At 38.9% G+C, this 72,089-nt stretch overlaps 3 protein-coding genes across 5 annotated transcripts; 2 read left to right on the forward strand and 1 right to left on the reverse strand.

Moving 5' to 3' along the window:
• Window positions 1-7,141: 7,141 nt before the first annotated feature.
• vash1 (vasohibin 1) lies at window positions 7,142-19,526 on the forward strand. Its single transcript, NM_001142178.1, is given in 7 exon segments — window positions 7,142-7,660; window positions 10,656-10,744; window positions 15,619-15,675; window positions 15,911-15,985; window positions 16,202-16,583; window positions 16,785-16,891; window positions 16,968-19,526. Coding segments are annotated over 7 exon segments (960 nt in total). The 5' UTR covers window positions 7,142-7,477; the 3' UTR covers window positions 17,035-19,526.
• Window positions 19,527-23,346: 3,820 nt separating this feature from the next.
• On the reverse strand, window positions 23,347-34,105 carry angel1 (angel homolog 1). Of its 3 annotated transcripts, none has more exons than XM_031890445.1 (10): window positions 33,994-34,105; window positions 32,046-32,442; window positions 30,218-30,426; window positions 28,382-28,451; window positions 27,848-28,284; window positions 25,286-25,412; window positions 24,962-25,072; window positions 24,811-24,880; window positions 24,556-24,722; window positions 23,347-24,318 (listed from the first exon to the last, which is right to left on the reverse strand). In XM_031890445.1, the coding sequence occupies exons 2-10, from the start codon at window positions 32,395-32,397 to the stop codon at window positions 24,158-24,160; spliced, it is 1,704 nt and encodes a 567-aa protein (XP_031746305.1). In that variant the 5' UTR covers window positions 32,398-32,442; window positions 33,994-34,105; the 3' UTR covers window positions 23,347-24,157. The 3 variants fall into 3 exon arrangements, with proteins under 3 accessions (XP_031746305.1, XP_031746304.1, NP_001016236.1); XM_031890444.1 differs by lacking the exon at window positions 33,994-34,105 and adding an exon at window positions 33,811-33,978; NM_001016236.2 differs by lacking the exon at window positions 33,994-34,105 and adding an exon at window positions 33,811-33,900 and having other exon boundaries at window positions 23,663-24,318.
• Window positions 34,106-39,707: 5,602 nt separating this feature from the next.
• lrrc74a (leucine rich repeat containing 74a) lies at window positions 39,708-54,004 on the forward strand. The gene is made up of 12 exons (XM_018096926.2): window positions 39,708-39,954; window positions 41,692-41,799; window positions 42,824-42,917; window positions 43,079-43,128; window positions 43,318-43,399; window positions 44,470-44,555; window positions 44,762-44,956; window positions 46,993-47,088; window positions 49,292-49,435; window positions 51,001-51,105; window positions 51,984-52,069; window positions 53,514-54,004. Exons 1-12 carry the CDS (start codon window positions 39,778-39,780, stop codon window positions 53,923-53,925), a joined length of 1,635 nt encoding a protein of 544 aa, XP_017952415.2. The 5' UTR covers window positions 39,708-39,777; the 3' UTR covers window positions 53,926-54,004.
• Window positions 54,005-72,089: the final 18,085 nt, after the last annotated feature.

Here is a 72,089-nt window from a genome sequence, read left to right on the forward strand (position 1 = left end):
CCTATATGTAATAAAAGGCATAAAGTTTGTCAAGATGCATTAACCCATAGCAACCGAAAAAAATGCTTGCTTTTAAAGGAGAAGGAAAGGCTAATAAAGATTTAATCTCAAGCTGCAGGCATACCTTCAGTTGTCTCAATAGTGCCCTTAAGTCTCCCAATATTTCTTCCATTGAGATAATCAGAAGCCTCATAGAAAAAAAACGCTGAGCTCTGTAAAGAAAGTTCCCATAATGCCTCGCTCCTGCACCAAGACCCCTGTACATTGGCTCAGATCCCACATTCCTAAGGGGGGGAGGGAGTTATTAACATTCTTGAGGTAGGGGAGAGAGGACAGAGCTGCACAGACTCTGGCACAGGAAGATAAAGAGACAAGAAATCCTTTTTCTTTTGATAGAGGACTCAGTGCAGAGTTTCTGTGAGTGCTTATGGCTGTATTAACATAGACCTTTCTGATAAAGCTTACTTACCAACAACCAGTGGCCTAACTATATATACAGCAGACCACATGGTCGTGTGGGGACGGGCAGCAGGGTCTGCTGTACCTTAGTCCCCCCCCTCCCTGGCACCTCTCCTACTTTAAATATAGCAGCAGGTTCAGGATGTACAGCATGGCTGGGGCCGGAAGGGGGGGCAGGATGGGAGGGTTGCCCAGGCCCTCTCAAGAGATTTTTCTGCGGGTGGGTCCGGAGCGACTAAGTTACACCACTGCCAACAACCTGGCCCTTCCATTCCAGGGTTTTCCTAGAGGGTGGCATCAATAGTTGCTACTATATTGCAACAAGGGTATCAGATGTGAATGCAATTAATCCTGCTGGAAGTGCCAATTCAGTTTAGTGCTAAAAGTTGCAGAAAAAAAGTCTCAAATTTTTCAAGATTTACTGTGTATCAAAAATCCAAATCTGACAAGTCGCCAGCTAAAACCAACTGAGATCATGTACATGTCAATGGCAGATGTCCCTTCCCTGTAAGATCCTTCTCTTGCTTCAAAACTCAAAAAAGAGGTTTTTGGATTTTTGATGCTGTTTTTTTGGTGCGACAATTTGAACAGTTCAGAGTTTCCCGAGCGTTCAGCTACTTTTTCCTGAATGGACTTGGACTTTTTCAGTTCGGACCTATAAGTAAATGTCAGACTATTTGATTCTTTCTCCTGAGGAAGAGTACACGAAACACGTTGGGCTTTTATAAGATCCTTTGATATACTGCATCTTGTAAGTTTTATTCTTTTATTAGTGTCTTTTTAATAAATAATATTGCACCAGCTGCTGTTCTTCTCTCTTTGTGCCTCACTGAGGATACAGCTACTCTCTGCAATAAGATACAAGAGATTCACTCTGCACGTGGACACAGTTGCTATCTACTTCAAAGATATAATATCCGCTCATCTAGCTACATGCTGTTATTGAATACACTATATCCATTCGGCCTCATTAAGACTGCCATCTGGTAAGCAGTTAGTGGTACTGCACATGGGTGAGAATATAAAGTAAATGAGCACAAAGGCTTTTTTATATATGGTGATAAGTGATACACATTTTTTGCACAAAAGTTGTTGCACTATTGTATATTTTTTATTGTCTTTTATATGCGCTCCGGTTATTTACACCAGTGAAGTAAATGTCAGACGTTCGTGGAAATATTTATTCAAAGCTTTAAAAATAAAAAAATGAGAAATGTTAAAGTTTTAGTAAATGTGCCCCTAAATCTGGGGAAATAGCATGTGCGACAAATTGTCTGTGATCGACAAAAACAATGCTTATTTGCACCCCTGTTTGAACTTTGCACTTCATTTATAAAGGGGGCTTCATATTAATTTTATTTTAGGTTGGTCAGTTAAAAGTTACCTTCAAATAATTTGTATTTACGTACACACATAATGTCACTATGTTAAAATGTAGAGGGGAAAACAAGTGAACTATGCCATCTAGTGTCCTTTTTGTTTGATTTTTTTGCAGAATTGAATATTTTTAAAGAGGTCGTGAATGGGGCTGGCTCCTCTGTTAACCAACTTAGTTACAGTCATTCTGACTGAGATCTTAAAGGAAATATGAGGGATCTATGCTTTTATCTTCCTTCTAGATTTACCAATGCATCACCCAAGAGAGGATTTGGTACCCATGGGTATGCACAGTACAATATGCAGGTAGTTAGTAGTTAAATGCATGTTCAAGATGAATATAAATGTAATAGCCTCTAGGCAAGGAAAATAAAAACCTTCTTGATCTGTGCATGTATGACCACCTTTAATCAGGTCCTCCATAAGATTATCTTTCTACACAGTTTGGTTACTTCTAACCAGCAATTTGGCCAACATAACTTTTGTTTATTGATTCAAGACTAAACAATGTGTAACACTTGTTTGGCTATGAAAGGGTTCAAACCAGGCTAGTAGTGATATGAGAGCATGTGTTACATGCAACTCTCTTTCTTAGGATGGGCCTTTCGCTTAGGTGGAAGAGACCTGAATGGAGCTGGGGGTGTAGATAAACTACAACTCACTTTAGCTTGTGTAGTGCAGGTATAGTAAATATGGACGCCAGAGAGGTTCTTGCGGTTTAACTGGGAACAAGTTTATTGTCATACACAAGGCAAGGCAGGGTTATCATATACTCACACACAAGCAGAGATAGATGGTACCTGATAAAGTGCACTCTGAGCAAGAAGAGAGGATGTACACTGGTTTATCCCACCTCTTGGTAGAGTCTGGGCAGGGTAAATACACCTTTCAGTCAATACCCCTTTGGAAGTAGTCTGGGTAGATATCTGCCTGATATCCTTCAGGTTGATAACCCCTAGTATACGAGTCCTCCGGGTGAGTAGGGATCAGGATTTATTCTGGCCTGTCACTATCTCTACTCCGTGGCCCTACACTGAGGCAACATTGCCGGATAGGAGAAATACTCCCAAATCTAATCTCTCCTTTGTTGGGGCTATTAAAATGCCCTTTCTTACTAGGTGCTGACTACTTCACTCTGCTGTGCTTACTAAGATCTCGTTCACGGGGCCCTGTCCCTGACTTTCTCCAGAGAGTATGGTATTCTCTGGGGCAAAATTGCTTTACTGGGGCCTGTTTCTACTCCCAGGCTCAGTGGTGCTGTTACCCAAGAAGCAGAGGCAGTCAAAGAGGAAGTCACACCCTCCTGCTAGACACAATATCAGTCTGCAGGGGGCGTGTACAACCAGACTAAACCTATAAGGGATAGTTTTATAACTGTAATCTGGGTACAAGGGCTTTTGCCCAATAACAGTAAAGATGTGAAGTGGTAGGGTTTAAAGCCATAGGGAGCTTAACCCTATGGGTCCCTACAAGTGTTTGGCATGAAGTAAAGGATGAATGGCATTACCAGCCACCCCAGACTTGCTAACCCTGCATTTACCAATAGCTTTTCTAATATCAGATCCGTGCAAACTTGTATAGCCATACTGTAAACCTGACTCAACATTGTCTTTACTAATTACAGGTATGGGACCTGTTAACTGGAAACCCGCTATCCAGAAAATTACAGGAAGGCCATCTCCCATAGACTCCATTATAATCAAATAATTCTCATTTTTAAAAATCATTTCCTTTTTCTCTGTAATAATAAAACAGTACCTTGTACTTGATCCCAACTAAGATATAATTAATCCTTATGGGAGGAAAAACAATCCTATTGGGTTTAAGTAATGTTTGAATAATCTTTTAGCAGCCTTAAGGTATGGAGATCCAAATTACAGAAAGATCCCTTATCCGATAATAGGTCCCATACCTGTATTAACAAAACATAGAAGTTGCTAACTGGAGGCAATTGAGTAAATAATGAAATAGAAACATTTGTTAGTTATTCTCTTTGCCAGATTTCCACTCCAGCTTGTGATTAAGCCAGAACTCAGTCACACTATTATTAGAATCCTTTGTTTATATAGTGCCAACAGCACTGCACAGAGATTGTTTATGTTTTACATCAGTTCCTGACTAACAATGGATGGCCCCTTTTATGGTTATTCTCTTCATGACTGTTTAGGGCTTGTGCTTAATTTTCTTCTTGCTGGAAGTTGACATTACATTGAAAGAAAAAAACCCCCAAATATGTCAGTATAATTCTAGTGACAATGCGTTTTCTCTACGTACATATTTAAAAGAAGTAAACAGACACTACAAAATTCTAAAACTTATGATGTGGGAGCAACAGCTTAATGTAATGCTTGTAAATAACAGTGGATCACCCCCTCTGAACTCCAGGCCGAATGGACATATCTCCTTAGCAATTTGGCTACACACACTGGTGGACAAGTTGGCCAATATATACAGGCCCTGATCTAATTGTTTCGTAAACCAAGCAGGCACAACAGTATTTATTTGTCCAATTATCACATAACTGTGATAGGTCTAATAAAAATCTTTCAAAGTCCAAATGGACCTATACACACATATGATGGACAATTTGGTTGAAATCTTACTGACATTAACTGCATTAGTGTACACAGGTTTATTTCTTGTTTGCTTGTACTGGCAAAGCAAAATAATGCAACATGCAAAATTTGCCATATTTTGAAAAGTGTGTGAGTGTGTGTGTAAGGTGCACCAGGAGCCCTTTACTATATCTACTTCCTGCTTAAGATAGGTATTTATTCCAGGGCTGCATAAGACTCCTGAGAGCTGCATGTTGTTCCTTGAAACATGCATTAACAATGGAGCAAATGTCACAAAAGCATATAGCACACCACTCTGCACTTGCAAAGCAACCTAACAGACACAATATTATGCCCCCGAGCAGTGCTTGAATTGAGGTGAAAAAAAGTGTAGAGACACTACTGTCAAGAAAGTCCCATGCACAATTACAAGCCCTACCCACTGTTATAATAAGCCTCGCTCACCAAGACTTTCAGGTTTTGCACACTTTAAAGTAGGGATGCACTGAATCCACTATTTTTGGAATTGGGCAAACCCCGAATCCTTCCTGAAAGATTCGGCTGCATACCGAACCGAATCCAAATCCTGATTTGCAAATTCAAATTAAGATACGGAAGGGTTAAAGAGAAAAAAAAATCAGATTTGATTCGACCAGGAGTCCGAATCCTGATGAAAAAGGCCAAATTTTGGTCGAATTCTGAACCGAATCCTGGATACTTTAAAGGAAAGCCATTTTGCTATTTTCATGTTTATTAAGAACAACTCAGTCCAACAGCAATCAACAGGTTATTAGTACCAACCTGGAAAATGTTTCATGATAAAGAATGGCATTATTTTTACATACATCCATGGTTGGTACAAAAGTGACATGTTGATTGCTGGTGGACTGTGTTTTGCTAGTAATTTGGTAGTTCAACACACCACTGCCATTTGCACCTCAAATATTATGTCATTATGCTAGAAGCCACAGTAGAAAATACATTTTCAGCATTAACATCAGAAATTCTAGTAACTACAGTAGAAAATAATCACCTTAGAAAATGGATATTCAGCATTAACCCTAGGCATGCCAGAACTGAAGTAAACAGATGATCGGCATTAACCCTGGGTTTCCCTTGGTCCATAAGCGACAACCCTAAACTCAAGACATGCCAGTGAGATTATTGCTGAAAACAGGGAGCGAGGCATAATGGAATGCAAGAAAACAGTAGTACATACATTGTCTATTTCAGCACATCTATGTGAAAAATGAAAGTCAGTCCTACTCTGCCCCCCCCTTATAAATATCCTACTTTTGAACATTCATCTCTGGCATCTCTTTCACTGTGGGTCTAAGTTTAGCTCTAGACTGCTCCATCCCTCCTCCCTAAAGGGGTAGTTCACCTTTTCGTTAACTTTATGTTATAGAATGTTTTCAGATGAATTGCATTCCAATTCTACATCTCTCTAGTTTCAAATAAGGGTCACTGACCCCAACAGCCAGAAACTATTACTTTGTAAGCTTACAATGTTATTAATATTGTTACTTTTTATTACTATTCTTTCTGTTCAGTCCCTCTTAGGGCTCTGGTACACGGGGAGATTAGTCGCCAGCGGCAAAACTCCCTGCTCGTGGGCGACTAATCTCCCCGTGTACCAGAGCCCTTATACATACCCCTGTGTTTCATTTAAGTCTCTACCAGGTTGCTAAGGCAAACAAAAATTTAGCAACCAGATAGTTGCTGAAATTACAAACTGGAGACCTGCTGAATAAAAATCTAAACAACTGAAAAACCACAAAAAAAAATGAAAACCAATTGCAAGTTGTCTTAGAATTTTACTGCCTAAATTATACTAAAAGTTAATTTAAATGTGAACCACCCCTCCTCCACAATAAAGCAGCCTGCCTCCCCCTCCCCACTACATAACTCCTCCCCCATCCTTTTCTCCGAAGCAGGCAGCATCCTCCTTCCTACCTCCGCCCTCAAGCAGTCATGTTCTTTCTTCAAACTAACCCAGTCAGGCATTCTCTCCCGCCTTCCTCATTGTAACGCAACCCGCAGCCCTTCCCTTGCGTTACCCAGCGTTTTTCCTTCCTATGTTGCGCTTCGGAGCAAAAACAAAAACCAAAATGCTCCGGAAACTTTGCTTCCCCTGCAGTTTAGTGAGCATCCCTTGTCTCAATGCCAGCACTGCACCTTAGCGTGCATAGACCCTAGAGCTTGCGCCTAGATTTTTGCCATTGATAAGCCTACCCTTGCCAACACAGAAAGGCCCTAGGCAATAGCAGAAGCACAGGGCAACGGTGTTGCAAACAGTAGCACGTTCACCCAGTCAGAATGTTGTAAAACAGTAATTTTCATGCCTTATAAAGAATACTTTACTGGAACGTCCAAGCATGCAGAATTCTGGAAATATGCACTAGCACAACTCAATCAAGACAGCATATGGTACAATAGCCTATTGTACAGTTATTGGCTATTCTCCCTATCACTCTGGGAAAAGCGCCAATCAGCAATTCGCTGTGTTTCCAACCCTGTGCAAACCGTTATTTCTGTGGTGGGCATGAGCCATCTGACATCATCAACTCTCTCCTGTGTCCTATTGGCTGCACAGTTCCTGTTGGCCTTAACCTGATGTTTGCCAGAGACACAGGTTCCATAGTCTCTATACATAGCTAAGAGCCGTATTTTAGTGCTCAGCGCTCAGTGGGTTAATGAGGATCCTGCTGTCATACAGCTGCCCCTCCCGGTTTTGAGAGCTTTGTGTGCGGGAGAGGCAGGGGCAGTAACCGTGAGGCAATAAAGTGCAGGCTAGTGGGGGTCAGAGGGCACAGTATAGAGCAGAATGTTTGGGGTGCCGGGGAACCGGTGATAGTATGTGAGGTGTCTGTATGACTTAACGCTGGGCGAATGGACACTAACTAGAAACACTGTATGGAGTGGCATGGGATAAAATGAATGATGTGTTACGTAGGGGACCAGTTTTATAATAGTCTTATTACTCAGTGTTGGCTGTCGGTAGGATGCGTATAGGGCTTGCTTTGGCTAGTAGTTACGTGGAATGCGTTGGCAGTGTATTAACCTGTGGCAGGGGTGCAACAGAGATGTCTGAGCCGCTTCAGAATGGAGGGGATGAGGAGGATGGGGGAGCTCCTTTTTATGTGAATAGAGGGGGCCTCCCAATAGATGAACCAACATGGGAACGAATGTGGCAGTTCGTGGGCAAAACCCATCCTGACGGGGAGGCGCTGGTGAGAAGGATTCGGGAGGCGCAAGATCTGCCCCGGGTAAGTTCGTGCAGAGGAGGCAATAGTAGTGAGTGTTCTCTTTATAAAGTATAAGCAGCAGGTTCAGCACTCACATTGCCACTGTGCCACACCTGTGTCCTTACTTGCACTGTCTGCCACCCAGCTTGCTCAATGGCCCTTTTGTGTGCCCTCTGTAGAACACCCCAAAACCCTGCCCCCTTGCTTTCCCAGACACAGCCTTAGATACACCCCATTATTTGTGCTACTCTTACTCAACCCAGCAACCCTGATGATTTGCTGCCCTTGACTTAAAGACTGCCATTTGTACTGCCCTTTTGTAATGGCAAGACATTTCCATCCTATGGCCCACAGTAGAAATGTGGTGTGATCAGAGTCTCTTTAATCTTTTTACAATGGAGTATTCTCATTTGGAAGCTGCCTAGTGCCATACCTTTGCTAGAGAAAACAAATTCTTCAGCACACCACTTACATATTTGGAGGGTGCATTCACTTTCAAGCCAAACAACATCCAGTTATAGTTATACCTTATATTGGAAGAAGCACACCTCTATACTCCAGAAAATGCCTTTAAACCATTTATTTCAGCAGAAGTGCAGCACAACCTTTCAGGGGAACACTCCTTCCTCAGATGTTGAAGTGCCAGAGGTGTGCTTCTTCCAATATAAGGTATGCCGTAACTTTGCTGCCAGGATGACCAGTCCAGTGAATTTTTTGCTTTCTTCTGACTCTTTCCAGCTTTCAAAATTGGGTCACTGATCCTGGTAGCCAAAAAACATTTGCCCTTTAATGTCTACAATTTAATTGTCATTTTTACCTTTTATTAGTTATCTTTCTATTCAGACCCACTCCTATTCATATTCCAATTTTTTATTTGAACGACTGCCTATTTGCTAGGGTAATTGGACATTAGCAACCATATAACTGCTGAAATTAAAAACTGAAGAGTTGCTGTATATAAAGATAAATAATTAAAAAAATGAATACAAATGGTATTTTTTTCATATAGCACTCTCTGCAACATACTAAAAGTCAATTTAAAGGTGAACAATTCCTTTAAAGGAGGAGGAAATGCACAATCACAGTGGGGGCCAAATGTTAAGCACCCCCCAGTAATTATAATCTTTTACCCAAGGTTAGTGCTCCTGTTTGCTACAAGAAAAAACTGCAATAGCTCGCTGTTCCTCTGTAGGAGCACCATGTCACAATCTTATTCTGTTTCTTCAATCTTGACTGTGGCCTGGGCCAGGTGTGCATGTACAGTAGAGTGATAAGCCCGCTGCGCACTCTAGTATACATATGCACATGGACCAGGCCATAGAGAGAATTTAGGAAGATGATTTTAGCACGGTGCTTCAAAGTAGTACCCTGGCCGGAGCAGTTTTGGCACTGGCCCAGGGTCTCAAATAAGTGATTATAATGACTTTCCATCTACTTTAGGGTAGTAATGACAGGTTCAATTTTAATGCATAACCCTTGTTGCATGCAAGTGCTGCAAAACTTGTTGATACTAAAGACATAAATGATATGTTGAGATAAAACATACTTATGCCTTACACCAAAGAGATCAACAAATTGAAATTTAGTATTTTTTTAACTATGACATATAAAGTATGCATAGTTTTCAGATGTAAAGACTGTAAATTACTGTATTTGTATATTGTGCAGGAGGGGCAGATTCATTTCTTGTATTTACTTTTAATTATTATGTATAGATCACTACAGTTTTTTCACACACTACGATGTGAGAGTTTTTATCACTTTAGATATATTGTTTACTTTGTTTGCTGATTATGCTCCAAAAATATTCACCTGTTCTCACAGTTCAGCTCACAAATGCTCAAATGAGTGCTTTGTTTGGCAATTTAGCTACAGAACAAAGTGTATTAAGCAGATGTGCTTCTCTTTACCTGACTAAAAACTGCAGGCAGAGAGAAGTGGAGGAAAGACTCTGTGTGACTGGGGCCTTACATCTGAAAAGCAGTGGTGGTTTTGGACTCTTTTCTGATAAAATATGCCCGCTTGATCCCATCTGCTATCTTTTTTGTGAAATGTGAACACCGTAAATAAGTATATGGATCCTATGTACTACTACTACTCTATTCAGATCACAGTGTAGCAATGAATGCTAGACAGCAAGCTTCTGATATAAAAGGATAAGGAAACCCCAATTTACAAGGAAGTGCCATGTTAGGGCTGTGCTCCTTTTAGAAAAAAAATTCAGTGCTGTGTGCTACCTTTATTATGCTTACCTTTCCCAGGTGTCCCTTTGGACATAGAATGGGGCAGCAGAAGTAGTGTAGAATTTTTTGACTTTAGTATATTGTGCAAGTCCAAGTCTCTACTAGTAACGCCTGTGAAAGGTACGTAAAATGTCCGTACTCCACTACCCTTTTCTCCAGACTGGTGAAGAAGCACCGACTTGAGGAAAATCTTAGCGATTCCATTGACTAGGGGGTGCCTAACATATTGGCTCCCCCCCCAGGAATGAAGAGTTTACAAGGGGAAACACACAGTCTAGTCACCTTTTTATTGTTCTGATCATTTGTGCAAAGCACATGAATGAGCAGTACAGCAGCAGTAGCTGCAGCACCTTTTATTTCTTTATCTGCTGATGCACCTGGCACTGGCCAACAGTAGGGGGTAGTATTACAATAAAAAAAAGACAATCCATTCATTCTGTGATTTACAATAACATTTTTTTTTATTAAAAGACTATTCAATCCAATCAACATTTATTTGGCTCATACTGAATATAGGTGTATATTGTCCTGTTGAAGTGTAGGGAAACTGTACAAGTGATCAAGATATAACTCCACAGAAACTGTAGCACAGCCATTTATCCTTCCCTGTGTAAGATCCACACACCGTGCTTTATACATTTATCTAAAGTTAACTTGCTACCCAAAATAATAAATGTGAATTACTTTATATTTTTTTCAAGGTGCACATTTCTACATGCTGTTTGTAGTAAATAAAGTCTAGTAATTACATTTTAATTCTGCTTTTTCCATAGGTTCCAGCTCCTAGTGTTCCATCCTTTCATGTTGGAGCCACAGTTCCAGAACGCATTGAGGCTATTCAAAGATACATTCGAGAGCTGCAGTATCCTTATATTGCTAAGTGCATTTTGCTAAGCCCCTCTGCCTAGGAGATGTGAATGTTAAATATTTCCAAATAATCTGAAGCAAGCTGTTTGTAAATGTAATTATTTTTTAAAGCATTATTTGTCTTTGACTTGCTATTTCCTGCACTGCTGGTTCTGCCTGTTAAAGTAGCACAGGGATCCCCAACCTTTTATACCAATGAGCCACATTCAAATGGAAAAAGTGTTGGGGAGCAACATAAGAATGGCAAAAGTTCCTGGGGTGCAAATAAGAGCTATAATTAGCTATTTGGTAGCCCCTATGTGGACTGGCAGCCTACAGGAGGCTCTGTTTGGCTTTACACTGGGTTTTATGCAACCAAAACTTGCCTCCAAGCCAGGAATTCAAAAACTAAGCACCTACTTTGAGGCCCCTGGGAGCAACATCCAAGGGGTTGGGGAGCAAGGTGTTGCTCACGAACAACTGGTTGGGGATCACTGCAGTAGCAGAAGCCAGCTGATTAACAGACCTGTTAAGAAACATGCAAGGCATTGTGGGAAATTGAGTCTTGCCTGGAAAAGCTCTGACTAGAAGAATCAGAACCAGCAGTGCAGAAAGGGACAAAAAGCCATTATGGGGCTGGGATCCTCAAAAAAAAAGTCCTGTTGGGTAACCAGGAGAAGCTCTGTGGTGGACTTGGCCACTTGGTTAGTTTTGTTTCTTCTATAGCAGATTTTCTGTGTTATTTTTTAAATGCAGTTAAGGGAATATTCACAAAGATGGATTTAAGTAAATTCAGAGTAAGAAATATTAATGAAGTTAGATTGCTATAAAACAACATCAGATTTAGAAAAGACCCACCCCACTCAAATTTGGGGATATGGCATTTTTGGACACTGGGGCATATTTATTATAGTGTGTTAGCCAACATCACCGGTGTATCAACCAGTCAGAACTTTTGTTTTCTAATTTGTGGGTGTACATGGAAATCTAATTGCTGATTTGTTGCTATGGGCAAAATCAATATAGGCATCGGGACATGTTCCTGTGGTGACCTGGAATGTGTCACTCTGTTATTATTCATCATTACTAGTAAGGTGGAGTAACATCAAGTAAGGTGGAATTTAACTTAAATGGGAGCTATTATGGATCTTAAATTCAAAGTGAGGTGAAGTATTTTTTACAGGCATATGCAATCAAAAGCTCCATTCCCAGGCCTTTGTTTAATAGTGTTTCTAAGGACAGAGGCAGTACACATGTATAAATGTCTGTAGATGGCCATTTGAAGGTATTTGACCATTACACAACAAAGGTAGGCATTATGGAAATAAAATATCTAATACACTGAGCAGGAAATAAGTAGATGTATTAATCACATCAGATTCTGTTGATGAGCTGGGAGCAGTACAAAGAGAGGCAGGGATTGACTGAGAGGTAAGTTATAGCAGGAATTCGCAGAAAGAACTTAATACCATGTCAGTCATATACCTTAGTTGGTGATTGCAGTGATGTAGCAGAGTCCTCTACAAACTATGTGTAATAAATGTCAGGAATTTTAATTAATCATGTGAGAAATGCCACTTTTTATATATAGATCAATAAAGAAAAACCTCTGGACAGGGTCCTGCCTGCATCGGTTGTCCCATGCATGCAAATATCCCACAAGTTCCTGCTTCTTCTAATGTGATAGGAGAGTTGGAACCTTCTCATGGGATTCTGAAAAAAAACTATATTGACACTTAATACATTTGTGGAGGAGTACATTTTACTTTACTCATCTATATTGCCTTCTATTACTTGTGAGATTCTACAAGTAAAGCTGGCCATGCACATAAAGATTTTTGCCCGATATGACTGCCCATACACGGATCCACAAGGTGCATGCTGTGTTAGTCTTGCTCTTACCCAGTTGGATTTTTAAAACTACCTATGGCACATGCCGATAAGCTGCTGACTTGGTCTGGAGGAGCTTATTCAGCAGTTTTTACTGACCAATGTACAGACAGCTTAAAGGGGAACTCCACCCAAACACAACTTATGCTTTTTGATAAGTAAACATATGCAATATACATCAGTTATTTGCAGCGGTTTAATATGGTTTGGAACAGGTACCTAAGCCTAGACCTTGTTCTTCTGGTGATCTTGCTGACTACTGACTACATAAAATCTAACAGTAGTTGACTGTTCTCAGCCTGCATCCTCCAAATCCTACAATTCCATGCAATCATGTCAATAAGGAAAGTAACATCATGGTGCAATGCAATGTGGTTTATGAAGTTCCTGCATGTTGTCTGTATACTGTGGAGTTGTAACATCAGTGTTTTAGTCCCTCCTCCCCAGGATCTTAAATGATGCAGAAAGAGAACTGTTTTGCAGCTGGATTTCAGCATATAAAAATGGCATTTATTTAAACTTTTTGAAGGAACACATAACAGTGATAAGTATATCAGGGTTACAGTGTTATGTGGAGCTCTTTATCAAACTTTGGTTTGGAAGACAGAGTTCCCCTCTGACTTTCAGAATACATTAATCACTTGAATGAGTGAGGGATAAAAGGTTTTGAAAGCAGATGTTTCCACAGTTGTGGAACCCTCTTTGGGCTTATACCCATTGGCATTTATAAAGTTGGTCAAGGTGCAGTGCATTCATATATTTAAGAACATCAGCTTTAGCATTTGCGGTGTAATTAAGCCCTGCATTTGCCTCCATGCTGTGGCTGCACTTAACTGTAAAAAAAACATTGAGTATATAATCTTAAAGGACGTCAAACCCCCAAAAATTGTTTTAGTAAAAGAAAACATAATACTAAACAACTTTTCAATATGAATTTATTAAACATTTTTAATGCTTTAAAAGTTATTTGTAAATGCAATTGCTATAGAAAGCAGCATTTGTTGAACTCCTGGTTGTTAAACAATGTTGCAAAGGTCAGTCTCCTCCAGCAACTCAGGTCTGTCAGTCTGCTGGTATGTGTTACATTGCAAATTTGTGATGAATGTATATTGCAAAGTTGCTTAAAATGTTGTTTTCTTTTTTAAGGCAAAACATTATATTTTGGGTTGACTTGTCCTTTTAAGACCTGTAGGAAAAGACCCAGTTAAACAACTGTCTGACTATGAGAGTTTAATTGGTGTGGCATATTTTTCAAGAGCTACATTGATGAACAAGGTGTTGGAAGTTTGAGGAAAAAACTCCAACAAAGGCATTCATAGTCATTACAGCATACAGCTCCACTTTGATTTTTTGATCTGTGTATTGCTTTGACATCCAAAGTAAAACATACAAATAACTTTGCATCAGTTGCCTGTAGTGAGCAATCAGCAGCAATGCTAAGCAAGCTCTAAGTGCATCCAAGGTCTCACACCCAGCCACGGGTCACTATTAATCCCACCCCACTCTTATCCACAGCCAAAAAAATGGAAACCCCATGCTGCAATGTACCTCTGTCTCCACTGGTAACTTAGCTCACTGCCTCTGTTCCAGCTTGCATCCCCCCACCCTGTTGCACCTTAGGCAGCTGCTTATCCCTAGTTCTACCTCTGGGCAGAAGTGTCATTAAATAAAATCTGGTCAGTCTAGAGCAGTGATCCCCAACCAGTGGCTCACAAACAACATGTTGCTTACCACCTTCCTTGATGTTGCCTCAGTGGCCTCAAAGTGCCATTTTTACATTTCTGGGTTGGAGGCAAGTTTTGGAATCATAGAGAAACAGTTTTACACGAAGCAGAGCCTCCTGCAGGCCAGCAGTCCACATCGGGCTACCAAAGAGCCAATCACAGTCCTTATTTGTAACCCCAAAGAACATTTTTCATGCTTGTGTGGCTCACCAACACTTTTTACATCCAAGTGTGGCTCACAAGTAAAAAAGGGATCACTGGTCTAAAATGTAAGTCCTTTGTTACTCAAAATAAGCTAGGTTAATTATCATAAATACAAAACTATTGATCACCTTCATCCAATAAGCACTGTGCACAATGCCAATTTATGTGCAAGTGCAAATTTCTGACCACAGTGCGATTCATTTTCTAATGGTGAATGACCAAAGTGTGTATCTAGGTCCCAGGAATAATTATTGCGGGAGTAGGGGGGTCTGTAAAATGCACTTGCTTACACCTATAAGGGGCAGTGGTGCAAGTGGGTGAGTTCTGAATGCCCCTGCAAACATACACTTGCTTCCACATGCAAACAGTAGAACTGTACAAGTATATATAAATTAGAAGTATGGGGGGGATCCAAAGGTTTATCTGTTATGGAAATTTTTGTTAAGGTGTTTAAGAGAGTGTTTTGTTCTATTATAAAATGATGGGACTCATGGAAGAATTATGTCACATGCCTCCTGGTTAAGCATAATTTAGAATATATTCTGACGTGCACTGATGCTGCTTTGGCAGCTTCTTGGGGGTAGTACTGTTGGTGCTTTCTTTAATCTGCCAATTACATATTGCTATCTGTAAAAGAAAATGGCTTTTGAACTATGTGAGTAATTTTTAGTATTATATTTACCATATTTATTTTATATTAATATTTCATGTCCAAAATACTGATATGTTGTTTTATCACTAAAGAATCACCAATAGACTTCCAATTCTAGATAAATATAGCAAACTCATTTAAAGGAACAGCAACACAAACAAAGTGTTGCAAAGAATTATAAATATATTAATAAGAAATACCTTGCCTACTCTCATGACATGAAAAGCATGGAGTGGTCTGTAGAGTGATGACTTTTATTGTCTTACTTAAGTAATCATCACCATTTATTTCTGAAGCACCAGCAAGCTACATAATCATTTTATGGTGCATTTATTTGCATCAAGTAAGGAAGGATAGGAAGCATGTCTGTCTTAAGCAGTTTCCCACAACTAACTGATTTTGCACTTGACAATATTTCAGATACAATCACACAGGGACACAGTTCTTTGAAATCAAGAAGACACGGCCCCTCACAGGGTATGCTTTGTCTTTAGGTCAACATTGGGATACAGAATACAAGACTAAGCCATACGTTACTGGGATGATAAATAAGCAACCCTTTAAAATATATTTTAATATGTATTTTCCCCGTCATGTATCTTGTTTAGTATTATTCACTGTCTACTACACCACTTATGTAACATGAAATCAGATCTAATCACACTGATTGGAAGTTGCAAGAAATCTCTTGATTTATTTTTTTCATTTTCAGACTAATGGACCTAGCCAAAGAGATGACCAAAGAGGCTCTACCAATTAAATGTTTAGAGGCTGTCATTCTGGCAATGTATCCTTTATACTAACAATAATATGGTCCTGCTCAATGCATAACACAATTTAAGTCTCATAACCATTTATTTCTGATTACAAATGTTTTATATTAGCATAAAATCTGATGCTGATGTTAACCAGTATGGGGTTTGGGTACCTTTCCTGGGTGTTGGCAATGGTAGTTTTCTTTTTTCATAACTAAATTTGATGGCCTCCTAAACCTCTACTGCAGCTACCTGACTAACAGCATTGCTGGGCTGGAACGCTTTCCTATCAGTTTTAAGACCCAATTTTCTGGTGGTTGCTTCAGGCATATTGTCCTGGGGCTTCACTGGGGCAATCATTTTGGGGCACTAGGCATAAGTCGACGTGATGATTTGATGTATAAGCCACTAAAGCACCGGACTCTAAGTGACTTGCTTGCAGACTTCCAGGATGCCTACTCTAAATGTTGGCACACATTACGTAAAGTGAAGATTGGCCGCTATGTGTCCCATGACCCGCACAGTGTGGAGCAGATTGACTGGAAGCACTCTGTTCTTGATGTCCAGGAGCTTGGAACAGAGGGACTACGCAGAGAACTGGAGCGACACAGCAGAGAGATGCGACTCAGGGTGATGGAGGAACTATATGTGGTTATCTTAGTGGGTAGACAGTAGAAGTGGATAGGTAGTAATAGAAAAATATTAAGAAAAAGGTTGCAAGAAATATAGGAAAGCAGTACAGGGGTTGGGGGGGGGGGGGGACAGAACAACAATGTGGCTAATATCATGCCCATAACTCATGTTATCTTAACAATGATCCCCTTCTATCAGATAACCAAGGGACCTCCTTCCCCACCTAAGGACCGAAAGAGAGATGTTACTGCCTCTCCGCAAAGAGGACAATCCAGCCCTCAACGAAGAGATCGTCCTGAAAGACGGTAATTTGTTTTCAAGCTTAGTATGCATTTCTTTGTGCAATTTACCGGTACTTTACCATTGTCTGTCTTCTTTCAGCTCATCTGGGGAAAAATCTGCAGAGAAGTCTCTCCCTGATCTTGGCGGATACCAGATTCGAGTATGAAGGGGAATTAAAGAATAAAGTAGAAATTCTAACATGGGAAATATATCAATTTTACCAGGCTGGTCCCGGGGATTTCTTTTGTTCCCCCAAGGAGGCTGGCATCAAGAAAGATGGATTGTTTAATAACTGCTGAAATTTTCCTTTTATAACACAGTACTACCCTTCTATTCTAGTCAATAATTTGTCCCAGATAATTCCATTAAGATCTCCTAGACAAGCTGGTCTTTACTCTTTAGTGCAAGAAAGAGAGAGATAAGCCACACTACTAAACCTTAAACTGAAGGGTGGCTAACAGAATACTGGCATGTGCGGGTAGATTGCTGTTTGACCTAAAATGTTCTAGAGCAGCCTGTGGATAATAATGGGTTAGTTTTGCCCTAAATTTCTTTATTCACAGTGGCATAAATTTGTCTTGGAATGGTCTGTGTGTTTGGATGGTTTACACCTAGCTAGGAAGTGTGTCGGGAAACCTGAGTCGCCAGCTTTGGTCTTGGCAGTTGCTCGTATTTTGTAATGATTGGAAAACTCAACCTTATAGTAGGAAATGTCCAGTGATTAGCTAGATGCGTATTTGTCTGTGTGCTGGGGTGATTGCTCCATGCATTGTGTTTAGTCTGTGTGGAAACTGGATAGTTTGGCACTGGTGAAAGACTGATGTGAATTGCCCTGTAATAGACCAAATCTACTCTGATTTGGAATTGTCACAGGGGGAGGGATGTGGTAAGTCTCTCCTCTCTATGTGAAGAATTTGGATTGGCTTTGCAATAATCTTTAGACAATGGAACAATTTACCTTGGAATAGAATATATTGATATGCATTTGTTCTGCCTTAGAGTAGTCTGTGAATTGACATCTGGGATGCCTTCCCTGGAGTAATGTGTACAGATAGCGTAGGTCTGCTCTGGATTAGTTAGCATATAGGATTGATAAGTGGAATATGCATCCATATACACTTCATTTAAAGGAGAACTAAAGAAGAGGGCTAGACATAAACTCTCTTTTCTGATGATTCACTGCACGTGCTTTGTGCTGATTTTAGTTACATGATCTTAGGGACTGACTCAAAATACACTGTATATATAGAATATGTCTCAGTTAAAGGCTGATTAGCAATTTATTCAGAGTCACATCACATGGCAGCTCTGAAACCAGTGCATTATCATTAGAATGTAATAATAATGTAAAATCAGCCATGTAGTATCAGCTAATATGACAGGTCAGCCTCATCTTCTGCTGGATAATTTGCTACAATCCCCTTCAGCTGCCCAGAACCCACTGAACATTTGAGTGCCACTGATACTTTTAGCCGAATCCAAGATGGGAAGCTCCTGTGAAAACTTTGAAGGCCTGGATCATTCCTTCTATAGTGACACCTAAACTTTAGGCTGGTGCAGTAAGTTCAGTATCTAAAATATGGTATTTCTAGCCATTTTTAGGGTTTAGTTCTCCTTTAAAAAAACTAAACAATAAATACATAGTAATTTGTTTTTTTGCTAAATTATTTTTGATTTTAAATGTGCTGCTTTTTGGACCCCTTGACCTTCAAATTCCTGCCAAAAGTTCTTGTAGGATGAACGTGAGCTTAATTTATTTTGTATTTTGGTATGGGTGGGAGTATTATTTATTGCATTGTACAAATGCATTTAGGTTACCCCCAGTGACAACAGGGTCCATATTTGCAAAAGCAAAAATAATCCTGTACCATAAACAATTATCATGATAAAAAAAGAATTGGATTTGTCATAATATAATATTGCACAAACCTCACAGACTATAAAAGTCTGGTCTTTTGTGTTTTTTAACGCCTATGAATAAGTGCTGTAAGGCTATGGCCTGTGGGGTTTGTATATTTTTATTTTATGATTTAAATACTTATACATATAATTAAAACTCTTGGCCACACATACTGATTATTAGAAAGTGTTTTATTAATGACTTTTTTCCTATGGTCACATGACTTATTTTTAACCTGCAGTTGAGGGGTTCAAAATTATTTAAAAAAAAAAAAAAAAAACCTCAGGGACTAAAAAGTCATAGGATTTTGAATTTAAATATTTTCCTAGGAAGTCTTAATTAAATCTGATTTGCTTGCGGTACTGAAACTGTACTGTTGTGCATGTTCCATGTATCACATCTTTGTGCCTAAGTAACAGAACAGCAGTTTAACTCTGTACAAGTCTATTTGAAGGGAAAAGTATGATTCATGCTTTAGTGAGTATATGACAGTATACTTGAGTATTTAGGGTCATTAGTCACTATGGCAAAGAAGCATCAGTATTAACCCTTTGTCTGCTTTTTGCACATGTTATGCAGGTTGCCTTGTCCCTAAACCACATGTGCCAGCTAAAAAAAAAACCACTAATCACTGTTACCTGACATGTAATGTCACTGCACGGGTCTGTCAGGGGACACACCACTTTATGACCTACATTTTATTCTCATTTATCTGAGCACTTTTACAGTGAAATATTAATAAATAAAATGATTCCTCACATCCAAGTTTTGACTGTTACTCTGTATGTACAGAATGATAACATTCACTCTTCTTTGATGATGTGTAGCTGCTAACACTACCATGCAAGAACTGCATCCATAGAAATTTTGATAAAAAGCAACATGGATTAGGTATCAAAGCAACAACAACAGAAGGTTTGTATCATTTGTCACTATTGATGTTGACTGTATAGACACACACATATAAAGCTTGCTTTAGCGCAGGTGGAGTAAATATGCACTGCACACTCAGCAGTTCTTATTGGCCCTACAGTTAAGGGCAGTGCTGTTCTTTGTTATATATATGTATATATATCGAACCCAGGGTGGCACTCTGCTTCGGCTCTTTCCTCGGGCGCAAGGTAAATGATTTAAATCAGCGCTGCCCAACTTCTGTGGTACCGAGGCCCGGAATTTTTCTGGCCAACATGGTAGAGGGCCAATAATGGAAGCCAGTTTAACCACTCCCCCTTTTCAAACTGCACCCACGTAAAACCACACCCATGTTATCACAAGAGCTTTTAAAGGAACAGTAACACCAAAAAATGAAAGTGTTTTAAAGTAATTAAAATGTAATGTACAATTGCCCTGTGCTGGTAAAACTGGTAAGTTTGCAACAGAAACGCTAATATAGTTTATATAAATGAGCTGCTATGTCAACACGGGGGCAGCCATTGAAGTTGGGAAAAAGGAGAAAAGGCACAGGCACATAGCAGATAACAGATACGCTTTGTAGAATATAATGGGGTTTTATCTCTTATCTGCTAAGTAACCTGTGCCTTTTCTCCTGTAAATGGCTGCCCCCGTGGCTACACAGAAGCTTTATTTATATAAACTATATTAGTCTTTCTAAGGAAAACACACCAGTTGTACCAGTACAGAGCAGGATTACATTATATTGTAATTACTTTTATACACTTTCATTTTTTGGTGTTACTGTCCCTTTAAGACTATATCCACATTAATGGTAATAGTGCAGCAAAAACCAAATGGTTGGTGGTCACTGTAGGGATATCACCCTTCATTCATATATGAAAGAATTATATTATGTCATATTAAGACACAACCTTAAATCCCTATGCCCCCTCTTCCCCTGTAGATAGCACAGCAACCCCCAGCACATAATTACACATCTTAGGGCTCTGGCACAAATCTCCCCGAACAACCATCCCACCGGTGAAAATGTAATTCGCCGGTGGGATGGCACACGCTGCGCAGGCGATTTCAGCAAATCGCCCAAGTTGCCTCATGAGGCATTTTCGGCGATTTGCAGAAATCGCGTGTGCCATCCCACCAGCGACTTACATTTCGCTGGTGGGATGGTAGTTCGGGGAGATTAGTCGCCCGTAACAAAGGAGATTTGTTGCGGGCGACTAATCTCCCCGTGTGCCAGAGCCCTTAGGGACCATTTAATGACTATTTTCAAATGCTAACAAACTCCCAGAACATACCCCTGCCTGCATAGGGCAGGCAGAGTATGACACACAGGTGGCATAGGGCAGGCAGAGTATGGCACACACAGGCAGCTAAGGGCAGGCAGAGTGTGGTACACACGGGCTGCATAGGGCATGGTTACATATAGTTACATAGGGTTGAAAAAAGACCGGAGTCCATCAAGTTCAACCCATCCAAGTAAACACAGCACACACAACATATACTTACCGATCTATACACTCACATACATAAACTATACATACAACCACTAATACTAACTGTAGATATTAGAATCACAACAGCCTTGGATATTCTGCTTTTTCAAGAACTCATCCAGGACCCTCTTAAAGGCACTAACAGAATTTGCCATTACCACATCACTAGGAAGGTCTAGTATAAATAAATTTGAAGCAACTGGACTTGTTTAGTAATCATTGATTACTAAACAAGTCCAGTTGCTTCAAATTTATTTATACTAGATATACCATGACCTGGATGAATGAAAATCTTCATAGACATCACTAGGAAGGGCATTCCACAACCTCACTGCCCTCACCATGAAAAACCACCTACGCTGCTTTAAATGGAACCTCCATTCCTCTAAAGGGGTGACCTCTGGTGCATTGATACATATTTAAACAATACAGGGGGATTACAGCCTGAATATGAGGTGAGAACCATGCAGGGGGCCAGTTAATCTCAGTACTGATACCATTTAAAGCTTCCACAAAGGTAAGCCATCAAAGCAGCCAGACAGGTGGGGGGCCACACTGAGGGGGGGTCAAGGGCCGCCAGTTGGACAGCCCTGATTTAAATATCCAAAAAAAAAAAAAAAAATATATATATATATATATATATGTATAAACCACAGTAGTTCAGCACTCCTTAGCATGTAATTACCTGACCCAGGTGCTACCGATTAAGGCAATGTAGATAAAGTCCAGAGGTACAGTATAACGGTGCACACCGGGAATCCTTTAAAAATTAACTTTTATTGGAATATTTAAAAAAACTTAGTACGTGGAAAGGCATGTTGGTCTTGATAAAGGCCCGAGATGGGGGCTGAAACGTTGACCTGCCTTTCCATGTACTAAGTTTTTATATATATTCCAATAATAGTTTATTTTTAAAGGATTCCCGGTGTGTATGTATGTATATATATATATATATATATATATATATATATATATATATATATATATAAGCAAAAAAGCTTTCTTCACCCAGGGGTTGTTGGAAAATAATTAAAAAAATATTTAATCATGTGCAAAGTATGTGTATATTATATATATATATATATATATATATATATATATATATATATATATATATATCTGCTAATCCTGACCTCTATAAACAGACTAGAACCTTCCACTTTCACCCTAATATAATGAGAAATACATTTGCATCAGAAGATGGTTTTGCTGCCCTGAGTCAAATAACCAACAACAAGGTGTTTAGTGCAACAGGTTAATAGATGGCTGTTATGGGTTATTAGATTTGGAGCAAACTGCACAAGCTACTACATTCCCAACACTGAGTGGTATCAAGTATAAACTAAGAATCATGGCAGCTGCAACTGGAGTGAACGCTTATATTGCTAGTTGAATACTGCATAAGGACATGAAATGTACAGGAGTGTTGGGACTATTGATGTGTTATATGATCTAGTAGCATTTACTGGCACACACATAGGTTGTGTAACCTGTTATATCTCCAACACATTATACATGACAACAATTATTAATGGCATCATCATTTGTCTATAGGCAGTAAGCACTAGCAGCCCAAGCAATTACGCAGTGAGGTTCTGGCACTCTAAGCACAATATACAGTGGGTAGATTAGGCAGTGGGTACTATCACCCCATCAACTATCTATTCAGAGATAACCAGTGGTTACTGACACCCCAGGCATATTATAAACTTTGAAAGGCACTGGGTACTGACATACCAATAATATTTTATACAGCCAGGCACTGAGTACTGAACTTTAAATTGCTTTTACTACATACCCATCTTTTCTTTCTAGAGATAGCACAGCCCTGACATATAAAGTATACATAGAGTAAACATTGTGGAACTGAACTCTGTACAAACATTAAGGAACTCAGTAACAGAAAATCATTCTGAGGCTTCTGAAAAATGATATATACTTGAACACAAAGTTCAAACTATTTACCTAGATCACTACAGCTGGATGAGACCCAAAAGCTGCAGGTTTCTTTTTCTGATATGAAATAGTCTGTCCTACACACAGGGACAAAGTACAAGAGTACTGATTTTATAAGGTTACACAAACTTTATAGATGCAAGGTCTATTTTTATTAATGTAATTCAATAAATATCTATCACCTCAACACTATTGTTAGGAAAGTCTTACAATGTTATAGCAAACTAAGTTTATTATACTCAACTTTGACAAAATCAATAATTTGCATTTAAATAAAATACATATATTTCAATAACAGGAAACACTTTTTTGGACAGTTTTTTGCTGTTGTGATCTTGTGGTGTTCTGTTGGACGGGTTCCACAGTTTTTGTTCCATTTTAGAAATGCTCTTACTGGAAGGAACCAGTGGAAAACTAATCTTTACAAACATCAATACTCACAAACACAATGGTTTTTATATGTGTCTGCCCTAATAAAAGCAACCTAGTAAAAAAATATACTGTAAAATGACCCACACAAAAGGCTATTATAAAAGGCTAATAGCAAACTGAATTTTATTAAGACGCATTTTGGTGGAGAGGGACTTGTCTATTTATATAACTTAAAACATGGCCTTTGACAAAGTTATTTATGATAAAAGGAATGCAAACAAAATAGTATCATTTTAGTGAAAAATCCTTTTCATATAATCACTTTTGCAAACGAAATACTTTTTAAATAATTTTGACAAAAAAAAAAGAATCTTCTGACACACTGCTCTAGATAACAAATTACATGTTGGCCAATAATTCTGGTAACATTTACTAACAGGTATGTATTATTCAGAATGCTCATAACACAAATGTAGACATTTATGTTGAACTAGTGTTTTTAAAAGTAAGTGAACCAGAAAAATGTGACCAAAAATAGTCCAGTTTAATATATTCATAAACAGGACCTAAAATTTAACACTGCACATAGTTTAGGTAATACAACTAATTTTTCACTGTTGTGAAGTTATATAGAGCAGATTTAACTTTATAATTTATGGGGTAGTTAAGTCCATGCTAAAACGGGCTAGTAAACAGAGGTGGTCTGAGCAACAGAACGGATTTGGCAGCCCTTGGGCCACCCAAAGATCATCCTCACAAAGAAGGCGCAAATGTCCAAGTAGCTTTAGTTGGCTGTCCCGATGAACCGGGATAACTATGGAAGAAAATGACAAACATTTATATGTAAGAAGCTGGGAGGTAAGTACAACCTTCAAAAATTAATTGCATGAGAATTTCTTATGCTTATAGTTGTGTCTCAGGGCCCCCCAGTAGTTGCTGGTTTGCGTTTCTTATGCCACTAAAATAGAACCATACTATAAAATTAATTCACAATGTAATGCCTTTCTATGAATGTTTTCCATGTCATAATTGTGTCTTGCACCAAACTTACCTTGGCGTGATTTACCCTGAGCTGATGACTCAACAGAATAAAAGATATAATCCACTGTGCTGCCAATTCCCATGGGTAAGGTAGTGACCTCAGCGCAACCTTTGCTTGGTAGAAAATGGCTGTATGCTGATTTTAGGTGCAGACTGTGCCTCAGTGTGAAGGGGAGCCTTAAAAAAAGACACCTATGCAATTTAATCCAAACAACATACCTCCAACATAACAGTATTTTGCGTTTTGCTATGAAGTTGCTAGTACCTCAGGAAGGTGCTCGGAGATTCAGGGAAGTTAGTTGGTGAAACAGGATGGCTAGCTTTAGCAAAATCATCTGTGAGAGAAATGCCAGGTGAGATGGGCACATTCATTCCTTTTAATCAGCTGTAGAACCTCACCAAGTCAATCCACTCACCTGGCTCGTTGTCAGTCACACCCTTAATGAAGACAAGGTGAGGTGGTCGTTGTAGGGCACATTCACAGTAGCGCAGCTCTAGGAGTTGTTGGCGGGTGTATATGGGCTTATCTGACAGAGGAAAAGAAATAAATAAACCCAATGCAATAGTTTGAGTAGTTTTCATAAACTTAGAAAGTGTACCGCAGCCAGCTCTCTCCCATTATACGACACAAGAAAAGATACAACACTGCTGGAGGAACTATCATCTAAACGGTGATGAATCCGCATTATTTCAGCAAATATAACTAAATAATTACATTCTGATTCACATATCTATCTCACCTAGGTTTTTTGGCTTGTGTAGTTTTGCATACTGACAATTATCAGTGACTCCCAAGTAGTCTGGCCAGAGGAGAGGAGGAAGTATTCTTGGATTACTGAGAGTGCAGTATTGCTCTTGTCCTGAGACCTGCATAAAAAAGGCAACATTACAGGTTCACAGATACATGATTTACCTTCCACTTCTGGATTATGCACAACAACTCAGACAAAACTACTAAACTCATAAGGTTCAAACATGTACCCCCTGGTCAATACCTTAAAGCAGTGCTGTCCAACTTCTGTTGTACCGAGGGCCGGAATTTTTCCGACCTACGTGGTGGAGGGCCGATAATGGAAGCCAGTTTTGACCACTCCCCTTTTTGAAACCGCACCCACTTGAAACCACACCCATGTTATCACATGACCATACCCATATTAATGGTTGTAGTACAGCAAAAACCTGCCATACTCTGCCTTCCCTACCCTGCCTGTGTGTGCCATACTCTGCCTTCCCTACCCTGCCTGTGTGTGCCATACTCTGCCTTCCCTACCCTGCCTGTGTGTGCCATACTCTGCCTTCCCTACCCTGCCTGTGTGTGCCATACTCTGCCTTCCCTACCCTGCCTGTGTGCCATACTTGGCTGGTTTGTGCCATACTTGGCCTGTGTGTGCCATACTCTGCCTTCCCTACCCTGCCTGTGTGTGCCATACTCTGCCTTCCCTACCCTGCCTGTGTGCCATACTTGGCTGGTTTGTGCCATACTTGGCCTGTGTGTGCCATACTCTGCCTTCCCTACCCTGCCTGTGTGTGCCATAATCTGCCTTCCCTACCCTGCCTGTGTGTGCCATACTCTGCCTTCCCTACCTTGCCTGCGTGGGCTATACTTTCACTGTGTTTGCCATTCTTGGTTGGTTTGTGCCATACTCTGCCTGTGTGTGCCATACTCTGCCTTCCCTACCCTGCCTGTGTGTGCCATACTCTGCTTGCCCTATGATGCCTGTGTGTATGGCACACACAGGCAGCATACAGTGAAACAATGCTGGCACTGCTCCTACAGTCTGCACAATAACTATATATTAAAAAACTTTTTAATTGCAGTACCACCTCAGTATATTTTCTTTTTGTAGTGTGCAGGGATTATTTGTGGGTTTCTACTGCTCCTGAGGTGTGAACAGGGGAACAATGGAAGTGATTACAGCCTGAGCCTGAGGTGTGAACACTGCAGGGGGTGAACAATGCAGAGATTAAAAGGTGTGAACAACACAGGGGATTACATATTTAAACAATACAGGGGGATTACAGCCTGAATCTGAGATGAGAACCATGCAGGGGGGCAGTTAATCACAGTACTGATACCATTTAAAGCTTACACAAGAGTAAGCCATCAAAGCAGCCAGACAGGTGGGGGGCCACACAGAGGGGGCCGCCAGTTGGACAGCACTGCCTTAAAGAGATACTGACACCTGAAATTTCATAAACTTTTTCAAAATATATCATTACACTGTCTTTGCATGAGCTTTATAATTTTGCCATAAAAGTATTTGCCCAATGCTTGAACATTACCTATCCTGATCCCCATTGTTCCTCTATGAGGGGGCTGCCATATTTGAGTCTGTTAGCATTAGAAGTTGTAACTGACAGGCTGAGATGGGACAGTCAGGTTGGAAAAACAGTCAGGTTTAGGAACTTCAAGTAACTATAACTTACAAAAGCAGCCCTATCAGTGAAAAAAGACCAACATGACCTATAGGTAACTTTTTATGTACTGACTTATTGTGATCTATTTATCACCCTCCATCTCCAATAAATATCTCTTCAACAAATAGCTTGGTTATAAAAATGACTGCCGATCAGTCAAACAGATTACAAATTGCAAGTGAATGAAATGGCAGAGCTTAACTAGTTTAAAGAAGCATCACACAGACCAAAACTAAGCTAAGCATTTAGCCTAAGAGAGCTTAGAAATTACAACCAGGAATGCCTGAGATTCTAGGACTTCATAGGCAAACAAGTCTTCAAACTGATACATAAGCCCTAACAGTTGGGAACTGGAATATACGATTGGGATGTAACAATCTATAAAAGAAAGGAAAAAATTCAGTTCTACTAAAAGTCAGAAGCCATGTCAAATTTGAATGCGAAGCAATCCTCAAGTTTTCTAATCTCTGATAAATCAACTATAATAGTCACTTTAAATCATATTAACAAATAGCTAAAACCTGATCTTTATTACTCACAAAAAGCTATGTTCCAATACTTTACTTTCTCTTTTTACAGAAAATAAATGTAAGTTAACCAATACTCAATATATAATTTTTATTTCAATTTAGCATTAGCTGCTTTACTGTTTCTTAAAGTTGATAATTTTTTTTGTAAACTATTGTAACACAGCAATTAATTTTCAAAAAGCAACTTAGCTGCAAAAAACCATCAATAAGAGCAGTAGTGATAGAAGTATAATTCCTTTATATATATATATATATATATATATATATATATATATATATATATATATATATATATATATATATATATATTTAAAAAAAAAAAAAAAAATTGTTCCAACCAAAAAACCTACTCACCTTCCATGATGGCATACCCCTGTAGTTCAGGTACCCATAGCGCAACAAGTGATACAGTGGGGAGTCTGGTGTTGCATTCAAATCTCCACAAAGAATAACAGGGTAGTGAGAGCCATGGGCAGTCAGAGAAATCTTATCCACCTCTGCAAGCAAGAGAGCTAATTGTGCTAACTTGATGTCCCCTCGGCGAGGGTTGTACAGCAGGTGGGTATTTGCCACACACAGTGGGATGGGATTGTGCCTTCCTTGTTGTGCATCTGGTAATAGAGGCTTTAAAAGAAGAACCAGACCTACATTGTCACGATTCAGAACATCAATACCAGGCCGAAAAAACTCAACATGACTTTCACTAAGTAGCATAAAACGCTGAGTCTTGTAACATGTGCAGCAGCCATCAGTTTTCCTGCCAGTTCGACGTTTAAAGTGACAACTATACCCTGAATAAATACAAAAACATGTTCTTTCATACCGTTTAAAACACTGGAGATTTAAGTTACGTTATATCACCAAAGAATGCTGTCTGAGAGGATTTACCTATTGCAGACAGGCTAGGCTCCACATGCTCTTTATAATGATCTTGTTGCACCTCTTGAAGACAGATAATCTAGAAAAATTAGAGAAAAATGCACTATAAATTGGTTTCTACGATTTTTTTTGTATATATATTTCATTCCGTATATCCTTATATACACATATGTACACATACAGTATATACTTATATCCTAAGCCCACAGTGAAAGACCAATCATGGAACTGGGCACTATTTCTGGCTGCTGGCTTGTGATTTCACCCCTTTTCACAAAGTAAATCTTCACCAAAAAACATTTAGGAAATACTTATTTTATGCATTTCTAATTATTTCAAAATCTATTGACAGTGCTTGTTTCAAAACAGAGAAATGGGAAAAAAATTCTAATCCTGTTTCTGAATATTGTAGTATTGTTGGTTTAAATCTGAATAAATCACATGCATGAACTCAAGAAGTCAACTACTAGAGAGCTAGCTTTGGTTCAAATATCCAAGTTTCAGCTCTATTTTGTACTAAATCCAACCTCTTATCAGTATGGGGCTGACTTGAAATCACCAAGTTTCAGTCATAATTTTATAAAAATGGTTGCATAGTGTCATGCACACTTAGCAATATAAGTTCAATAATATTGTTTTATGGAGCTTTGGTATGCTGCAAATGTTTCAAAGTGAAAAAAAGCCAACAATAATAAAGGTTCTGCATTTTTATATCTCTGTAGCATAGCCCAAACAGTTTCTATAGTGGGACAATATATTGCTGCAGTTATTTAAACTACATTGGTGACAGTGTGGCCTAGCTCAGTAGCCCACACCTTTAGGTGAATGAGAAAATATCGGCCTTCAACAGTAAGCAATGCCAACATAAAACAACGTCTTGCCAGTTACACAGAACACTGTCCCTTATAGAAGTTGTTTTGGATGCACTACTTAATTGCAAAGCAGCAATAAAATAATAATACTAACACAGGTCGTTTTTTAGAAAATAATATTGTTTTCTCTGAAAAAATTAGCAGATAGACAAAGACCACAGAAACTTTACAAAACAGTGGGTAAACATACAAGCCTGTTTCCAAAAAAGTTGTGCCCATGTGTAAAATGTAAATAAAAACAGGATGAGTGATTTACAAATTATTTTAACCCTATATTTAATAGCAATTAGTCCAAAGATATATATATATATATCAAATAATAATGATGATATATCAAATGTTGAATTTTTATTGTTATCTGAAAAATATAAGTTCATTTTGAATTAGATGCCAGCAAATGTTTTTGAAAAGTTGGGATAACAACTGGAAAAGTTATGTATAGTATCCCAGAGGCTGGGTCTCTCAGAGTGACCATCTCTGTGAAACACTGTGAGGGCAAATATTGCAACAAATTAAGAAAAATATTCTTCAAAGTAAAACTGCACAAAATGTGGGTATTTCATCATCTACAGTACATAACATCATCAACAGATTCAAAGAATCCAGAGAAATCTATTACCAAGGGAAAAGGATTGAATCCAATACTGGATAGCAAATATCCTTAGGCCCTAAAGTGGCACTCTATTAAAAACAGACATGATTTTGTAGCAGAAATCACTGTATGGGCTCAGAAATATTTCTGAAAACCACTGTCTGTCTCAAGTTTTATTTTAGTAAATCAGCCCCAGTAAATCAGATTATAAAGGGGCACCTAAACATAAATACAGAATGATTACTTAAGTATTACTAACTGAATATATATGACTGGGCTGCTTATGAGGAACCCTAAGCCTCATTTAAACAACTATTTTAAAAAATTAATTAGATAGTACTAACACCTGTCTGTGCACTGGCACATCGGTGGATTACATACATCAGCCTCCCAGTGCTGGAGCTCCTGCAGAATGTTTGGCCATCGGTAATCCCAGTGAAGTATGGATGGGTCACAGTGCTGATACAGTTCTGGGTTTTGATCTGCAAGATCCTGGGATAGGATGTTATAAGAAAGGACACTGAAATCAAACTGTTTATCGCTGATGTCCTCAGTCTCGCATAGGTTTTCCCAGTCTCTCCACAGGAACTCTAAAGGCAGGCAAATAATATGGTACATAAACAAACTGACTTGTTAATCAGACCAACCTGAAGAAAAGACTAGAAGGAATGCACAAAATAGCATATAAAATGTTTCCAATGAGTTTATATGTACTGTAACTGGAGTAAATCATGCAGTGTATAAAACAGTTTATGAATAGAAAATGTAAACTATTAATTGAGAATATTATAAAGGCTTGTTGTGCGGTGCATACTTTGTCACAATACCTGTTAAAGATGCAATTCTGTATAAATAGCTTCAGAACAAACCAAATACGTAGGCAATATGCTACAATATGTACAACTGCTGCTCCGAAAACAAACATTTAAAAAAAAATATTTTTAAAAAATGTACTCCTATTCTTCTCCAGCAGAATCCTGCATTGAAATCCATTTTTCAAAAATGCAAACAGATTTTGTTTTTTAATTTAATTTAAAAAATTCACATGGGGCTAGCCATACTCTTCATTTCCCAGGGTGCCACAGCCATGTGAACTGTGCTCTGATAAACGTCAGTCACACTTTACTGCTGAGCTACAAGTTGGAGTAGTATCACTCCTCTCCCTTTCCCCCCCAGCAACCGATCAGCAGAACAATGGGAAGGAAGGAAGATAGCAGCTTCCAGTTAGGGCTCTGGCACACGGGGAGATTAGTCGCCCGCGACAAAACTCTCTGTTCGCGGGCGACTAATCTCCCCGAGTTGCCTTCACCTGCCATCCCACCGGCGAAAATGTAAGTCACCGGTGGGATGGCACACGCGGCGGTGCGATTTCGCGCAAATCGCTGAAGTTGACTCGCGATGCTTTTTCGCCAATTTTCGCGGAATCGCGCCGCCGCGTGTGCCATCCCACCGGCAACTTACATTTTCGCCGGTGGGATGGCAGGTGAAGGCAACTCGGGGAGATTAGTCGCCCGCGAACAGGGAGTTTTGTCGCGGGCGACTAATCTCCCCGTGTGCCAGAGCCCTTACATGGGAGTAGGAGAAACAATAGGTTATTCGAAAGCAGTTCTGATGTGTAGCGCTGGCTCCTTCTGAAAGCTCAGACACTTAGATGGCTGCCGACACCACCAATTTTACAACTAAAAAAATACATTTGTTGGCTCAAGAATAAAATTTGCTATGTTAACAGTGTAATTTAGAAATAAAAAATACACCATAAACATCATGACAGAATCCCTTTAAAGATGTGAAAAGTAGCAAAGGAAAGGGAAGTGATGCCCAAAACCACATTTCTTAACCTTTTAGTATGTGACTTCAAATAACTCTTAAGTGGCATAACTACAAGTTACTTGGCCTTAAAAATCAGTCATGGTGCGATTTGGCCCTAAATACTCTTTTCCCCCAAATACTCTTTTCCCCCAGCAGGCTAAGGATCTGCTTATTGTTATAGTACAATAATTGAATACTATGCTATGTGCGAAAGGCATTTTCTGTGGCATAATGCAATAAATACCAGTACTACTTTAAACAAGGAAGCATTTGTAGAACATTGTTATGTAGTGGTAGTTTCCTTTTAACACCTTGTATTATGGAATTTGATCTCTAAATGTCTATGGTCTATATCTCTCCTCTCCATCAACCAGTATACTTTTCAATAGTAAACACTTACCAGAGTACATTGCAGGTTGTGGCAGGGACTGCTCCAAATCTAAGAGATGCCAACTGTCCTCTTCTGAAGGTTTCTCTTTATGCAGCACCCATTCTTTCACAGCAGAATCATCCTGCCTTGTGTAACTGTGCAAGCCCGACCAAGGCAAAGTTTCAAGTATTGCTTCATTATCAGACTCTGTGGTATGCTTCTCTTTGCATTGACATAAAGACTCATTTTGCACGCTCTTTGTAAAAGATCCAATGCTATCTTTAATTATTGCTTTGTCACCGCATTCCATGTTTAAATTTGTGTGTGATGCTTCATCATTGTTTGGTTCCAAATAAGAGACAGTTTGCTGTCCTTCCATCATGGAGCTCCTGACTCCAGTGTTCAGGTAAAAGCTAAATTTTGTGGCCTGTGTAAAGAGGAAGAAGCAGTTTCACACAACAGGACTAATTATTTTTAGGACAACAGCTTTGGTATTTCACAGTTTTATTCAATGATGATATTCATGTTGAGCACTTATTACCAAACACAATAAAGGCTGACACTACACTGGCCAATTCATTTTATTCAGAATGTATTATCTTTGTAGGGGAACCTTGACAAACTGGAAATCTGTACAGTGAAGGAAGGAACAGATAAGACTGAAATGTTGATAAATGTAAGGTTATGGGATTTAATAATAAAAAAAGTTAAAAGAAGGGTAAAGGGTATGGAAGGTCTCAGTTATGAAACAAGCTGGCAAGGCTGGGATGTTTTACACTGGAGGGAATGTGCTATGGTTATTAGCAATAAGGCAGGTTTCACTGAGATATAAAGGTTAAATTAGATGGACAGAGTGTCTTTTTCTGATCTATTATGTTAAATTGATGTACAGCATCACACACCATAAAACATTCCTGCATTTTCTGCATGATACCAAAGCGGTATCATGCAGCCAACTAAATCCAAAACTAAATCTTTGTAAATTCCTAGATATTGATATTATATAAAGAAATATAAAATACTAAAGTGGGTACAAATGCTATACTAATACTGAGTGTAGGTATTAGAAAACAGTGCAGAGATCATAGCGTTTTTGTTATAGATCTTAACTAGTAAGATTCCCACAAAAATATTTTAGCATTGTTGCACAAAACCAATAGTGTTAGTTTCTAATTATTATGTATTATTAACCTCAAATATTTGTAAACTTATAAAACTGTTGCAAACACACAGAATAGATTAAGAAAAAGGGCAAAAAAATTGTTGAAGGACTCATGGCATGTAGTACAAAAGCTGTCTAAAATGATCACTCTAACACATTCAGTAATTGACAATGATCTGCTTGTAGCCCTTTCAATTTCATATCACTAATATTATTATCTTTATAAATACATAATAATAATGTAAAGAATTTATTACTATTAGGGTATTCCTCCATGCCATGGTATTAGCTTATACTATATGAAGAGGACATATGCCTATAAGCTATCTAAGAACAGGTAGGATGGCAAATAAACTATTTAACATGTTCGTTCTGCAATGCTGATAAAATAAGCACAGAAAATATGACATTTACATAAGCAAATGTGTAACTTAGATCCGCAGACCGGAAGTTGGCACTGAAATAAAGGGATACCAGATCAGTTTTTGTATCTAATAATAGACTACCTAACAAAACTTTGCAACTTTGTATAACAAATGATTGTCCAGTGTTAGTGCAGCACAGACTAACAACCTAAGCCCTTAAATTCTTTTTCATTAATAAAAAGGTATTATGTCTCGGAAGAAATCTCACTTTGCTTATGAGTTTAATAGGTGCTGTAAGTGGGATAAACCTGACACGGTGCGGTAAGTGCATTACTACTCATACGCTCATTACACCCGGCCCACAATGTCAACTGCGCACAAGAAAGGTACTACATCCAAACACATAAACACGCATTACAACTCCCACTTCAGACCGCTACGCAATACACACCGCCTAGCGGCCACCAGGCCTCATCTAGCGCAGCAACAGATTCCCTTTTCTCCACTTCCGTTTGTCTCAATGACGCTCAATCAAAACTTCCGCTCTGAAAGAGTTTCCGGCTGCGGACTGCTAGGGTAACTTTAATGTATACTTCTCTCAGTGTGTTACGTATAATGGTCATGGGAGCTCCGCGGTTCATATTATGCCATTAAATGTACAAGAAGTACTAAGTTTTCTTACTTATTGTAGTTGGCCTCTATTATTCTAAGAAATCGTTTCTGGCGCTTATGTATGTATGTATGTATGTATATTTTTATTTATAAAGTGCTACTTATGTACGCAGCGCTGTACAGTAGAATACATTAATACAAACAGGGGGTTAATAAGATAATAGATAAATACAAAGTACAATAATAAATACAAGATACAGTTACAGTTGCAATAAGTTAAGAGTCAAAGACACAAGAGGATGGAGGTCCCTGCCCCGTAGAGCTTACAATCTATCTTATAATTAAATATCTGCAAAGTAGCAAAACACTAAATTCGGGTATGCGAGCCGTGAAGTCTTTCTGGTATAACATTTAGGAACCTACCAAAGAGACCGTGCTTAATCAAAATATCCCCTGGGGGAGACAATCACCGGTCTTATCACTAACTCACCAATAGGTGGGCAATGCTAGGGTGCAAGTCTGGAGTAGCACCTTTGGAGCCTAAAGCTGGCCATACATGCACAATAATAACGTACAAAACCTTGTACTATATTCGGTGCGTGTATGGCAAGTCGGCGAGTCAACCAATATCGCAGGAGGCTACTGATATCGGTCGACTCACCGACCGGCCAGGTTAAAAGATTTTGATTGGGTGCCATAGAAGGCGGTAAATAGGCAGAAGGAGGTAGAAATCCTATTGTTTCTACCTCCTTATCTGCCGTTTCAGCCCTGAACGTTAGTGGCGGATTTAACGATCTTTCGTGCGACCAAAAGATCGCAAATCACCATGTGTGTGGCCACCTTAATTCATGACACTGTATCAGGCTATAATAGTGCCCAGCCAAAGAATAATCCTTTCAGATGATGGAGGCTGAGGAGGAGGGCTTAGGTCCCAGAAATGTATATCTAATGTAGGCACTAGGGCAACTTTATTAAACTGTGTAAAAGGAAATTCGGCAAAAAAATGGTGTAAAAAGCAGTGTAAAATAAATGGCGAATTTCACTGTCCCAAAGCGGTGAAACCTGCCGATGTGTGGTGAATTTTGTAGCAATTTTTTTACACAGCATAATAAATAGGCCCTCATTCATATAACTAATTGCAGTTTTCATATTCATTTACTTTGACTGTAAGGGTTGTTTTTTTAATTCTTTGCATAACTGAAATAAATTTAACTGGCAAGACACTGGAACTATCCAGAATTCAACACATTCAGTGGGACCCAGATGTTTTAGAGCATTCCTTGGGCCTAAGGCTGGGTCAGAATGTTTATTTTCTAGAAATAATTCCCCGAATGTCTTGCAAAAACTTTAGAAGCAAGATATTTCACTTTATGTGTGTAAATATTTCTGTGACTGTATCTAAATATATTTGACACCTTTTTCATGATGATTTGCAAGAGATTAGTGCTGTCCTACAGAATGAGAGCTACAAATGAAGTCTTAGTTCTCGCCATAGGGCTGCAAGTGTAATCAATATATTGTTTACGTCTTTCTCCCAATACATTTTCCAAATATTATAACACTTCTGTATTCCTTAGCAAATGCATTCTAAGCATTGCGCTAATGTATGCCATTTAATTGAAATGTAGTCTTAATGGATGTTTGCACATCTATCTACAACCACTTCTTGATTAACAGTTAAAATAGGCCTTGGCATCTCATGTCCATAAAGGCCCAAACTGCCCCACATAGACCAAATACACCCTGTTCCAAATTATTATGCAAATTATATTTTTCTCATTTACCAAGATAATTGATGTAAATAACAGCATAATTCTCATGTTATTTTAAGAATAAAAAACTTACAATGCAATTCCAAATTATTACGCACAGTAAGTTTCAAAATACTTTATAGGTTGTAAAGACTCTGGAGGACTCTACACCTTGATGTCTGTGGGACTCCAGAGGCACCAGCAGCTTCAAATATCTTTTTGCTGCTATGTAATGGCATTTTAGCAGCTGCTCTCGTGATCTGATGCATGGATCTGGCAGAAATCTTCCTCAATGTGCCTTTATCTGCACGAACACGTCTATGCTCGGAATCAGTCACAATTCTCTTAATAGTGTGATGATCACGTTTAAGTTTTCGAGAAATATCTGTTTTCATACCTCGTCCAAGGCATTGAGACAGAATGCCATCCATGATTTTAACCAAAAACCAAAAAATCTAATCTTTGTGACACTTAAATAGAATTTGCATAATAATTTGGAACAGTGCATTGTAAGTTTTTTATTCTTAAAAACAATACTGTTATAATTAGGAGGTTTGTTCAATAAAATTTGAATTGTACTATTAATAGTTTAAAACATGAGAATTATGCTAACTGTTATTTACATCAGTTATTTTGGTAAATGAGAAAAATATCATTTGTATAACAGGGTGTATAAAGCACCAGTCTGTGCAGCTTACAGCATTCCCTCTGGCATTTGCCAGTCTAAGGGGCAGATTTATCAAAACACGAGTTCGAATCCCGAATGGGAAAAATTCGGATTGGAAACGAAAATTTCTGAAGATCGCAAATATCACGAGAATGCTTCTGAAAAGATCGTATTAGTCACGATAATATCGTATTGGCGATCCGAAAGTCACGTAATTTTCGTACTAAACGATTGTAAACAGCGGCAAAACGATTTTTTTTTCACGCTAAAAATAGGAAAAAGTCGCGCAAGCGGCGAAAAAGTCGTGCAAGCGCCTAAAAAGTTGCGCAAGGTACGAAAAAGTTGCGGAAAATATGATTGGACCGATCGAGCGAACTGTCAGAGCATTCGTGGATAAGTAAATGTGCCCCTAAGCCTGGAAAACATGTGTTTGTTGTCAGATCCAAAAGAATCTACTGTCACTGAGGGAAAGTGCAAAAAAAAGGAAAGTGCAAAAAGGCAAAGTCAGATTTTCAGTGCTATATTTTAAGCAACTAAAGAAGCTGATATATACTGCAAACTTGTGGCATGCAATACCCATTATACAGTATATTCATCAGAGGTAATGTTTACAATTTCTAAGATTTATCAGTTAGTGTTTTACAATTAATTAAGATCAATTCACATGAATTCAGTATGAATTATTGTGATGCATATTAAAGAGTTTCAGTATGATGGTGGGCCAACAAATAGTCTTGAATCCAAAGCATACTGGGGACCCAGTGATCCCTTAATAATGTGCTGTTAATTGATTCATTGCATTTAAAAGGGGCAGGTGTAAAGTCATAACTATTCTGAGAGCAAAAATTATTTACTCAAACACCACCAATTGGCAAAATGTAGATGTAATGGAGCATTTAGGGGAAAATGACAATAAGGCTGTGACCGCAAAATTATAAAAAAGGCAATAAGTCCTCTTCACTCACCCATTATCAGAAAATATCCTCCTCTTTAAACACAACAGGGATTGCTTGTCCATATATTGCAATATATTCAAGCTGGCCAACTATGTCAAAGTCATCCCTTCTGGCCAGTCCTTCACTTTCTTTCTTCAAATACAGTAAGAATTCTACTGCTTCATTGTACACTTTTCTCAGGGATGACTTTGACGTAGTTGGCTAGCTTGAATGTATTGCAATATATGGACAAACAATCCCTGTTTTGCAGGCATTTTTTGTAGCTTAATGCACAAAATGTCTTAAAGGAGAAAGAGAGGGTGCCAAATATAGGACCCCCCATCCCCAGTGATTATATTTACTTAACTGATAGTCTGAGCCGGTGCTCCTGTTACCAGAAAACTGCACTGGCCTGGGGTGATTCGTAGCAAGCACCGCAGAGTAATCCTGTTCTGCTTCTTCTTTCTTCAAAATCCTGGGGCCAATGCATATGGAGTAAAGGGAAAAGGATGTCTTTCTTTATTAATCTTTGGCTTTTCCTTCTACTGTGTACAAGCACCTGTGCAAAGAAAGAAGAAGCAGAAAGAGGATTGCTCCACTGTGCTTGCTAGACAACTAGACCAGTGCAGTTTTTCTGCTGAAAGGAGCACAGGTCCAGGGTATCACAGACACTGGGGGGAATTCCTTACTTTTGGCACCCCCCAGCACCCCCAGTCTAGGCCAGCTAGGACACCATTGAATCCTATTGAAATTACAAAATGTGCCTATGAATTGCCATGGGCACAGTGGAAGAAGAAGTCTATACAGAATGCTCAGGGCCTAAAGTTTTCCAGATAAGGGATCTTTCCATAATTTTGATCTCCATGCCTTAAAGAAACCAAATAATATTTTTTTTAAAGTAATTAAAATATAATGTACTGTTGCCCTGCACTGGTAAAAGCGGTGTCTTTGTTACAGAAAGACTACTATAGTTTATACAAATATAAGCTCCATGAAATGAATGAGACGGTATGAAGGAGGTTCCTATCCCAAAGATCCAATTATGCAAAATATGCAGTCAAGAGACCACCAAAAGATTCAGTCTCACTTTCCTTATATTAGTTTTCCCAGTTGCTGATAGGAAATAAGGACACAAAAACTATTAGGGGGTTTAAAAGTTAATGTGATTGTATGAAGACTGGAATTAAACTGGAATTACCTGCCTGCATTTATTTCTGAAGCATGATTGCCCTCCCCCTACATTTAGCAGCTGTTTTTAGCATTGTACTAGAAACTCTATACTGCTTGTTATATGATCAGAGAACAGATATCTAGTACCTGTCACCGACCTGTGGGATAGTGGTAGCACAGGGAGCAAGATGGCTGAGCTCTGCCAAAACATTGAGGCTCTTTCTCTGTGCCCTCCTGCTCTCTCTTGTCTTCAGAACACATCAGATGGTTATGACACAGACTTAAAAGCTGAAGGTAAGTTCGTACTTGTTATGAACAACATGCATAATACAAAGTGAAAAGTGTACTAAAAAAAAAGTGTCATAGTTGCAGCAGGCATTAGAGGCAGACTAATTATAAAACAGTCATACCATGAAAACAATATGTGTGTGCAGAGAGAATGTCCAGATGAGATTCTCAAAGAATATTAAAAGATGAAGCACCAAGTCAGGATGCAGAGAGGGTGGTGATCAGACAGACAAATAAAAGTGTTTTTCTACAAAAGGCAAAAGAACAGGATAGGTGGAATTTATTGCTTTCTTTCTAACACAGAAACATTATTTAGACAGTTCTTCTTAAAATGCCATGCTCATTAAAGGAACAGTAACACCAAAAAATGAAAGTGTATAAAAGTAACTAAAATATAATGTGCTGCTGCCCTGCACTGGTGAAAGTTGTGTGTTTACTTCAGAAAGTCTACTATAATTTATATAAATAAGCTGCTATGTAGCCATGGGGGCAGCCATTCAAAGGAGAAAAGGCACAGGCACATAGCAGATAACAGATAAAACACTGTTGTATTCTACAGAGCTTATCTGTTATCTGCTAGGTAACCTGTGCCTTTTCTCCTTTTTTCCAGCTTGAATGGCTGCCCCCGTGGCTACACAGCAGCTTATTATATAAATTATAGTAGGGTTACTGTAGCAAACACACCAGTTTTACCAGTGCAGGGCAACAGTGCATTATATTTTTATTACTTTAAAGCTCTTTCAATTTTTAGTGTTACTGTTCCTTTAAGTTAATGTTTATTAGGGCATTCCCTTACTCCTCTCTGCATTGCAATGTTAGAGAAGCCACACAATAAAGAGACATCTGAGGAGCTATATGTGCAGGCATGCCAAGAAGCTGGTGTTGTACCTGCCTCATATTTCATGCGCCACATGAATGACACAAGTATGGAACTTAAACATCATGGACTGGGACCCCGTGGTGCTCGGGCAATTGCTGCATCATTACTGGTAAGATTATCCTATAATCCTATAACAACCTGGTAGAAAATGTAAGAAAATGCCAGTAAACTTTTTATTATTGTACTCTAAGGATGAGGGGAATCAAGGTGTGCAAAGTGCAATTTCAGATGCAATGGCAATGTTTGTTTCTCCACAATTCAGCATTTTCCCCATACTTCCAGCATCACATAGTTGTGGCTAATGCATCAGAATCTGCACACTTTTGCTTGAGCTTGAACAGATAGTGGACAAAACTTGCCACCAAATGACGTGCCCCCAGTTTTCAGGCACAAGGTTGTGCTGCAATTGACACAGAGCATCATGGTTGGAGGTGACGGTAGCTTCAGAGTTCTCCTGTGTCAATGGATGCGATTGCGCACAATTCATACCAGGAGGCGGGACTAAGGCAGCAGCACCACCAAACGCATCTAAATGAAAGTGCAAGGAGCTGCTTTGGATGCAAGTATCTTAAATGAATGGAATTTTTTATGCAATGGCTGTGATGAAAAGTGGGAAAAATGATGCTCCACATTCTGCACTGTGTTTAAAACAAAGAAAAATTGCTGCATGGCACAAACATTACAGTTTAGCACATATGTTAGTAAATAAAGTTTTTTAAGTAATTTGGATTCTATTACACAGAATGGTCAACACATCTATGTTTATTTATGGTATATCTCATTATATCTTTAATATACTGATACTATGCTAATTACTAAACAAAAAAAATACAAATACTTTTTAGTCTATGTACTGTTCATATACAGTCATGGCCAAACTTTCTGTATTTCTCACAGAAAAGTATTGCAGTAGCACATGTTTTGCTATACACATGTTTATTCCCTTTGTGTGTATTGGAACAGAACAAAAAAGGGAGGAAAAAAAGCAAATTGGACATAATGTCACACAAAACTCCAAAAATGGGCTGGACAAAATTATTGGGTCTTCTGCCATAGCGTTTTATTTCATTTAAATGTTGACAGATAGTTCGCGTTGACACTGATGCTCCCTGAGCCTGCAGGACAGCTTGAATTGCTTTGGAACTTGTTTGGGGCTGCTTATCCACCATTCAGACTATCCTTCATTGCAACCTTTCATCAATTTTCTCTTCCGTCCACGCCCAGATTAGCTACAGTGCCAAGGGTTGCAAACTTCTTGATAATGTTACGCACTGTGGACAAAGGCAAATCTAGATCTCTGGAGATGGACTTGTAATCTTGAGATTGTTGATATTTTTCCACAATTTTGGTTCTCAAGTCCTCAGACAGTTCTCTTCTCCTCTTTCTGTTGTCCATGCTTAGTGTGGCACACACAGACACACAATGCAAAAAATAAGTGAACTTCTTTCCTTTTTATCTGCTTTCAGGTGTGATTTTTATATTGCCCACACCTGTTACTTGCCCCAGGTGAGTTTAAAGGAGCATCACATGTTTGAAACAATCTTATTTATCCACAATTTTGAAAGGGTGCCAATAATTTTGTCCAGGCCATTTTTGGAGTTCTGTGTGACAATATGTCCAATTTGCTTTTTTTCCTCCCTTTTTTTTGTTCTGTTCCAATACACACAAAGGGAATAAACATGTGTATAGCAAAACATGTGTTACTGCAATACGTTTTTGTGAGAAATACGTGATTTTCTGGAAAAATTTCTGGGGTGCCAACAATTTTGGCCATGACTGTATAGTATGTGCTAAAACACATATATTAAGGCTTCATTACTATACTAATTAGCTTGCTTGCTCCCAGTCCAATAAATGCATTACACACCTGAACCTAGAGGATAACTGGATTCAGCCAGAGGGAGCTTCTGACCTGGTGGAGATGCTTAGAAAGAACTACTACATTCAAGACCTGGTACGGTGAGAGGGATGTTGATTTTTTATGTGTGTCACTTTATATAGCTGTATCTTTCCTTTATTTTAATCTGCTTAAGTTGATATGGATTACTTCTTGGTTTTTGTCTTTTTTCAGTACTATTAATTTACATATGCATCATGGAATAAGTAACATAATTACATAATAATTATACATTTCTTTCATGGGGACACACAAGCACTGAAAGGCTAACCACCTTCCTGGAGGAAAGGACACTAAAAAAAACAAAGTGTTGAGTGACTGGGCAGAGTCCCCACCTGGGCAGAGGAGAAGGTAACATTCCAGGAGTTGACAATTAGACAACTCTAGATTGGTCAGAGGTCTATGAGAACATGTATGCCTTTGAGGAACTCTAAAGGTCACTCAAATGGCATCCAGAGCCAACCCAAGCTCCCCTGCTTGATGTCTTGTTCTGGAAACATAGCTTCTATAGGGGTAGACCTCTGTTAGCCCTAGGGCTGTTCAGCTTTGTTTATCTTCCCAGGCAAACCTCTTCTCCCCAGAATCCTTAGGAGCAGAGAGTGGATGTGTTTTTCTGCATGCAAGCTGCTTTTCCTGAGGCCACGTGTTGGCAGGAGTTTTTCTCAACCATCACTTTCTATCCAGGGTGTTATTTTATTTCCTGCATTGCAAGGAAGTGAATGCAATTATGCCCAATGGTTTAGTTCAGGAAGCATTGTTGCCTTTTGTTTCTTTTTTCTCATTAGAGTTCAAGTTTCTCCTGTTTTTATTTTATTCTTGGTGGTGACAGCATCCTAAAGAGGGTTGCAGCCACCTAAAGAGGGGTAGGCCGGTCACTCAAGACTTTTGTTCTTTTAGTGTCCTTTTCTCCAGGAAACTGATGTTAACCCTTCAGTGCTTGTGCCCCCTTTATAGTGCAGAAAAGGATTTTACAAGTAAGACAAAATCTCTTTTTAGCACTCTTTACTTGTGAATTGATTGCAAAGGGTGAGTAACTATGATTGTGAAAATATGTTTGTCACTAGGATTTCTTTACTTCCAGAATATTTCTAACAACCGTCTTGGTGTATGTGGTGCAGAGGTAATTTCCAAAATGTTGCTGGACAACACATCCCTTCTCTGCTTAAAACTAGCACGTAAGTTTTAGTTTCGCCTAGGTTGCATTTTATTAATTTACGGTAGATTCCTCCCTCACTTTTGACATGGCCATACTTCTCTGTCCCAATCAAGTCTGTGAGAGTTATAGGGTAGGAGTGTTTGAAAATAATACATTTTTCTGTTTTTCAATTTTTTTTAGAGAATGAATTTAATGATGAATCTGTGAAGTACTTTGTTGAAGCATTATCTGTGAGTGAAAGAAAGCTGGGCAAGATCCAAAACTTCCATCTCTTACTTCCCTGCCTGGTTCTGTTATACTGTTTTTTTGGGATTACATTTGTCTCTTGTCACTGTATCCATGCAAATATACTGCTACTATTTATGGATTGTGTCTTTTCATACCAAACTAATAAATCTTGGCTTCTTATCTACCCTTAGGCTAATTTTCGCTTAACCGAGCTGGATCTGAGTCACAATGAGTTTTGTGAGAAAGGAGGCGAGTACCTTGGACAAATACTGGGTGAGTAGTAAGACTAAGGTGAGGAGACATGAAACATTTAAATAACTCTAAGGTGGAAAATAAAAGGGGGAAAGGATGAAACATAAGGTTAAAGGGAAGGAAGACGAAGAGAGAAAAGTGTAAAGAAGTATATTATGTGAGACGAAATAGTGAGAGACTAAGGGAATTGTTTTTGGAGGAAGTGAAAGGAAGTAGACATCAGGTGGAATCTGGTGAGGAACCAGATTTTATGTGAGGAGTAAAATGGAAGAAAGGCTTCAGGCAGGCAAAAGAGAAGTTATGACTAATGGCACACAGGACATTTTGTTGGCTTATAAAATTACCTTCCTGCCTGCAGCTGCTTGCCATTAATTTGCAAAACACCAGAGGTCGCAGGAAAGATTGTAATTGTAATGTGTAGGGCCACCTTAAGGGCATAAATGGAAAAGGAAAAAAAAGAGTTACAAATAGAGACATTAAAAACACTGATTAAGGAAAAGTAACTGAAAATGGAAGTATAAAAGTCAGATGAAGTCGTAAAATTAATAAAAAGTATGGATGCAGAGAAGAGTGGATCAATCACCCCTTGAGTGACCTCAGAATGGAACTAGTTTTGCTTCACTCTGGTGCTGCTGTATATCTGAAGTCATGCTAGGCTACTTGGTGTTGGCTGTATGGTTATGACAATATCAATTATGTCTGCAGTTATTTTGGCTCCTTTTGCTTCACAAAATTGCCAGTTTCAAGATGAAATTTGCTTTTTTTAAATGAGATGAAATTGTTGCTGCTGTTTATCTTTCCACTGCACTTTCCCATAAGTACCCCATTTTGAGAATGCAGATGCTAAGTGTGATTATGACTTTCTGTTTCCATCTTCTACTGATTTTGCTTCTCTGAATTGAACTTGTTGATGTCTGAAGTTGAAATGCATGGACTTTGTTTATAATATACACAACACAACCACAGACCCTTTCACCTTGAATTCCAGTCCCATAGTATGTGTGGGTTCTTGTAACAGGGCCATAGAGCAACTATACTGATGATAACATGAGATAATTTTAGTATAATTAATGAAAATATTTTTATTTTAGCTTCTAATGAGGGTCTGCAAGTGTTGAACCTCAGCTGGAATCACATTCGTATGAAAGGAGCCATTGCTCTCAGTGCTGGCCTGCGGGTAACTATAATATGACGGTGGGTTACATATTGACGTATAGTCCTGTAAGATGGAGATATGGAGTATGGGGTATGTGTGACAATTTAGAGAAGGAGTAGTATTAATATCTGTATTACAATTCACTTTTGTATTTTAGTTTTGTATTTCCTTAAGTCACTGGCACAAATCTTGTCAGTATTTCATATTTCTGCTTTATTCCTACACAGGCTAATGGGATGCTTAAGATCTTGAACCTTTCATACAATGGTTTTGGAAATGAAGGAGCTTTGGCACTGGGTGAAGCACTTAGAGTGAATTGCTCTCTGATACAGCTAGATATCACTTGCAATCGCATAAACAATGAGGGAGTAAGGCTGTTGTGCAAAGGACTGGAGATCAATGAAACCCTGCGTGTGCTAAAGGTAATGCAAAGCTGATAAACTAGATAGTGTGAGCTGTTTGCTTGTAAAACTGGCTGTAATATAGCACCTATGTAAAAATGGCACTAAAAAGATGGTATACGGGTGGTTCACAAATTTGTGACTGCTAAATAGGATTGACACATAAGGGTTGATTCACTAAAGGTCGATAAGCGTTATCCCATGTTTTTTGCGTTAAAATTGACGTGAAAAAAAACCAAAAAACGCGCAATTCACTAAAGTATTATCGTATGCGTTAAGTCGCATATCGCGTGCGTTAAATAGCGCGCAACCGAATGCGTTACTTTTAACACATTGCGTTAATTCTCGCGCAGAAATAATACTAACGCATGATTCACAAACACTTAGACGCGCTAAATATCGCATTAGTCTGTGCGAAAATTAACACCTACTTGGGGCAGGCGGTAATTATAGAAAAGTACACTTCATGAGCTTTTGGCAACACAATATGGACTTTGCAGTGTTATTTATTCAAGTATGTGTTAGCCCTAGAGTGATGCATCCTCCAGTTTGCAGGGAATTTTCAGAACAGTAGTTTTCCGAAAGTAATGGCGTGTATAGTTAATATGGCGTGCATTTTTTCGCACATGGTGACAATTTGTGCGTGCTGCATTAATTAGCGAACGTTGTGTTAAATACCGCACGAAAATAGTCTTTGCGACTTAAATAACACAAACAGCATTGCATCTAAATTAACACAAGTATCCTTTTAGTGAATTGTGCGTTGTCGCGAAAAATAAGACGCAATAAAATTTTTAACGCATGCTATAAATAGCGCTCGTTTCATCGCACTTTAGTGAATCAACCCTATAGTCTGTAAAATGTTTGCAAATAGCTAATATGCCAAAACAGCCTCAAAAGTGATTTATAAAAATCCAACATGCTTTTATCTGCACTTATATAAAGCTACAAAATACTTTCCTCTGGCTTACTAACTTATTACAAGTCAACATCAGCATTATCTACCCATAAAGGCCAGCTGAAACTTTCCAATTTACAAATTTACAACTCTACTGCACAAGACATAACAGCCACCAAAAGTAATATAAGCCAGTGCCCATGGCAGCAGACAATAGAGAGAATCAGATAAGCTGGCCAGAATTTATAAGCAGGAACTCAGGGACTAACTAGATTAATGGCAACCTCCACAACTGCTTGGTAACAGAAGCCTGGAGCATTGAATGCAGGGTCCATGTCAGCTGAGATTTGGGAAGCATGTTTGATGTTCTAGATAGTCTAGAATGCCCAGATTGTCACTTCGGTAAGATCTGAGGAGAACATTATCTGTTCTATATATTCTATATTTATATATTCTAGGAACTATGGTTGACTTACTGACCTAGGTCTGTAACCTTGTTATGAGCTAAACTGAGCCCTGGTCACAAGCTGGACCTTATCTGTTGGTTCCTAGGGGTGCAAATAAGAGCTATAATTGGCTATTTGGTAGCCCCTATATGGACTGGCAGCCTACAGGAGACTCTGTTTGGCTTTACACTGGGATTTATGCAATCAACACTTGCCTCCAAGCCAGAAATTAAAAAATGAGCACCTACTTTAAGGCCACTGGGAGCAACATCCAAGGGGTTGATGAGCAACATGTTGCTCATGAACCACTGGTTGGGGATCACTGCCCTAAAGCATGAAAAACACTTGTGTGTGTGGGAGCATCTTGATTTTGTGGCCAAAATGCCTAAAGCTTTTACAGTGATCCCCAACCAGTGGCTTGTGAGCAACATGTTTCTCACCAACCCCTTGGATGTTACTCTCAGTGCCCCCAAACCAGGTAGTTATTTTTGAATTCCTTTGGTTAAATAAAAACAAGATTTACTACCAAATAAAGCCTCCTGTAAGCTGATAGTTTGCATAGAGACTACCTAATAGCCAATTGTAGCCCTCCAAGTCTTTTTACATTTGACTGTGGCTCACAAGTTGGTTGGGGACCCCTGTTTTACATGGAATGTATATATAGGTTTTATATAAATGTTTACTGAACATTTTCTTATTTTGCTTTATATTAGCTCTCAAAGAATCCCATCAATGTAGAGGCTGCTATCCTTCTGCTCAACACAATCTCTAATAGGCCTGAATGCAAGATGGAGGAGCTGGACATTTCTGTGAGCAGTGGGAGTAATTATATTCATAAACAATATAATATATTTATCAATATATTATAGTAGATTTATCACAATGTAAGATTAGAGCTCATCACAGAAAAAAATCACTCATTTTCTATTCATTCCTCTATGGGATTTCATCCCTAAGTGTATTTATTGATAGGTGAGTTCACCATTTGATAATTACGCATCTAAAAATCCCCATAGGAATGTATCAAAAGTGGGTGAATTTTTATGTAGTGAGCTCAAATCTGACATTTTGATAAGTCTACACCTAAGTTTTAGACAATTCTTTTCGTACATTAAATTATCATCACTGATCTTATGAAGTGCGTTATTCTGATTTATTTGATTTTATTTGTCCAAAAGTTGGCTTTTCAATAAAAAAATAATTTTTTGATGTTAATGTTGGCCATATGCGTTAGAGTTATGATCTTTTCTGTGACCAATGATCGCAGGAATTTTCGTTCGTAGACTACACTAACGCTCAAAGGTGAATCATCAGATATGCAGGTGAAAAGAATTCTACCCCTATCTGAAGATTCAGTACTAAACATTTGCCAGTGTTCAAAGGCACCCAATCAAAATATTTCAACCAACATAATAGATGAGATAACCAATACTCAAGGCCTTTGCCAATATTGGTAGCCTTGCCTTCCACCATACACTAACCGATTAGTGCACCAAATGAAGTTTCGTAAGATACCACCATACACTAACCAATTAGTGCACCAAACTAAGTTTCGTAAGATACTGCCATACACTAACAGATTAATGCACCAAACAAAGTTTCGTAAAATAATATTGATGCGTGTGTGGCCACCTTAAAGGACAAGGAAAGGCAAAGTCACTTGGGGGTGCCAAAATGTTAGTGACCCCCAAGTGACTTTAATCGTTTACCTTGTACCCCGGGCTGGTGCCCCTGTTAGGAGAAAACAGCACCAGCCCGGGGTACCTTGAGAGAGCGCTTACTCCTTCCTGGTTTGTTTTTGTAGGCGCATGTGCAGTAGAGTGAAAAGCCGACTTCTCTGTTGGCTTTTCACTCTACTGCGCATGCTCGCGAAGCAGGAAGAAGGAAGCGCTGCAGCTACCCCGGGCTGGTGCTGTTCTCTCCCAACAGGGGCACCAGCCCAGGGTAAAAGGTAGGCGATTAAAGTCACTTGGGGGTGCCTAATATTTTGGCACCCCCAAGTGACTTTGCCTTTCCATGTCCTTTAAGACCATTTACTGCAACATATTCTACTAATATGTTTTTACCCATCCTCCAGGCAGCTGACCTATATAAGTGTGCCTTTCACTGTCTCAATCCCTCAATCCCTCAGCCATTTTGTGTTAAAGGACCAATAAAATAAAAAAAATGAAAATATTACACACATATATAATTTTGTTTGTCAAACACCTACAAATAAACGTTTTTTGGCAACAAATGTCCTATTTTAAATGTGAAAGGTTTCAGTCTGTAGTCCTGTAGAAAACCATGAATGGCATTTGACTTCTGTTTATCTCCCTGTGTAAGAACAAAACCCATTGTATTCTACACAACTTATCTACTATGTACACATGAGTCTTTTTCCCTATTCAGCCGGAATGGCTGCCCTGTGGCACACCAGCTTATTGATATAAACTATAGTAGTGACACAGCTTATATCATTTCTGAAGCAAACAGATTTATTAACCAGTGCAGAGTAACAGTACTGTGCAATGCATATAAAACACTTTTTGGTTACCTCAGTTTGAGTGTAAAGAGAGCTAAGGCTAATGGCAGATGGGTCACTTTCTCTCCGCACATTCAGGAAGAAGTAGGCAGCGGATCAGATTTTCTTCACTAGCCCATCTGCAGTTACCTTAAAAGTAGAAAAAGCTAGGACAAACAGAAGAGAAGGCAGTGGGAGTTAGCAATGAAACCCGGTAAAGGTAGTAAGGTAGTAAGAATTAAGGGGTATATGTATCATGCTGTGTAAAAAGTGGAGAGAAGCATTACCGGTGATGTTGGCCAGGGCAACCAATCAGCAATTAGATTTCAACAGTTAGAAAACCAAATTAAAGCATCTGACTGGCCGCTATGAGCAACATCACCGGTAATGTTTTACTCCACTTTTTACACAGCATGATAAATATACCCCTAAGACTATCAGCAGCCAGAAATAGCAAAGGTGCAAGGCAAAGGAAGCAACACTGTTTAAACGCCCTTTTATTTTGACAGAACGTGCTAGTGAATCCACAATTTCTTGTTCGCCTGGAGACGGTGTCCTTGTATCACCCAACAATGCGTGTATTGTATGCTGGGGAGCATGGATTTGTCCCAAGAAAACCTGCCGGTCGTCAGGACCCGATGAAGGTCATTCAGGTAATTAAAGTGCTTATGTTCTAAACGTAGACATAGAATTTCTTAAAAATGACACATGAAATGCATCTTATATTCAATAAGCGCACACATAAGCAGAAAACATACTGAATACAGCAAATATTAATATTTCTGATATATGTTTTAACTGGACTTATGGCATGGCCTGCTTCTGAGAAACCATTATTATAGAGCAGCACACCATTAAAATTAAAAGGGCACTACAGGGCATTCACAATTCCCCACACAGTTTGCCAAGTGCAAAAAAAGACACAATATGGTTGTTGTTTGTACTTTGCCCACTGCATGGGGCGTTTTGCAAATAGCCACAGGCCTTTGCACTCCATTTCAAAATGCAAAGACCTGTGGACAGTGCCTATAATCAAGCATTAGACCACACTCAGTTTTAAAAGGGCAGGTGGGTGGGAGGCATGTAGGCATCCTACCCTCCTGCCCCCTGCCTACCCCTAATTTGCACATGGTTTGCACATCAAGTTAGGGAGCCAAATGAGGAGCAAGCAGGTGGAAAAGACAGAGCTGGGCTGCATCTCCAGATGCTGTTCTGTGTAAGAAGTGCCCCTCATTTCTTCCCTATGACCCCATACTTATCCCACTGCCAAGTCTACAGTAGCTTTCCTATTATGCTTGAACTTATCTTTAACTCACACATTAGTTTCCTTAGCACAGAGGACCACTTCCACTGAGGTGCAATCTGTCACAGCAGAATAGATTATACAGATTATCTCTCTAAATTTCCACAGTCTTTCTAAAGTTGCATGTGGCACAGGTAAAAATTCAGAAAAAAATATGTTTGAAGACCTTTCCTTAATCTCTGAGCCTAGATCCCCAAAATAACTCTCTATCTACCATTAATTTTGTCATTACTACCAAAATATACCAAGACAACCAGGTCATGCTTAATCCCACCCAATAGTTTGTCTACCCAATCAACCACATACAGAACCCTGGCACCATGGAGACTGCAAACTGTTTGGCTGTAGTGATGAGGCCAAAAGATTTCCCTTTATAGCTTTTATAATAATGGATTCCCCTATAAACACAATCCATCTATGCTGGTCTCCCGACTGTTACAAAGATTAGCCCCATCAAGAACCCCCTATTCCTAGGTCCATACTCCTATCTTCCATGCCAAACTGGCAAACCTGTTGGAATGCACACACCCCAGATCAGTCTGCCCTTTTCAACACACTAGGCTTCCTTACTATTACCCAACTGCCTCATAATACTGCTGCTCTTCTCCTCCCACAGTACTATCAGACCTGGAAAGGTCTTGCTTAGTGAACGAGAGACTCCTTTCTGTGCTGCTCTAGATCTCTAACTCAAGCCTTTAGAGTGGCAATTAGCTCACATCCACCACAGTGGTAAGCACTTTGAATCTCCCAAAATAAAGCGCTATCCAGCCTCTTAGTAGTAGTAGGGTAATTTGAAGTTAGTTGATATTAGTGTAGACTTCCAAGGACAAAAAAAACACCATATAACTCTTCTCTTTGTCTGCTACAACTGAAACCACTGTGTCTTAATCTAATTGTCCATCTCTCTTAATGTAGAATTACCTGAATGAACGCAAACTGCGCATGCTGGATTTTTTTAAGAACATGGATAAAGATAGCACTATGAGGATCCCAGTTAATGACTTTCGGAGACACATAACAGTAAGTGCAGTTGTGGAATAATGGACTTGTAAAAACGGTCAGTAACATCCACAACAGTACAGCACATAGAAATAAAGATGTTATTAATACAGGAATTAGAGTTGCCAACTCACGTTTCTCCTGCATGTGTCCAGTAATGATAGCAACTATAGTATCTTTTGAAAACTATCAGTTTTTCTCTAGAAAGCAATTTGTAACATTTTGAAGGAAAATTAACATCAAAAAACGTTTTACCACTTGCTTGCATATTTCCTGGTACATCTGAACCTTTCTTCTAATTTTCTACTCATGTCAGTTTAATTCAGTCTCAACTGAAAAAGTCTAGACATCAGTAGTTCTTTGTACTCATCACAACACTAATGATATGCTTAAACAAGAAAAGTGGGGGAGCAAAATAGTTTATTGCCATAATATACCCATGGGAGTATTCTCCTAGATTTGAATGCAGTCATTAGTGTTTAGGTAAGGACCATTAATTACAGCTAATTTATTTGTTATAAAGACATCTAGAATCCAATGACTTAGAAGGTGGTACTCTGTTGCATCAATAGATGAGGAAGTGAAAGGAGCCACAACTCATTCTCACTTCCAGGGCCACTCCATGCTGTTTGGCCTTCCCTGTGCAAACTCAAAATCCATAAAATGAACAGTCGAGTTGCTGCCATTAGCTAGAAGAGAACCCTTAAACAAGCAAAAAGACCTGTGGATTTTTCCTTGCAAAATGTATGTTTACCAGTTGATAAATATGACACTTTCCTTCTACAACTTTCACTCCCCTGCCTGGCATTTATATTTGCTGTTCCATTTTTTTTTCATTTCCCAATATACTACATTCACTACTGCCCAAACTTATTATCTGTGGCCACTTTTCCATACAGCAGGCTGGCCTTCCCCTGAATAGTGCACAATTGGATGCACTGGTGCAAACACTGGACAGAGAGGAGACTGGCTTTGTGGACTACAGGTAAGAGCATGGTATCATCTTAGTTACATACACAGTTACATAGTAGCCAAGACATCCATCAAGTTTTATGTTTTGCTAAAACATTATAGTCAGAACAGAAAAAAACAGATAAAGTTGTCTCCAGTTTGCACAGAAGAAAGAAAATCCATCCTGTTTATAAACTCAGCAATAGGAGTTGTCTCTGGATCAATGTTTTTAGTGTTTCAATGATTTGTCCCTGGATTAACATACTATAAAATGGGGCTACTTAAAGGGGAACTATCACAGCAAATCAGCTTTCACTCTGCTTTGTCATTTACACATTTCCGTGTCACTGATGCAGACCAGGGAGCCAGATATTCTTATAACAGCAAAGTACATACCAATGGCAAACCCTTTTTACTAGTCCCTCATAATAGGCACCTAGGACTTAAAACATTTATTAAACATATTAAAGGAAAACTATACCCCCAAAATGAATATTTAACCAACAGATAGTTTGTACTATGTTAAGTGACCTATTAAAGATTTTGCCAACCAGACCATCGCGAATCCACACACTTCCCTATACTAGCACCTGTAATCATAACTGATGGGTTGTCTGCTGGCATACTGATTCCAGTCTCTACCTCCTTGTTGAGGCCCTAGACTGCCCATACTACCTAGCCTTACTGTTCTTACTGCTGCAGTCAGCAATTGCACATACTATTCTACCACACACTTTAGTCAGAAGGCTTCTGGATAAGTTCAATGCACATGCCACCCAGCGATGTTTCGGGGGTTGCTGCTGCTTGCCCCTCACCCGCGCAATGTTGGAGCAGGTCCTAGAGGCCGATTATTTGCTATGGCCCTCCCTGCGGGCAGATTCCGGCTGAGCTCTTCCGCTCACCCTTCCCGCCAGCAACCTTACACTGCTGGCACTCCTTTCTGCCTTCTCTATTTATAGGTGCGTGCCTGGAAGCCGCACCCCTTTTGTGGCATCATTGCGGAGCGGGCCACGGGTCTATAAATAGAGGAGGGAAGCCAGGTCGGGCAGGGTTGGGAGTGGGTCACTAGTTTTCACCTTACCTCATGGCAGGAGTGGCCCTGGTGCCCACCTGATCATTCAGTGACTCCACAGGTTGAGTTTAGACGTTTCCTGTCTAAATGGATAGGTGCACATTGGCACATTCGTTAAATTTTGGGGGTCAGGATCTTTTTAGCCATAGCACTAATTTTCCAGGCACAGCAAATAGCTGCCTATAATTAAGTGAGGATAACAGTCTGAGATATTGTATAAAAGTCATAACACTGAAAGCAGATGCTCTACATGTTGCATCACCTGACTTGTTTCTTTTTTGCTAAACTTAATTTGTTACTTTGCACTCATATTTTTTGCATCTTCATTTCTATATGCTATGTCCTATAGCCTTATTTTGTTGATAATTTACTATTAGATCATTCAGCCAACCTCTTTACTCTTCAGGGACCTTGTAGACACTCGGAACAAGATGGTTAGAGACCAGCGTGAAGAGCAGCGACGCAAGGAAAGAAAGAAACGGCAGAAAAAGCAGCGTAGTGAACGAGCCTTGAGGTCCTTCCATAGTGCAGTTAGGGCATTTACTCCTCCTCCTGCCTCAAGGGGAGCCCTGGATCACAGCACCAGCCCTGTTCATGTCTCTGTCACTTCTCTTAGTTCCTGGTATCAGGAAGAAGAACAAGGCCCCTCTCTTAGATTTTCTGCCACGAAGAGGAAGACCACAGAGGAAGAAAGTGTCCTGCAGAGCCAGGGTGCTGAGCAATATTACAGTTCACAGGGAAGTCTAGGTTCCCAGTGTCTCTCTGAGCCTCTTACTCTCCTGGAAAGAAGTTCCTCCCCTCTCTGTGACAGTGGATAGAAGGAATCTATAGTGTAATGTATGGATGTACAGCGCTGCGTACATAAGTAGCCCTTTATAAATAAAGATATACATACATACATGAGTGCAGTTCTTAAATGGGACCTAAAGCTGTATACTAAAAGTCCTTAAAATTAAACATGAAACCCAAATTCATTTTTCAGTTAAATTATCCAAACCTATTATAAATGTATTTAAAAATCTAATCTGTCAATCATACATTGCCTGCCCCGCCTCTATGCCTTGCATAATGATTGTCAGCTCCCATTCAGCACATGGGATATCACCTAGATGGCTTACCTTAATAACACACCTGCCAGTTTGCTTTGACTGTAAATTCCAGGGCTGAAGGGAAAAAAAATTAAATAGTTTATACAGTGTAAGTAAAGTTTATTTTGCTCAACTAACATGATAGCAAAGGATTTGGAATTATTTTTTAGGGTGACAGGTCTCCTTTAAGCTACTGTAAAACGATAGTTGACAACCTCCCTGTAACACTTACCTATAGCATTCGCCATTCGCGGGGCGATTTCATGAAATCGCCGAAAAAGACTCGCGGGTCTTTTTCGGCGATTTGCGCAAAATCGCGCCGCCGCGTCTGCCATCCAGCCGGCGACTTACATGTTCGCCGGTGGGATGGCAGGGGTAGGCAACTCGGGGAGATTAGTCGCCCGCGAACAGGGAGTTTTGCCGCGGGCGACTAATCTCCCCGTGTGCCAGAGCCCTAAAGGTTTATTAGGAACACCTGTTCAATTTGTCATTAATGCAATTATCTAATCAACCAATCACATGGCAGTTGCTTCAATGCATTTAGGGGTGTGGTCCTGGTCAAGACAATCTCCTGAATTCCAAACTGAATGTCAGAATGGGAAAGAAAGGTGGTTTAAGCAATTTTGAGCATGGCATGGTTGTTGGTGCCAGACGGGACGGTCTGAGTATTTCACAATCTGCTCACTTACTGGGATTTTCACGCACAACCATTTCTAGGGTTTACAAAGAATGGTGTGAAAAGGGAAAAACATCCAGTATGCGGCAGTCCTGTGGATGAAAATGCCTTGTTGATGCTAGAGGTCAGAGAAGGGTATTCGTATGGTGTTCCTAATAATCCTTTAGGTGAGTGTATATAATCCAGCATAGGTAATTAGTCTGAGGTTTAAATAAATGGTTCAGCCCATTTGGACCACCAATTGGATAGCTATATTGGACAAAGATACGTTGCTGTGCATGGCCAGCATGCAGGAACATATTTTTTTGTGGCTAGGTAGTAATTAGAATTTAAATTGCACATGAATATGCTATAACCCTCCCCCAGAGACTGGTAAGATAACTGTAACTGATAACTTTCGTACCTTAACACTATGGGGCATATCTATCAGATAGAGAATGCAGAGCTTGCACACAATCCATCAGAGTGAAATTCTGCCATCCTTAGTCACCCAAAGAAATATTTTAAAATCCTTTGCTACAGGTTAGTCAAGGAAAATAAACTTTACTTAAACTATATACATTTTTAACATTTTGTTTCATTCATTCTTTAGGAATTCACAACTACAATATGCAGACAGACACAATTTTGTGGATATTATTCCAAAATCATGCCAAAATCTATTGTATGAGCCAGAAAGGAGGAACTAATCCACACATGCCCATGCACAGGCTATGCAATTATAGACAGTGAGGAGGTCAGTGACACCTAGGAAGTACAGAATGGAAAGTAAATTAGTTTATAACAGGTATGGATGATTTAATTAAAAATAAAATTTGTATTCATGTTTAGTTTGACAGGTCTGGGTGGCAGGTGCCCTTTAACAACATATTTTTAAATGGGTTAAAGTGCGTGTTCACCCTTTCATAAATAAGCCTTTAATTTTATTCTGGTGAACTATGGCAAGCTCACTTTTTGATAAATTTGCCCCTATGTCATCTTAACACAAGCAATATGATGATTTCTGATGGCTTCTGGAAGTTAAGCATTTCTTTCACTAGCAAGTAAACAGTATTTACTGAAGTTTAGCAGCTCCAGAAAAGGGACTTCCAATAATGGCACCTATGAGAGGTGAAGGGCCAGCGCAGGATCTCTTTTTTTGGGCGCCCAGAGGCCGCCTCCATTCTCTGTCCCCCTCTCCTCTCAGGATCGCACCAATGCTCTGGGGAGAGGATGCACTATAGTTTTCTGTGAATCCTGTCCCCAGTGCTCTGTATGTGAGCAAATTCTACATGCAGCTGGGCAGCATGCCACCCCAAAATGTATGGCGCTTATTAAAGCCCTGTTAGCCATTAAAATAATTATGTAATAAGGTGACGCAGAACAGACTGAAGAAGTGTGAAGGAAAACAAGTGGAGAATTGGACTTGCAGTCTGACCTAGCTTCCTAACATTATGCTGCTCCTCATGCTTTGCTGCTCCATTCTAAGTCGTTGCAACACAAGTTAATACAAAGCAGAGGTGGTGAGACAAACTAAAAATATAAAATGCAAATTGATTGGACATTTTGAACCTAAATAGAATGCATTATAATCGGTTGTGGACTGTACCTACAGAGCAGTAGTAAAGTCACCACACATTGGTCTAAATCTGTGACATCTACAATTTAACTTTTACCAACAAAACAAATTTAGTGTAACTGAAGAGATGTACCTCTAGCATCATTCTACTATTTTTACACAACATATGCATAACAAACTTTGCACTACAAGATGTCTATTGCATAATACCAGCTTCAGTGAGGGAGTTTTTTGGCGCCATTTCATAAATATTACAGTATAAGCGAACTTACCTAACTAAAATAGAAAATCTTATAAAACATGATCTTTCCATTGGGATTAATTTACATAACCTCTTTTAATAACACATACTTTAAATTATACTTGAGTTATAAGTAGAAAGTATCCATAATATATCTCCTAGCAAACTAGCCTCTGAGGAAAGGTTTTGGTGCCATCTTATGGTAATAAACACTAATAAATAAAATTTCTATCTAGTGGAAGCCTTTTATATGCTTTAACTCTTTTACTGCCAAGCACGTATGGCATACGTGCTGGCAGTAAAAGGGCTTAAACGCCAACGACGTGTCTCATACGTCGTTGGCGTTTAAGCGCTGCCCTCTGCAGCGGCGGCATGTGCCGCCGCTGCAGAGGGCTTCTAACAATGACAGCCCCCCTGGGCAATGTGCCAGGGGGGCTGTCATCAGGGTCCTGCGAGCCGATCGCTCGCAGGACCCTCCAGGAAGCAGCAGATGCGATCGCATTGCATCTGCTGCTTCCTGCTTCCTCCCTCTCCCCCAGCGCCGGCCCAAATGAGGAAGGAGGCGATCGGTCTTCAGGAACAGGTAAGGACTTTTTTTTTTATTGCATTTACACACTTTTACACACTTATACACACATTTACATACATTTATACACACTTACATACATTTACACACACTTACAGCACACATTTTAGCATTTTTTTATTTTTTTTTTTTCATTTTTCACACTTTTATACACTTATTTACACTCATATACACACTTACACACTATCACACAACTTTTACACATGTACACACATGTATACACAAACACTTTGGTTTTTTTTGTTTTGCTTTTTTTTTTTTTTTTTTTTCATTTTACCACTTTGTTTTTATTTTCTTTTACCTAAAAACTGTTTATTTTGACAGCGTAACTATTGGATCAGATATTCTGGCCACTAATTACACTGTCATGTAACTTATTTTGTTGTTTCACTGATTTGCACAATTTTTGTGGTTTTATCACATTTTATCCCTATATAAGTGTTCCTGATCTGTTTTTAGCGTAGCTTTGCCAGGTGTAACTTTGGTGTACAAAAATAACTTTACCTATTTTGAATTCATCAGAATGTGTACTTTCCAAAAATATATGGTTTTCTGGGGGTCACTGTATAGTTAGGGGGGGGTTACTGCACATAATACACTGACAGGGGGCTGTGTGCAAAAGCTGAGCTGGCAGGCGAGAAATCCTTATGCGCTATTTTCATTTTGGGTTCAGTACATACCACAGACTTTGGTATATCTATGCATATTGGGCATCAATCTGTTCAGTAGGCCTCTGGTGTTCCTATTTGGGGTGACTTGCCTTTGTACGCAAGAAATTGTGTGAGATAAATGCGGCAAATTGCAACATTTTTAGGCGATTTTCTGAAATCTCATAAAAACCGATAACTTTAGGAAAGCTTTGCGGCTTGGTACTTTGGTGTAGAAAGGACTCTTTACCCTTGTTGGATTTGTCAGAATGTGTACTTTCCAAAAATATATGGTTTTGTGGGGGTCTCTGTATAGTTAGGGGAAGTTTTGGCACATAATACACTGACAGGGGGCTCTGTGTGCAAAAGCTGAGCTGGCAGGCGAGAAATCCTTATGCGCTATTTTCATTTAGGGTTCAGTACATACTGCAGACTTTGGTATATCTATGCATATTGGGCATCAAACTGTTCAGTAGGCCTCTTGTGTTCCTATTTGGGGTGACTTGCCTTTGTACACAAGAAATTGTGTGAGATAAATGCGACAAATTGCAACATTTTTAGGCAATTTTCTGAAATGTCATAAAAACCAATAACTTTAGGAAAGCTCTGCAGATTGGTACTTTGGTGTAGAAAGGACTCTTTACCCTTGTTGGATTTGTCAGAATGTGTACTTTCCAAAAATATATGGTTTTGTGGGGGATCTGTATAGTTAGGGGAAGTTTTGGCACATAATACACTGACAGGGGGCTCTGTGTGCAAAAGCTGAGCTGGCAGGCGAGAAATCCTTATGCGCTATTTTCATTTAGGGTTCAGTACATACCGCAGACTTTGGTATATCTATGCATATTGGGCATCAAACTGTTCAGTAGGCCTCTGGTGTTCCTATTGGGGGTGATTTGCCTTTGTACGCAAGAAATTGTGTGAGATAAATGTGACAAATTGCAACATTTTTAGGCAATTTTCTGAAATGTCATAAAAACCAATAACTTTAGGAAAGCTCTGCAGATTGGTACTTTGGTGTAGAAAGGACTCTTTACCCTTGTTGGATTTGTCAGAATGTGTACTTTCCAAAAATATATGGTTTTGTGGGGGATCTGTATAGTTAGGGGAAGTTTTGGCACATAATACACTGACAGGGGGCTCTGTGTGCAAAAGCTGAGCTGGCAGGCGAGAAATCCTTATGCGCTATTTTCATTTAGGGTTCAGTACATACCGCAGACTTTGGTATATCTATGCATATTGGGCATCAAACTGTTCAGTAGGCCTCTGGTGTTCCTATTTGGGGTGACTTGCCTTTGTACGCAAGAAATTGTGTGAGATAAATGCGGCAAATTGCAACATTTTTAGGCGATTTTCTGAAATGTCATAAAAACCGATAACTTTAGGAAAGCTTTGCGGCTTGGTACTTTGGTGTAGAAAGGACTCTTTACCTTTGTTGGATTTGTCAGAATGTGTACTTTCCAAAAATATATGGTTTTGTGGGGGTCTCTGTATAGTTAGGGGAAGTTTTGGCACATAATACACTGACAGGGGGCTCTGTGTGCAAAAGCTGAGCTGGCAGGCGAGAAATCCTTATGCGCTATTTTCATTTAGGGTTCAGTACATACTGCAGACTTTGGTATATCTATGCATATTGGGCATCAAACTGTTCAGTAGGCCTCTGGTGTTCCTATTTGGGGTGACTTGCCTTTGTACGCAAGAAATTGTGTGAGATAAATGCGACAAATTGCAACATTTTTAGGCGATTTTCTGAAATGTCATAAAAACCAATAACTTTAGGAAAGCTCTGCAGATTGGTACTTTGGTGTAGAAAGGACTCTTTACCCTTGTTGGATTTGTCAGAATGTGTACTTTCCAAAAATATATGGTTTTGTGGGGGATCTGTATAGTTAGGGGAAGTTTTGGCACATAATACACTGACAGGGGGCTCTGTGTGCAAAAGCTGAGCTGGCAGGCGAGAAATCCTTATGCGCTATTTTCATTTAGGGTTCAGTACATACCGCAGACTTTGGTATATCTATGCATATTGGGCATCAAACTGTTCAGTAGGCCTCTGGTGTTCCTATTTGGGGTGACTTGCCTTTGTACGCAAGAAATTGTGTGAGATAAATGCGACAAATTGCAACATTTTTAGGCGATTTTCTGAAATGTCATAAAAACCAATAACTTTAGGAAAGCTCTGCAGATTGGTACTTTGGTGTAGAAAGGACTCTTTACCCTTGTTGGATTTGTCAGAATGTGTACTTTCCAAAAATATATGGTTTTGTGGGGGTCACTGTATGGTTAGGGGAAGTTTTGGCACATAATACACTGACAGGGGGCTCTGTGTGCAAAAGCTGAGCTGGCAGGCGAGAAATCCTTATGCGCTATTTTCATTTTGGGTTCAGTACATACCGCAGACTTTGGTATATCTATGCATATTGGGCATCAAACTGTTCAGTAGACCTCTGGTGTTCCTTTTTGGGGTGATTTGTCTTTATCTGATCTTTATCAAGAAATTGTGAGAGATAAATGCGGCAAATTGCAACATTTTTATGCGATTTTCGAAAATGTCATATAAATCTGCAAACTTAGGAAAGCTTTACAGCTTGGTACTTTGTAGCAATAAGAAATATTTACCCATTATAGATTCGGGGGGATGTGTATTTTCCAAAAATATATGGCTTTCTGGGGTGAATGTACTTTTTTTGTAGCATTATCCCACATAAAGGATGTAAATGTGTTGATTTTGCAGGAGCTGAAATGATAGATCATATGGGGGTATGTTCCCATTGGGGCCCCTACATGCCACATACTTAGGTAAACCTATACATATTGGGCATCAAACTGTTCAGTGGACCCCTGGCGTTCAAATTTAGGGTGTTTTATCTTGGTACCTAACACTATGTGGGAGATAAGATGCTGCAAAGTGGAAGCTTTGAGGGGATTTTTGGAAATGTCATCAAAATTGCTAACTTTAGAAAAGCTGTGCGGCTTGGTACTTTGGAGTAGAAAGACATGGGTACCCATTTTAGATTCGGGGGAATGTGTACTTTCCAAAAATATATGACTTTCTGGGGTGAGCGTACTTTTTTGTAGCTTTATCCCACATATAATGATGTAAATGTGTTGATTTTGCATGAGCTGAAATGACAGAAATGACAGTATATATGGGGGTATGTTCACATTGGGGCCCCTACATGCCACATACTTAGGTAAACCTATACATATTGGGCATCAAACTGTTCAGTGGACCCCTGGCGTTCAAATTCAGGGTGTTTTATCTTGGTACCTAATGCTATGTGGGAGATAAGATGCTTCAAAATGGAAGCTTTGAGGGGATTTTTGGAAATGTCATCAAAATTGCTAACTTTAGAAAAGCTGTGCGGCTTGGTACTTTGGAGTAGAAAGACATGGGTACCCATTTTAGATTCGGGGGAATGTGTACTTTCCAAAAATATATGGCTTTCTGGGGTGAGCGTACTTTTTTGTAGCTTTATCTCACATATAATGATGTAAATGTGTTGATTTTGCAGGAGCTGAAATGACAGAAATGACAGTATATATGGGGGTATGTTCACATTCGGGCCCCTACATGCCACATACTTGGGTAAACCTATACATATTGGGCATCAAACTGTTCAGTGGACCCCTGGTGTTCAAATTCAGGGTGTTTTATCTTGGTACCTAATGCTATGTGGGAGATAAGATGCTGCAAAGTGGAAGCTTTGAGGGGATTTTTGGAAATGTCATCAAAATTGCTAACTTTAGAAAAGCTGTGCGGCTTGGTACTTTGGAGTAGAAAGACATGGGTACCCATTTTAGATTCGGGGGAATGTGTACTTTCCAAAAATATATGACTTTCTGGGGTGAGCATACTTTTTTGTAGCTTTATCCCACATATAATGATGTAAATGTGTTGATTTTGCAGGAGCTGAAATGACAGAAATGACAGTATATATGGGGGTATGTTCACATTGGGGCCCCTACATGCCACATACTTAGGTAAACCTATACATATTGGGCATCAAACTGTTCAGTGGACCCCTGGCGTTCAAATTCAGGGTGTTTTATCTTGGTACCTAATGCTATGTGGGAGATAAGATGCTTCAAAATGGAAGCTTTGAGGGGATTTTTGGAAATGTCATCAAAATTGCTAACTTTAGAAAAGCTGTGCGGCTTGGTACTTTGGAGTAGAAAGACATGGGTACCCATTTTAGATTCGGGGGAATGTGTACTTTCCAAAAATATATGGCTTTCTGGGGTGAGCGTACTTTTTTGTAGCTTTATCTCACATATAATGATGTAAATGTGTTGATTTTGCAGGAGCTGAAATGACAGAAATGACAGTATATATGGGGGTATGTTCACATTCGGGCCCCTACATGCCACATACTTGGGTAAACCTATACATATTGGGCATCAAACTGTTCAGTGGACCCCTGGTGTTCAAATTCAGGGTGTTTTATCTTGGTACCTAATGCTATGTGGGAGATAAGATGCTTCAAAGTGGAAGCTTTGAGGGGATTTTTGGAAATGTCATCAAAATTGCTAACTTTAGAAAAGCTGTGCGGCTTGGTACTTTGGAGTAGAAAGACATGGGTACCCATTTTAGATTCGGGGGAATGTGTACTTTCCAAAAATATATGACTTTCTGGGGTGAGCGTACTTTTTTGTAGCTTTATCCCACATATAATAATGTAAATGTGTTGATTTTGCAGGAGCTGAAATGACAGAAATGACAGTTCATATGGGGGTATGTTCACATTGGGGCCCCTACATGCCACATACTTAGGTAAACCTATACATATTGGGCATCAAACTGTTCAGTGGACCCCTGGCGTTCAAATTCAGGGTGTTTTATCTTGGTACCTAATGCTATGTGGGAGATAAGATGCTTCAAAGTGGAAGCTTTGAGGGGATTTTTGGAAATGTCATCAAAATTGCTAACTTTAGAAAAGCTGTGCGGCTTGGTACTTTGGAGTAGAAAGACATAGGTACCCATTTTAGATTCGGGGGAATGTGTACTTTCCAAAAATATATGACTTTCTGGGGTGAGCATACTTTTTACTAGCTTTATCCCACATATAATGATGTAAATGTGTTGATTTTGCAGAAGCTGAAATGACAGAAATGACAGTATATATGGGGGTATGTTCACATTCGGGCCCCTACATGCTACATACTTAGGTAAACCTATACATATTGGGCATCAAACTGTTCAGTGGACCCCTGGTGTTCAAATTCAGGGTGTTTTATCTTGGTACCTAATGCTATGTGGGAGATAAGATGCTGCAAAGTGGAAGCTTTGAGGGGATTTTTGGAAATGTCATCAAAATTGCTAACTTTAGAAAAGCTGTGCGGCTTGGTACTTTGGAGTAGAAAGACATGGGTACCCATTTTAGATTCGGGGGAATGTGTACTTTCCAAAAATATATGACTTTCTGGGGTGAGCGTACTTTTTTGTAGCTTTATCCCACATATAATAATGTAAATGTGTTGATTTTGCAGGAGCTGAAATGACAGAAATGACAGTTCATATGGGGGTATGTTCACATTGGGGCCCCTACATGCCACATACTTAGGTAAACCTATACATATTGGGCATCAAACTGTTCAGTGGACCCCTGGCGTTCAAATTCAGGGTGTTTTATCTTGGTACCTAATGCTATGTGGGAGATAAGATGCTTCAAAGTGGAAGCTTTGAGGGGATTTTTGGAAATGTCATCAAAATTGCTAACTTTAGAAAAGCTGTGCGGCTTGGTACTTTGGAGTAGAAAGACATGGGTACCCATTTTAGATTCGGGGGAATGTGTACTTTCCAAAAATATATGACTTTCTGGGGTGAGCGTACTTTTTACTAGCTTCATCCCACATATAATGATGTAAATGTGTTGATTTTGCAGAAGCTGAAATGACAGAAATGACAGTTCATATGGGGTATGTTCACATTGGGGCCCCTACATGCCACATACTTAGGTAAACCTATACATATTGGGCATCAAACTGTTCAGTGGACCCCAGGCATTCATATTTAGGGTGTTTTATTTGGTTACTTTATGACCTGTAGGAGATAAGATACTATAGACTAGAAGCTTTGAAGCGATTTTTAAAAAAAATCACAAATTTTCATAAAAACCAATAACTTTAGGAAAGCATTGCGACTTGATAGTTTGGAGTAGACAGACAGTTGTGCCTATTCTGTATTCCCCAGAATCTGTTCTTTCCAAAAATGTACAATTTTCTGGGATAAACCTTCTGTTAGTGGAATTTTGGCCTTGAAATCCAAAGTATGCAGTTTTTTTGGAGCAGTGCTTTGGGAATTTGGTAGTGTACTGCTGGGAGTTTTTGACCTATACAAGTGAGAAATCTCCATAAAACTATATATATTTGGTATTGGCACGTTCAGGAGACATGGGACTTTCCAAATCAGTTGTATATTCGTGCATAAAATAATTTTTGTTTCTAGTATGTGTGATTATATTATGGAAAATTTGATTTTTTTTGCATTTTTAGACATTTAGAAGCCTATATCTTGTTACAGAATTGGAATTACACAAAAATTCTACCATATTTTGAAAGCTTAGGTTGTTCTGAAAAAAACGATATATTGTTTTCCTTGGTAAACTAAAAGTCCCCCCGAGGAAAGGCCCCTAAAGTGAAACAGTGCAAAATGTTCAAAAACTGTCTGGCAATACAAGTTCCGCTTTGACCAAAATGGCTGGCAGTAAAAGGGTTAAAGTGATACTGACACGAAAAAACTACTTTTCAAAATATAAATGTACATAAAAAGTTACCTATAGGTCATGTTGACGGTTTTTTGCTGACAGGTTTGGTTTTGTAAGTAATTGTTACTTAAAGTTCCTTAAACTGACTGTTTTGCCAACCTGACTGTCCCTTCTCAGCCTGTCAGTTATAACTTCTAAAGCTAACGGCCTACTGCTGGACAAATATGGCAGTCCTCTCCTAGAGCAACACAGGGGATCAGACAGGTTATGTAAATGCCTCAGGCAAATATTTTTATGGGAAAATTATAAAGTTCTTACAAAGACAATGTTATGATAGATGTAAAAAAAGATTTACTTTCTGGTGTCAGTATCACTTTAAGAGAATTTTACATCATGTCTTACTCAAGAAATTACAGCTTTTGTCATCACTGCTTGTCTTTATATTAGATTCTAACTGATAAATTTAGAGAAACTTGACAATCCATTCTATCACACCAAACAACATTAAAGGAACAGTAACACTAAAAAATAAAAATGTTTTAAAATAATTAAAATATAATGTACTGTTGCCCTGCACTGGTAAAAGTTGTGTGTTTGCTTCAGAAAGACTACTGTAGGTAATAGAAATAGCTGTTGTGTAGCCATGGGGGCAGCCATTTAAATTGAAAAAAGGAGAAAAGGCACAGGTTACATAAGAAGATAACAGATAACTGTGTAGAAAACAATGGGAATCTATGCTACTTATCTGTTATCTGCTTAGTAACCTGTGCCTTTTCTCCTTTTTTCAATTTAAATGGCTGCCCCCATGGCTACACAGCAGGGTATTTATATAAACTGTAGTAGTGTTTAAGAAGCAAACACACAACTTTTACCAGTGCAGGGCAACAGTACATAATATATTAATTATTTTTATACACCTTCATTTTTTGGTGTTACTGTTCCTTTAAGTGGATGTCTATATACTGCTTATACAAAAGTTGATTTCCTTAACAAAACAAAATGGATATTTTTTCCACATCTAAAAATTTTCCCATTAAAAACAATGAAAAAAAACAAATGAAAGATAATGAAACTAGGCCTAAGTAAATCTGAATATTTACTGAGAGGAATCTTAGACCATGCACCATTGCTAACTAAATGGGATAATGTTAAATCTAATGTACATAGGAGATGGTCTCTTAATCTAATATGGCTAGATATTCTTGATATAGACGATCAGATAGGAGTCACTATTGGTGAATTTTTTGAGGACAATACAGACACAGCAAGTCCTTGGTGGTCTGGGACACAGTTAAAGCACTCATTTGGGGAGTTTTCAACACTGAGATAAACACGGTAATATGTAACTCAGTAAAAGAGCAGGAAGAACTATCACATCAAGTACAACTTAATAAAATTAAGGTCTCGCAAAATTCCATCCCCCAACACTTTCTTGTCCTACAAATTGCTCAACAAAACTATACTAATTATTTAACACTAAAGGCAAAAAGGAAATTACTTTTTTCCAAAGCAAACTTTTTTGAACAAGGGAAACTAGCCAGTAAACTGCTGGCTTATCTCGCAAAAAAACATTATTCTCCCCCAGTAATAACAGAATTCATTGATTCAACAGGTACTCGCCATACTACGTCTGAATCAGTAGCTTTTCTTTAAACAGCCTTCTACACTGAATTCTATCAATATAAAATAAATGTCACTGAAAATGAAACAGAAGAGTTTTCATTAAATCTAGATCTTCCCAGACTTCCAGAGGTTTATAAGACGCAGTTAGACAAGGACATTACACTCACTGAATTATATGATGCAATAGACTCATTTCCAACTTGCAATTGGGGACAGAGAGGAACACATACAATTTTATGCAGACAATACCTTAATATACTTAGGGGACTGTATTGGCTCTCCGAATTATCTTTTCAATTTAACCACTATATTTGCATGAATACCCAGACTGGTCACCAGCCCTATCAAATCAGTAATTTTCTTAGTAGACTCACCCCCAGAGTCTGCCCTCTCATGACCCATTGGTTCCTCCATTCCCAGTGACAAACCAATTAACATACTTGGGAGTGGATGTGAAACTGCCCGTAAGGGAATATTATAGGCTTAATGTACATCCTCTGAGAAAAAAATAACTAAAGTTAAGGCATGGGAATCTCTTACAATGGGCCCAATGGGTAGAATCCAACTGATAAAAATGATTATCCTACCCAATTTAACTTATGTTCTACTGCAAGCCCAACTCCTGATAGCAAAAAGCTTCTTTACTAAACTAGAATCTATACTCAATCAGTTGTATGGGCTAGATCCTGACGCAGGTTAAGTCTGAACACTCATACCAGAGACAAGGAGAAAGGAAGAGTAGCTCTTCCTAATATTTACTTGTACTACTTAGCAGCACAAATTACCCACTTTGCCTCCTGGGTGGAAGAGGCACACCACCAAACATTTTTTCAATTGCATTCAAGAGCTCCTTGGAAGTAAATGTACACCCTTTCAATGGCTGCTTATCAAAAAACCGTCAAACAAAATACACCAAAATGTAGTATTACAACATGCCCAGTTAATGTGGTTTAAGACTGTACAAATTTATGGAGTAACTACTGGTTTCCAAATGTTGCTAAATTAGGGTATAAGCCAATATGGATAAACTGTGGAATCTGAAATATCGGGGATGTGTGGCAAAATGGGGCAATGGTTACAATCAATATTCTTAAACAGACCTTTCTGCCTCCTTCTATAAAGTGGTTGCAATTCTTGCAGGTTCAAAAAAGCCAAGTACAGGTATGGGATCTGTTATCCGGAATGCTTGAGACTTGGGGTGTTCAGGATAAGGGATCTTTCTGTAGTTGGATCTCCATGCTTTAAGGGGCCCATTCATCAATGTACGAATCCGAATCACGAAATACAATAATTTCTGATGATTGAATATGTCACGAAAATTCTTTTCATTTCAATAAAGACATTTCAGAACTTTCGGATCGTCAGTACGAAATTTTTGTATTGAAACTATCGTAAAACTATTGGCGATCCGAAAGTCACAAAATTTTCTGATCCCAAGGTTTGTAAACGGCACAAAACCTTTTCGTTTCAATAAAGAAATTTCAGAACTTTAGGATCATCAGTACGAAATTTTTGTATTGAAACTATCGTAAAACTATTGGCGATCCGAAAGTCACAAAATTTTCGGATCCCAAGGATCGTAAACGGCGCAAAACCCTTTTTGACTTTCAAACTTCAATGCATGATTTGGGAAGCTTTCCATAGGTCTTAATGGCACTCTGCAGTTCCAACTGAAACTTTTCGTAGTCATTGCGACAAATACGATTTTGCCACACAAATTGTTGCAAAGCAAAAGTCGCGGAAATTAACCAAAAAATCACAGAAAATACGCACAGTTCTAAAAGTTAGAAAAAATACTAATCGTAACCAATCATACATTGATAAATGGTCCCCATTACCTTAAAATACCTTGGGATCTCCTGGGTGGGGAGGATTAATTGCTTGGGAACGCGATATAGGAACAGAACTATCTCAAGAAATATGGGTTAAAAACTACCAAAACATTTTTAAAGGTAGCTACAATGTAACCATAATGGAAACTTCGCTCAAACTATTCCATAGGACAGTGCTGTCCAACTGGCGGCCCTCGACCCCGCTCTGTGTGGTCCCCCACCTGTCTGGCTCCTTTGATGTCTTAACTTTGTGAAAGTTTTAAATGGTATCAGTACTGAGATTAACTCACCTCAGATTCAGGCTGTAATCTCTCTGTATTGTTTAAAAATGTAATCCCCTGTGTTGTTCACACCTTTTAATCTCTGCATTGTTCACCCCCTGCAGTGTTCACACCTCAGGCTCAGGCTGTAATCACTCACATTGTTCACCTCTTCACACCTAAGACATTGTATGTACTGCCTGGCCAATGCTGCCTGTGTATAGCCATCATAGGGTAGGCAGAGTATAGCACATAGGCAGCATAGGACAGGCAGAGTATGGCACACACAGACAGCATAGGGCAAGCAGAGTGGTGCCTGTGTGCGCCATACTCTGCCTGCCCTATGCTGCCTGTGGGAGGTGAACCTGGCAGGGGTTTGGTTTGGGAGTTTGTTAGCAGTTGGAAATAGCCATTAAATGGTCCCTAAGGTGTGTAATTATATGCTGGGGGTTGCTGTGCTATCCATAGGGGAGGAGGAGGCATATGGATTTAAGGGTGTGTCTTAATATGACATAATATAATTCTTTAACATATGAATGATTGTTGATATCCCTGCAGCAACGATTGTGATAAAATGGGTGTGGTTTAAAATGGGGGAGTGGCCAAAACTGGCTTCCATTAGCGGCCCTCCACCATGTATGCAAGAGAAATTCCGGCCCTCGGCACCGCAGAAGTTGGACAGCACTGCCATAGGACATACTATGTGCCTGAACGACTCTCCTGAATTTACCCCACTTCCTCACCGCTTTGCTTCAGGAACTGCACCATACGAGGTACTATGTGGCACATATGGTGGACTTGCCCAATAGTCCAAGAACTCTGGTCAAAAGTAGCGACTATCCTCTCCAAATTGTTCCATACATATATTTTTCCATGCCCCAAAGTAATGCTTTTAGGACACAAACTGCAAAACCTCAACAACTCCGCACTACGCCTCATACAACATATATGCATGGCAACTAGGATCCATATCGCAGCCCAATGGAAATCGAACTCGCTATCTATCAAGAAAGTCCTGGACAAAATAGAATATATACATGCCAACGAAGTTCTTAAATACCAACTGGAAAATGAAACAGAGCTATACCTAAAGATATGGGATACCTGGACACTAAATAAGGACATTCTCTCTCGAACACAAGGCTATGGGTAGGACCCCCCCTTAACTAACCTGAAAACAATAAATAAGTGAGGGAAACACTAAATCTGTTAGCAATGATCAACTTACATCAAAATGGAGAGCGCAAACTGTATTACTTTTTCTCTTTCCCCCCTTTACTTTCCCCCATTCCTCGCCCCCTTCTCCTCCCTTCCATTTCTCCTTTTTTGTTATATATAATAACTTTAAATAATCACAAGAATATTAAGCCTGATAATGTACCTAATATACAAAATGCTATGCATGTAAAATTTGAAAACAAATGTTATAATGAAACATGTAAAAAATCAATAAGTTTACAAAAAAAAAAAATACCTTGGGATTATACATATAGGTTTCTTGTTTAAACCTTTTACTATATACTCCTGGTTTCTAATATCTAAATTGCAATTTTTACTGATATTCCAGTTTGGCGAGATTTTTTAATAGGTTACTTCACATAACCTGAACTATCTGTTCATTAAGTATTCATTCTGGGGGTATAGTTTTACTTTAAAAGAATAAACTCCTAAGGCAAGAATCAAAGTAGCAGTAACATTTGGTCTTTTTAGAGGAACTCGACAAGGTTGTCCTTTATCCCCACTGTTATTTAACATTTCTATGGAACCTATGGTTCTTTAGATTCTTCAGATGTATTCCAAGGTGTGGTGATAAGAGGTAATCATATAAAGTCATTAGCATATGCCAATGATCTCTTATTTGTCAAAATTCCACCTTGTCAATTAAAAATATTTTTAATTTCCTGGAATAATGTAAAGCTCTCTCAAATTATATTATTAACAAAAATGGATATTCTTAATATCTGTAACACCATTCTGAAACAGTTACCTATGGATCTCAAAATTAAATTACCCACAGGCAAATTAAAATATACAGGTATAATAGTTACATCTGACTTATCCAAATCCAAATTATATTCACTGAACTTTTCCCATATGATTCAGTCTACTATTTCCCTATGTAAAAAATGGATGAACTGCCCACTAAATTTAATGGGAAAAGTAGCATTCATTAAGGTGCTTATTTTTCCAAAACTATCTTATCCTATTTTAAACCTTCCATTGAAGCATGTGGATGTAAAAAAGTTGAACCAAACTTTAAATACTTTAATTTGGCATAATAAAAAAAGAACAAATGTCTTTTTGGAGTCAGGTGGTACCCAATTTCAGGAAATGTAATTTAGCATCAAACACAAGATACATCATCAAAAGTAATTCTATATATAGAGACACAATTATAACATGGAAAATTATTTCCAAACAAAACAAATTAAATTGAAATTTCATTTTTTCTATCCCCATTCTATTTAAAGGAATTTCCCAAATTGGAAAGGGTTCAGATATCATATAATTGGATGAGAAAAGGGTATTTTCCAAATTAGACATATTGTAGACCCTGAATATGATGCTCTTTTTTATGGAACATAACCAGAAAAACTTATAGGGAAAGGGAAAGATTGACTGATCTATAAAAACACTGTATTCCTTTAATGGGAAAAACATATATAAAGACGAATCAAACACCCTTTTATGAGTCTATTTCTCATCTCATTGATGATCCTAACATGAACAGGATTCCTCCGAATTCACAAACACTCTTAACTATATCTTCTAAAGGCTATAATTTTTTTGAAAAATTAGGAGAAAAAATTGTCCTCCTTTTCGGGACCAAAAATCACTCCTAGAGAACTATTAAAAGCTATACAAAAATACAGAAATTACATATATTTTGAGAGTTGGAAAGATCAATAATTCACATTTGGAATCCAAATTCTCAATTTGTCCAAAAACATAAAGTAGATATTTTCCATTCTTTGTGGTTATGCCCAGCTATAAACATTTTATGGAAAAGGGTCAAGTCTGTTAAACAGTCTGCTTGTTTATTGTAAAACACAATAAACAGAATTTCAAAAGAAAAAAAGCAGCTCCAGGAAAGCCCCTTCCTTCACAGATATGGATTGAAAATAGACATTCCTTACATATAGTGCTCTTACTGGAATGTTTAGCAAGGACTGCAGTGCTGCAGGTAAGCATGCTTACCAGGGCTAGAACTAGTGGTAGGCAGAAGAGGCACAAGACTAGGAGTGTAGTAGACACTTGTCACATACCACTTCTGCCTTCCTACTTATAGTTCTGGACCATCTGTAACTACAACCCATCAGGAAGCACATCAGGGAGCAAGCATGGGAAGTTTCTGAATGAGTTGGTGATGAACGTGTGGTGGAATTGGTGTGTGATCAGGGGCAAGGTCTTGTTCTTGCTGCCCTTACCTTTTGGCCCCCAGAGTTTAACCACTGCACCACTATACTGTCAACTTCTGCTTTTCAAGTAATAGTTTTTCACAAAAAATGGAAGCAATTTTAGACAGATTTTGGCTTTTGGCTGATTTTATTACTGTAGTTTTTTTCTGAGCATCAGTTTAGGGGTACTTGATTAAAATTTGTCTGCATTTTTAAATATGTGCCATGTTTCCAAAATTAAAAAAATTAAATAATCCATTTCATGCCATGCAAGCTTACATAGCACGAAACATAGTTAAAACGTATTTTATATACAAAATATTGGAACATTTCAGCTAGTTACATTTTCTGTACTTTGCTGTATTT

Source organism: Xenopus tropicalis, chromosome 8, assembly GCF_000004195.4.
Source record: "Xenopus tropicalis strain Nigerian chromosome 8, UCB_Xtro_10.0, whole genome shotgun sequence".
Lineage (NCBI taxonomy): Eukaryota > Metazoa > Chordata > Amphibia > Anura > Pipidae > Xenopus > Xenopus tropicalis.

Excerpts from the sequence above, each read along its gene's own strand:
- angel1 (XM_031890444.1), bottom strand. The coding sequence starts at position 33,873 with ATGCACTTACCGCACCGTGTCAGGTTTATCCCACTTACAGCACCTATT. Across the intron at positions 25,073-25,285 it reads ACACAAGCCAAAAAACCTAG|ATAAGCCCATATACACCCGC; the intron begins GTGAGATAGATA and ends TTCCTCTGTCAG. Across the intron at positions 24,723-24,810 it reads TCTCCGAGCACCTTCCTGAG|GCTCCCCTTCACACTGAGGC; the intron begins GTACTAGCAACT and ends TCTTTTTTTAAG.
- lrrc74a (XM_018096926.2), top strand. The coding sequence starts at position 39,778 with ATGTTAGAGAAGCCACACAATAAAGAGACATCTGAGGAGCTATATGTG. Across the intron at positions 43,129-43,317 it reads ACTTTGTTGAAGCATTATCT|GCTAATTTTCGCTTAACCGA; the intron begins GTGAGTGAAAGA and ends ATCTACCCTTAG. Across the intron at positions 44,957-46,992 it reads AAACCCTGCGTGTGCTAAAG|CTCTCAAAGAATCCCATCAA; the intron begins GTAATGCAAAGC and ends GCTTTATATTAG.